Source organism: Rousettus aegyptiacus, unplaced genomic scaffold (assembly GCF_014176215.1).
Source record: "Rousettus aegyptiacus isolate mRouAeg1 unplaced genomic scaffold, mRouAeg1.p scaffold_m13_p_7, whole genome shotgun sequence".
Taxonomy (NCBI): domain Eukaryota; kingdom Metazoa; phylum Chordata; class Mammalia; order Chiroptera; family Pteropodidae; genus Rousettus; species Rousettus aegyptiacus.
The window spans coordinates 99,750,135-99,822,223 of record NW_023416310.1 but is presented as its reverse complement, the minus strand read 5'-3'; the positions used below and the strand labels follow the sequence as shown (position 1 = coordinate 99,822,223).

General features: G+C 40.8%; 1 long non-coding RNA gene across 3 annotated transcripts; it reads left to right on the top strand.

The window, feature by feature from the left end:
- Positions 1-17,653: 17,653 nt before the first annotated feature.
- On the top strand, positions 17,654-70,503 carry LOC118605473. Of its 3 annotated transcripts, none has more exons than XR_004952173.1 (10): positions 17,654-17,853; positions 38,892-39,017; positions 42,839-42,893; positions 46,833-46,926; positions 52,500-52,631; positions 54,115-54,250; positions 55,349-55,499; positions 67,170-67,339; positions 67,701-67,740; positions 70,155-70,503. It is a non-coding gene; the product is annotated as an uncharacterized LOC118605473 (long non-coding RNA). The 3 variants fall into 3 exon arrangements; XR_004952174.1 differs by having other exon boundaries at positions 67,167-67,339; XR_004952175.1 differs by lacking the exons at positions 17,654-17,853; positions 38,892-39,017 and adding an exon at positions 39,812-39,899.
- The last annotated feature ends 1,586 nt before the right edge of the window (positions 70,504-72,089 follow it).

Genomic DNA, 72,089 nt, shown 5'->3' with positions numbered 1-72,089 from the left:
GTGCCCACTGTGTGCAGCCTTATTCAGCATTGGCGCTCAGAGTGAGCAGGTCCATCACTGCTAAAATCCGTTTGCGGATGTGGCCCCTTTAAGAGGTGTCTGCCGCTGCTGCAGCCTCCCTCTCATTCAGCCGCTAGGGACCCTGCAGCCCCATGTCCTCACCCATCCTACCTTCTGCTGTTGCAGGGCACTTTTTTGGGCTTCTCCATCATTGTATGGCTTGTTGATCAAGATCCCAGGCAATTTTTCCTTGCTGCTGCTTCTTGTTTCTGTCATAACTTTGATTTGGTTGCCAGAGGGATGAACAGAGCCTCTATCATCTACGCCATTTTTTTCTATCTCACAAGACAGCTTTTGATGTGACATGTTTATTATATATACTATGTTTCCTTTGAATTCCTGATACACAGGGATTTGATGACAAAAGTGTACAAACTATTCAATACCTCTATATGAATTATAAATTCGGTTTACATCTGTGTGGTGGCATAATGGTACCAAAGCAATTTTTATTTCATGTTCAAAGTTTATATCATGCTTGTGAAAGCTCCTCTCCTCAGTGCTGCCATATCTCTGAAAAATAAACATTAAATATAGAGCTCAGGACTCTGTCTCTTCAAAGAGGAGGAAATACAGGAACAACAGGAAAGGAGGATCTGTACTTAAAAAGACATTTTTTAGTTAGAATCAAAAGTTGTTGTGATTTTGGTATTGCAGGTATTTGTGAGTGTGCCTACTCTTGTTGAAACAGAACTGAAAGATGGAATCTTGATGTCTTGGTCCTTGGGAATTTTCTCCTTAAGTCAACAGGTTTGCTTGATAAAGAAGAGAACTACTGCATCTTATGTTTCTATTTGAAAGAAAAGCTGACTGGGGTTTATATTGTTTTCATGTTAAGAAATCATATTTTTATTTATAAGTTATACATTTCACTGTTTCTCCAAACATATTTTTTAGAAGAAAAGTTATACTTGTCACAGAAATTCAAGAGTGTCAAATATATGCCCAAAAATTCTATATCTTTTATGAGATTATTGCCTCACATGGAGTCCCAGATCCCTCCACTTAGAAATCCCAGTATTCCTGGTAAAGTTTGGGAAGCACTGCCATAAATAACAAATAAACACATACAAGTTATTATGATCGCAAAATCTTTCAAAGCCAGATGCAGAAGTGTTAATACTATGGGTGTGTTTTCCATATTTTACCAACTCTAAGCTTATCATCAAAGTTCCCAGGGTGCAAAGACACTTCCTCAAATAAGGAGAGCAGATTTGCCATTTCTGGCCAGCTAAGATCACTGGCCTAAGACGCAGGATACTGATGGATTTGGCTGCGTGTCCAGAATAATTCTACTTGAGCCTCAGATTTAAAAGCTGAGCCCTAATTTCTAGTCAGGCTCTGCCTCCTTTCCTAGTTCTTAGAAAACTAACCTTTTTCACAATTGTACTGCCTTATTTGTGTTGGTTCTACTTACCCTAACTGGACTGAAATTAACTCCTTTCCTATCACATGAAAAGTGAAATAAAATTTGCTTTGGTACCATTATGTCACCACACAGACCTAAACAATTTATAATTCATATAGAGATATCGAATATTTTTATATTTTTATCATCAAATCCCTGTGTATTTTTAGCTTCTCCCCCTCTCTCTTACCACCACTATTCTATAGTCTCTTATTTATGTATAGAATTATCACAATTTAAATTTTACGTCTAAGTCCTGATCACTTGATTGTTTTCTGTCTTCACTGGACTATGAATTCCATTAAGACCATGACTTTGTCTACCTTTTACTCAACATCTTATCTCTCCTCTGTGGGACAGGATAGCTATAAGATAAATTTACCAGTGAGAAAATGAATAATTAATGAGCAATTGTCCAAAGAAGGTGTGGTGTCCACTAAATTATAAGAGATCTGCATGAAGTGATCTCTTAGCCTGTTATGTCTCATTAGCCCTCAAATCTGGGACAATCTTTCTTACAGTTTTCAAAATTCATCATATAGTTTATTCCTTCAGGAGATGGGGAATTACATCATGACAATAGTGAGGTATGGTTCGTTCATCGTTCACGGTGCCTTGCAAAGAGCCAGACTCAAAGCAACTGTTCAATAAATGGCTATTGAATGAATAAATTGTTCTGATCCGCCTATTTGGGAAGACACTTTTGATTATTATTGGCCTTCACATGAAGAGAGGTGCACTGGGACACACGTGCAGGTCAGAAGAAGAGCATGTGTGATCCCCTTTTCATTTCTCATTTCACTGGAAAGTGAGACATTGGTGTTCTGGCGTGTATGTCAGTCGCAGGGCACTTAGTAAACGTGAGTCCATTCCTGAGAGAGAAGCCAGGTTTGGCCAGGTCCTATCCAGTTTCGTAAGCAGCACCCCTCAAACGCTTTCTCCATCTGCATCTCTTTCTTACCCCAAGCTTTGCTTTTGAAACATTCACACACAGGAGAGAAAATGATTCCAGACTGAACCTGAAGGCAGTTCTGTGCCGAAAGAAATGAGCAAGCAAAGGATAAAGAGCGGCTTACACAAAAACTTCATTCATCAGCAGTGCCCTGACGTTAGGTTTTTATTCAATTTAGTATCTGTGTAGTTGTTTAGCTATTGAAAGGTATGACCTAAATGTATTCTACATTGAATCTGCAAAGAATTTAGCCTATAATGAAAAAACAGCTTGCCTCACTGGTTTCATTTCAGGAAACCTACTTTCACCTGAGATGTAATATCATGCAGGGCCTTATTTCCCCCTTTTCTCAGAAGCTTTGGGTTTAGTGAGAATGAAACTTAAAGCACAAGTGGGGCCTTAAGTTAACATATGGAATGAGCCTTCCCTGGGGTCTGTGGAGGGCGGGGTCCGAGGGGGCAGTGTTTTCCGCTCCAGGCCAAGCTCTTGTCTCTTTGTTGCTTTATCCTGAACTTAGCTTCCATATTGATCAACTGACAAAAAGGAAGGAACAAAAGGTAGCAAGTCTTTAGAGGCCATTTGAAAAACTTCATACTATCTTTATTTCAAGAATGGACCTTGACTGTAGTTGTTTTAACTTGTAATTATGATTGGAATGATTACTACCATTATTGCACATTTTCAATATTCTAGACCCTGTGCTAAACCCTTGTTATGCTTTCCATTTAATGCTTGCAATGACCCTATAAGTTTGGTACTCATGCCATCACTTTATAAGACATTAAATGACTTGTTCAAACTCGCAGAAAAGGAATTGGCAGTGGCATGACTTACATCTGTATCTGTCTGATTCAGTTCTTCTTTACCTTTGTGATGTCTTCCCCAAAAGCAAGTTAAATATCACTCGGTAAGCACTGTCAAGCACCATCATTTCTAACTTAGATGAACACTGCTAGCAGCCTGTTCCAGGCTTTAGTCTTTTGTGATTTCTGTAGCTTTTTGAGGTCATAACCCAAACTTGCCAGGTATAATACATCATATTGGTCATTACTATAGGAGAGCCTTGACCAACAGTGAGAGTTACCTATCAGGAACGCTTTCCAGGTAATGTGAGAAACAAGAACAGTTACAAATTAAGGCAGGGAAAAATGTATAGTCTTCTCTGCTTTCCAGGCGAAGGGTTTTGAGCACTTCAAAGGGAGCAAGAGATACATGTGAGAGAACAAGTCATGTTCAGAGTGAAAAAGAGTAGTTAACACTCATATAAGGCCAGTCATTTGTGTTCAGTAGAGATAAAACAGGTAGCATTTGATGATGATGATGATGATGATGATAATAATAATAATAATAATAATAATAAAAGATATCCAATCACATGAAATCAGTATGCATTATTTCAGTCTTTCATTCAACAAATATTTATTGAACATTTACTTTGTAGGAAGGGCTGTCCTAGATGCTGGGAATTGCTTACTCTTTTTAAACTTCTGTTAAGGTTCTCGGATCATAATGTAATTAAAGACAACTGATGATGACCAGAAGGTGGCATGGAGCCCAAGGCAGTCTCCCCAGAGCCAGATACAAAGCCTTTTACAGGGGAATAAGCCATGCCGTGGACCAGCAACACTCTCTCCCAAGGTGTGGACCTGCCGAGGAGTCCCTTCTGCATCAGCTAAGGGGGTGCTGCCCGCGCACAGTTCTGCCCTCTTAATAAGGATATGGGAGAAGGAAAAAAAATGGTTGTTGAATAACATTCAGCCTTTTCTTTTTTTTAACATTTAGCTTTTTATTGAGGATTATCCCGAGGTGCTTTTCCTGTGTCTTGAAGAAAGCACCTAGGATCTTAGGATCTAAGGCAATAGGATGGAAATAGAATATCCTCTGAATTTGATTTTTTTTTTTTTGGATTTTCTAAAACAGAACTTTGTAGATAAGGTCAATTGAAGTTCAGTCCTTTTTCTCAGGTTTCTGTGTCTTTAAGATACACAAATCCTCCCTCCATACCAATAGACTTTGAGGCTCATCTTTTCTTTGAAACTTCTAAGAGGATTTGCCTAGTACAAAATATATGATGTGATAGTTAACATTTTCCTTAGAACTTACTGTATGCCAGGCCCTGTACTGAGCATCTTTACAGATGCTATGTTGGCCAGTTTTCTTCTTATGCCCATTGTATAGATGAGGAAACGAAGAGTTAGCATATTTAGATAATTTGTCCAAGTAAGTGGCAGAGCTGGGGTCAGATCCAGATCTGATTTCAATGCCCTAGACCTTAAACAATTAACATACTCACCCCTCAAGTAATTATGGAATGCCTGCTGTGTGCTAGATCCTCTAGACACTGGGGTTAGAGGAGAGAATCATAGGCAATGTGCCTATCTTCAGTGATTTCTTTAGGTATGTTAGGGAGACAATTAACAATCAAATAAACATGAAATGTAGTATCTGGGAGTGAGAGTGATAACTACATGTGGGTATGTGTTTATTACAAATAAAAAGACTAGACAGGCATAAACTGCGAGGGTGATTATCTCTAAATGGTCAGATTTTTATTCTTTACACCTTTTTGAAAATTTTCAAATATTCTGCAGCAGCTCTATATTTCTGATATAATCAGATGTAACCCATAAATATTATTAAAAACAGAATTTAACCTTAGAAAATCCCGACAAACTGCATGTGGTTTAAGCACACTTTTCTTACCCTCTTTTGTTTTAGTTCTTTATATTATAAAAGAAACATAGTTTTGGTTTGGTTTGGTTTGTTTTCAGGCTATTCCAATGTCTGAAATATTTATCCCTCTCCAAGGAATAGTGCTGGCTTCCTTTGCCCATGCTTTTCTGAGTTTGTGCACATCAAGGCTTCTAAACCCCGGCTCCACCTTTGAATTTTCTGGGGAGTTTTTCAAGTACTGATGCCAGGGCTTCACTAAAGCAGGATAAAAAATTATGTGTACGTGTGCGTTTGTGTAAAATACCCCAGGTGACTTTATTGTGCAGCAAGGGCTGAGAATCCTTGGACAGCGGGCTCCTTCTGCCTGCTCCTCAGAGCTCCCAAACTCATGTCATGGGGAGCATCCAGGACAGAGAGTGGCTAAGCACATCTTCAGCCCCTGCTTTCTTCTCTCTCTTACTGGGTCTGCTGTGGCCAGGGAGGAGGAAGGAATGGGCCGAAGCAGGTGGCCAGAATAAGGCAGAAGCTGAGCCCTCTCCTCCTGGTTGCAGCCTCTGCCTCTTCTCTCCTGACCTACTTACTCAGGGCCTGCAGTGGCAGGGCCTCAGGACTGGATGACACCAGGAGTCGTTAATAAAAGCCAAACGCTGCGCAGGTGGGGAACACAGGACACACCCAGCCACACTAGAATTTTCATGGTTCTGGAACACAGCACTCACTCTCACAGGTTTAGGCCTTTGCCTGTGCTATGCTCTCAGACTGAAATGTCCTTTGAGGCCAACTCTCTTCTTCCCTGGGGTTGAGTTCTGCTTGTTTTTGAAGGCTAAGCTCTGTGAGTTCCTTCCTGACCTTCTGCTCCTCAGACAGGAAGACTCCCTCCCTCCTCATCGACAGCAGGAATTCGTTCCCAGGATTAAGGCAGCTCTTCATGCCTTATGCCACCTGGGGAGGTGTCTACCTGCTGACCTAGTGGGGAGGCCTCAAAGACAGTCTTGTCCTCATTCATTACAGCATTCCCATGCCTCACACGACTGACCGTCAAGTAGAAGGGCCCAGGACTTGGAGTCAAACAGAACTGTGTCCGATCCCAGCTCTAATCGAATAGGGCCAATTGCATGGGAAACTACCCAGCCTTTGGCTACCAGCTACACAGTTCAGAAGTGCAGAATCCCAGGTCTCACCCCCAGAATCTGCATTTAGCAAAATTGCCAGTGGATTCACATGCACACTACAAGTTTGAGAAGCATCAGTGGACTTCTTAATCCTCGAATGCTAATGTATAGGTTGTCGTGAGGCTTGACTAAAACAACATACTCCAAGTGTGTACTGTAGGGCGGAGACACAGGAGACATTTTTATTGCTTCTGCTCAATGTTACCATGGGAGGGGTCAGGAATCTGAGGTGTCCCACATTGAGGGGTCTTGGGTCTTTCCCAGTGAGTGCTGGGTACTGTAGTGGAGCAGGCTTAGCAGCCCTTCAGTTGTGGGAGGTGGAGCGGGTGGGGACAGTCCCACCGAGGCCGGGTTTGAGTAGGGCCTATGGTCTCTGCTCTATTAAGGGGCCTTGATCCCTGTGAAGAACAAGTGTGTACTGACCTGCAGTGCTCTGCCATGCTGAGCCAGCTCTCCCCACTGTGAAGCCCACTTAGGTCTCCCCCACTTTGTGAAGTCCATTATCTGAATTGTGTGAAATCTCCTTTAGGATCGCAGAGAGCTGCAGGCAATTCATATATGATCGAGCTGTGCACAGGAGGGTATGGCTGTTTGGACTGGGCATCTTTTTATTAATTAGACATTAGTACTGATTAATAATTCCCTAAGAGTTGTACAAGAAATGTGCCACATCATTCACATATATGAAGACTTTTTTTTGTACCTACCATTTTATTGTATTGATTTATTTAATATTTGAGAATCATCATGGAACTCAGCACGGAAATCAACCTGGGGAACATTATTAGTGTTTTGAACATTACTAGCTGGGGAATATTGCTCCTGTGTAATGTTATCTTTTCCTTTTGGATTCCCTATCTTGGTTGCTGCTGGGGAGAGAGCCATGTGTCTGCCTGCCCTGCAGGCCACCTGTAGCAGGGACAGGACAGATATCTCTCTGATTATGCACACTCTGCTCCATTCAGATCCTGCCAGCCTATCACGGCAGATAATTAAGGGGAATGATATTAATTCGATGACACCAGCTTCAATTTTTAACCTTGAGATCTTGCTCCCATGTAGATTAGATCAGGATTGTTTTTCAGTCTACTCTCTGGAACATGATGGAAAGGTTTTACCCAAAAAGCCAACAGAAACCCCTGAGGAGGAGCAGATACATACCAGCAAAAGGCATGTGAGTCCTTCAGTGACACAGCCTGTGGTTGGCTTGGGCCAGGACTGAGAATTGCAGATTCTGGGCAGCTAGCAGGCATTCATTCTAGCAGGACTAGGAACCAGTTGTCTGGGTGGAGCCAGGCTGGATTCTAATTATATAGCATAGACTCAGGACCCTTAATATATATTGGAGTTGCCAGTAAGGTGGTAGACCAGGGAGCAGGAAGCCAGCAGGCATCTAGATATGCGTATTTGCCTTCCAGGACCTTATAATCTAATAGAAGAGATTGGACTCCCAGCTACAGAGAGTTCAGATAAATGTAGTTTTTGCCAGAGTGAGTCAGCATCTACTTCAGCCTTAATTCTCAGATCAGAGTTTGGATGTAGTGGAGTGAAGGAAACCAGAAAGTGAAGTGGTGAACTCACTTTTACATGGACTTATGGCGAGATAATTGACATAAAGTAAATTGCGTATACCTAAGATATACAATTTGATTTGTTTTGTCATCTGTATACACCTGTGACATCAACACCACAAACAAGATAATGAGCATATCCATCCCCCCAAAGTTTATTTGTGCTCCATTGTAAATCCTTCTATCCATCCCTTTCTGCTCTCCCAACCCCCAGACAACCTCTGATTAGCCTTCTGTCACTATAGTTCACATTTCCTAGAATTTTACATAAACAGAACCACAGTGTATGTACTGTTTTGTCAGACTTATTTCATTTAGCATAGTTATTTTGAAAAAATTTATTTAATTGCGTGAATCAATAGTTCATTCCATTTTGTGGCTGAGTAGCATCCCATTGTGTATCACAATTTGTTTATTCATGTGATGACGGACATTTGAACTGGTTTCTGTTTTGGCTATTAAAATTAAAGCTGCTACAAACATTCATATACAAGTCTTTTTATAGACATACCTTTCATTTACATGGATCAATACTTGGATGTATAAATGACTGCATCGTATGGCACACATATATTTAACTTTGTAAGAAACTACCAGACTGTTTTTCAGAGTGCTTTTATGCATGCAACATTTGGGTTATATTTAGAGTAAAAAAATTATTTGTTTATCTGATATTGAAATTGAACTGGGTGTCTTGTATTTTATCTGGCAGCCCTATCTCTAAATAAAAGCCCAAGAGCAGGCCATTCCCTCTTAGATTAGGGTTTGGAAAACTTTTTTGTAAAGGCCCAGATAGTAAAATTTTAGGCTTTATGGGTCATACAGTTTTAGTTAATTAACTATGCCATTATATTGCTATGGCAGCCGTATGACTGTGTAATATGTAAATAAATGAGCATGACTGTATTCTAATAGAATTTTATTTACAAAAACAGGAGGCAACCTGGATTTGGCCCATAGGCTGACTCCTGCCTTAGATCACTGACTCTCAAAGTATGGTTCCAGGATCAGCAGCAAAAGTTGTCCCCTGGGAACTTGGTAGAAAAGCACATTCTCTACCCTAGACCTCCTGAACCAGAATCTCTAGGTATAGGGCTCAGCCATTTGAGCCCCAGGAGGTTCTGATGCATGCCCAAGTTAGAGAATCACTGTTCCAGATTCTTAGTTCTCACATGTGGACGATCACCAGAGTCACTGGAGCATTTTAAAATACAGACAATGAGCCCCACCAGACCCTCTGAATTAGAAAGTCAGTGGGGAAGTGCAGAGTGAGGATGGGACAAGTTGACCATATATGTCTTTATATCTCCACAGGTTGTTCTTATCCCAGCCCAGTTGAGAACATTTACAATGAGTGATAAATGAATATTAGATCCGTGAAACCATTCATGATTTAAGAGTTCAAAGCATGAAGGAAAAAAAGAGTTAATCTCCCCAAAGTGACAGATCTTTCATGTCCTGAGTTACCATATTATGAAGATATGCATAAAGATGGAATTAGGTTCACATTAGGAGTATAAAAACAATGACATCCTGTATTCAGAGATCCCTTTTCTTTGCCCAGAAACTAAAGTGCATTTAATAAATCCCGTTAACCACACTCCCATGATGGTGTCTCCCCAGGCAGAGTCCTTCAGACTAATGCTCACTCCTCTTCTTCTTCTACTGGGTAGGAAAACTAACATCAAGCAATTCATACAGGGTCACACATTACAGTTCTTTACTGCGAAGGATATTTTTCTACACAAAGAGAAATTATTAAATCAGCCAGCCATATTTCCTTTTGGCTGATTCTTCCTCCCAACTCCCAAATATTTTCCACCCTGACAAATTTGTCAAAATGTTATAAGCATAGGAAAGGAAAACATGAAAATTCATTAAATGCCTCTTCTCTCATGAGATAGCCTCAGTTTATTTCTGCCTTATAGTTATTGACTTGTTTTATTTCATTAAGAACAAGTGATCAAAGGGGTTTGGGCTTAGGCTTTCAGTCTTTTCTCCCCCTCAAAATTTATTAGTTGGCAAAACGAAAAGTCCTTTTATAGTAGGGGATGGCTAATGGGGTTCAGGAAGAAGTTTTTGGGTCTGTCCCAAAAGAAGAAAAAAAGGCAATAAAAATCCTAAACACTGGGGAAAGCAGCATCTTCCCCGTCTGCCTTCTTACATTTTACTTAGAACACTCCGTGAGTTTGAATAGGCAACTAAAAAACAGTAACTCAGGCCCAAGTTAATTAAGCAACTCTGATCAGTAGTCCTTTGGTAGGTGGTTAGGCCGTGAGATTGGAAATCAGTTTGACATATCCTATCGGGAGTCACAAAGTGCTTCATGATTTTCAGATTCATAGAGGAAGAATGAAGAATTATTTCAAACAACTACAAATCTTTTCCCAGTGCACATTTGAAACATGTCATATGTATTCGTTTTCTCTTGAAAACTCAGTGATTATGAGAAAAATGGAAAATTTGAAATATGAATGTATATAAATATAGAAAAATAAATACAGCTCATTTTTGCATATAAAGGTGTGGCTCTCTTCCAGTAGGATATTTCTGAGAAATTTTTCTATAGTGGAGATATTTCCATTTACTATTTACCAGTTGATTGGCCAGGTTTAGTGCAGCTGTCTTTGAGCAGCTGACCTGCTTAAAAATATACCTAGCATCTGGTAAAGCCCCAGTACATAGGATGCAATAAATATTTGTGAACAGATGATTAACACATTGACCATAGGTTCATTCTTAGAGTCTACCATGTGTCATATATATTTGGTTTTAAGTACTTTACATATTTGAAATGATTTATTCCTGATAAGAATCATTTAAATGAGATATTTCCCTCAATTAATAATAAGTAAATTTAAGAGCAGAGAAATAAGTAACTTGCCTTAAGGTGACACAGTTGATTAGTAAGCTAGCAGAGATTTGAACTCAGACTCATTCACTTTTAAAGTCTTGTCTACTACACATTTCTTCCTCTGTTTAATTTCTGTACAACTGAGTAATGACTGAGTAGCTATTAATAATAATGAATAACGAACAATAATTTTAAAATGCATGTTTTTATTAACTTTTATTTATCCCAGTTATTTCTCCTGACAGAGTATAATCATTGTAAACTACTTCTAAAATATTAACTTCAATGCAGTCAAAATCAACACAGTTAAGACCTTGAATATTCGAGTGCTGGTATTTAATTATTTTTGCTAGAGAAATGCAAAATTTCTTCTAGTTAATTCTCTTAAAGTCTAAAGACAGCATAGTGGCCAAGACCATGGACTCTGAGATAAGACAAATCCAGATTCTCCACTTGCAAACTATGTAATTTAGGGACAGTCTCAATCTCCACATCAGTAAGGTGGGAATGGTAATAGTATCTGCTAAACAGAGTTGTTGGGGTGGGGGGCAGTAATAATATGTGGAAGACATTGGCCTATTTCTGGAATGTGTACGCATTCAGTGAATTTTATTTTCCCTTTTGGTTTTTCTTTTGTTCTTGTTTGTTTCTTAGGTCCTGTTTGATAAACATGGCAGGCAAATACACTCTGCTTATAGACAAAGTTCAAACACTGCCCCAATATAGGTCCATATATGGGTGCGTGTGTATGTAAATAAAATTTTTCTTTAATTTTATTTTAAGTAGAGGCCCTCCAACTATTTTCTCTTCCAGTATTTCAGTCAGCAAGCTATACTAAGGAGATCATAGCCAAAAAAACAAAAAACAAAAACAAAAACAAAGCAAAACAAAACAAAACCAACAAAGAAAGCAAAACAAAGCAAAACACTGGGGAAGGCAGTATACATCAATCAAAAACAGAAAGAAGGATTCTTGCTCATGTGAGAACCCCTGAAATCTTCTTGAAGATTCTTTCAAAAAAGAATAAAAGCACCCTTTTCATTAAGAATGTGGGAGAAACCGCCATATCCCACTCAGTCAGGTACAGAACAGTGTATGCCCCAAGGGCATCGTTAAGGTCACTGGGGGAGCAATGTTGACAGGTGAGCTAGACCTTAAGGTTTTCAGTTCTGGGAAGCTCTCCTCACACTCCCTGGCTCCACTACCCAGCAGTACCTGCCAGATCACAGAAACATGGAGCAGCTCAGCTCTGCTTGGAAGGGGCTTTAAGATCCAGTGAGGCCTGTTGCAAGACCTGATCTGTGTTCAGGACTTCTCAAATGGCCTTTTCACCATTGTCCAAGTGACTTCACTCTCCTCTGTGGAGTTTTGTTCCAGCAAGGCATTTTCTGTTTTTTAGTAGGAGGCCAAAGGGAGATTTTGAGCTCGCAGTAATAAGATTTTCTTTGGGGAGTTAGGGAGACGTGACAGTAATGAACAGCCCTCACTGTGAGTCATCAGTAATCTTTGTATCATCACGTTTAACAGCTGCTATGTATTGGGCATTAGCAGATGGTGCTTCCAGCACTTTTTGTATATTATCAAATTTGACCTCGATAACAGCCTGACAAGATATTTATTATTATCATTATCTTCATTTTACACGTGAATGAAGAGGCTTGAGGTGTTGGGTTACTTTCTGAGGACATACAGCCTGCTGTTGGTACAGCTGGGGTGTACCCCCTAGGCCTGCGCTTTCTTTTTTCTGAAAGGATAAATACTGAGTTCTAAAGAGGAAAGCAGAGGTGTGGACACATAGTAGTGCCACCTGAAAATGGCTCATGGTTTCTTCATAAAGTCCTTCCTGGCTTGGCATTTCAGAGGGAAGCTTTCATGCAATGCACTGTGTGGGCACTTGAACAACAGGCAAAAATGCACTGTGCCTCCCTCATTCCTGAGTATAGTGGGCATTGTGTGGACCAATGTGAAGCATTACATAACTTCTCAGTTGGGTGTTGTGTGGAGCATGCAGAAGCGTGCCTCCTGTTGTGAGAGAGGGAAATGTCGATGTGTTCAGGCTGTTGTATCATAAGGTTGAATGTTGCACGAAGGAGAAAAGAGAGTGGCGGGGCTTCCTCCCTGAGACTATGAGAAAGGGAACAAAAGCAAATTCAGAGTGATGAGGGGCCACCATCAGCCAGGGATTACTTTTGAGGAAATCTCCCTTATTTCCAGAGCCACCTTGACAGAAACTTTCCGTCTAGGAAACAGAAAGGAAAGAGCAGCACCTCTGAGAGCATGGGCCATCGAGATGGGAAAGCAGCGGCAAGCGAAGAGGATTCTGCCACCACCATGTGCGCCTCAGCACTCCTCAGGAGGCTGTGGCATCTCTTGAGCAGGTTGGTCAGGTCTCCTCACAATTGCTTAGACTTGCTAAAGCAGCCTTAGGCGGCAGAGCATGGACCAGGGAAGCACCTGGAAGATATCACTGAATGTTAAGTGAAAAACTGAAACAAATGGATGTTATTCTGTGACGTTTAAGAAGTATTTTACAGTGTTCAAAAGGCCACCACAGGTAATTATGAAATTCAGTCATACCTTCAAAGGACATTCCACCCAGTCTAATGGTGTGAGCAGAGCAGGCTTGAATTCCTTCGTCTCTTGTATAAAGTCTGCACCTTCACCTTCCATGCTCCATCAGGAGATGGGGAGACCCTCAGTATGACAGCATCCTCAATACCTGGCGTAGGGGCTCAGGGTGTATTGGTTGTTGAGTTGAACTGAATGGATTAAGTCCTTTAGTCCCCTCCTTGTTATAGGATGCCCCACCTAGCCCAGATTCTCAGACCCGATGACACATTAACACTAAGAGGACTGCCACGGTACCCCCGCTGTGTCCATTGTTGATTTCTCAGAGGGTTTATCTGGAGGAGAGGGGACCCCTCTGTACCCTGCCCACCCAGCCTCCAGCTCCTGACCATTACCCACCTAGGACGTGATGCCTTTTCTGAAGTTCCTTAGACAGTGCCCCTCTGCATGTGGGTTCCACCCTCTGTGAGGTGTCTGCAGTACTCCGCGGATGTCCCATCATGGCAGGCCCGACTGGGCGAGGAGTAGGAATTTCTTTAACATAACAGCAAACATGAGATTCTCGCTTAAGTATGTGACTTACTTTCTCAGTGGCCTCATTGCAAAGCTGAAGCTACATGATATTTCTCAATAACGGTTGTCCAGATGGCCACTCGTTACTGGAGGACAGAGGTGCTGATACGGCACCAGACTCCAGACACCTCCATTCAATCCTTGACAGTCCCCTTCACGTCTCTTACTCTGTGTGGCTTCTTTGGAAGAGGTCTGAAAGCACTTCTGGTAAAGAGGGAATAGGAAGGATCATTACTAGCTATGCCATCCTGAAGCTTTTCTGATTACTCTTGTGCTGAATTTGAGAACCTGGAATGGAGAGGCTCAGTTCACGTTGCTTGGCTGTTCAGCTCTGGTAGTGCCAGTTACCACTCTGCTTTGGTGGGACCCCATGGACCTCAGTGACCTCAAAGGTAGCAGACTAGGAGCGGAAGATGGCAAGCTTGCAAAGAGAAACTGAGTTTGGACATACCGAATTAAGGTTTGTTTGAAAATGTGATGTTAAGACGTGTACTACCACACCATATGTGTGCTGAGGATGTGTAGGCACATGCAGGCTGCTGGCACATGTGTGGAATATGCATGTGAAGTCATCATCCCATGACTCACTATGCACCTGCCATGTCCAGTGCCAGGGGCTTAGAGTGAGGCAGCAATGCACAGTCACCTAATTGTGTGGCCAGTTAGTAGAGAGAGTTTCTGAAGTGGCCAGGGGAAGCAGTGTTTTGAGGCTTGAAGGAAGGGAGTTCAGATAAAGAAGTATAGGGTGAAGCAGGCAGGGGTGGAGTTTGAGCAAAGGAGCAGGGGCTGGGTACCAGTAGGACAGGCTGAGACAGGGATGGCCCTGGAGTGACCTGACTGTCCAGTAGACCTGAGTCTTGGCTTCCTGTGTACCATCTTGATACTTTTTTTTAGGTACCAATTGATACCAATTTCCAGGTCAAACCTGGAAATTGACCTGGAAGGAGCTTCAGCCATAATAGTACCATCCCTTCTGCAGTGGGGATGGCCGGCTGGATATGCAGTGATTGAGAACCAAGGCTCCAGGGTCAGGCAGACTGCATATTGGCTTCTGGCCCAGCCATCTAGAGACCGTGCAACTGCATTCACTTCCTCTCTACTACTGGCCTCCTTTTTGTTCCATAAAATGAGGGACATTATTGATTCTGCCTCAAAGCACATACGAGGATTAAATGTGGTGACACTTGTAAAGTATTTCATGTTGTGCTTAGTAATGGCCCAATAAATGATTATTATTACTGTTGTCACCATTAATTTACTGATAGGGCAACTGAGGCTGAGAGAAGTTATAGTTTGACAAAGATACACAAATTAGAGTCTGTGTCAAAGTTAGAGCCCAGGACTCCTGAGAGCCATTGAGTCATCTCTGGGGAGTGGAAGAATTTGTGGCAGGAAGGTGGGAAAATGGAGTTGCATAACGTTTAAGAGGAGGCTTTGGTGTCAGAGGGCTCCAAGCCCCAGGAATGGTAAAACCGGGCGCATTACCTAATCTTGTTGGGCTTAGTCTTCCTCGCTGTGGTTATGCTGTCACCTGCCTCATCAGAAACTGAGAGGACCAAACGAGGTAACAGGTGGGAGGACTTAGCAGGCAGCCAGCACACAGTAAGTTCTGAGTGCGTGAACTACTCATTAGGCCATCTTTGGATAAGCAGACAGGATCACTCTGGCCCCTGGTGCAACACTGGTGTGAAAAATGGATCTCAGACTTACTATTTGACAGAAAGTTGCCTCACAGCATGATTGGAGACAGAGCCCAAAAAGGTGGCAAAACTAAATGATCTGATCCACTGCCTGAGAAGCCTTCGACCTTGTGTATCCCCCTTGGAAGAGCCAAGTAAACACCCGTCTCCTGGAGACAGCAGGCTTTCCTGGAAAAGGACTCAGAAAGCTGCCGCTCAGACCCACCAGAGCCCGTGTGTCCACTGAGTCCTTGAGATTTACACAGTGAAGGAAGAGAGGTCGCTGTCGCATTGTGCACCTGCTCCACGCTGCTCTGAGACTGCCAAAGTCATATCCATCCCCTCCTACCTTTTCATTTTTGCCGATTCTGGGGAAGACACCAAGTCACTCACCAAACATTTATCGTGCACCTTCTGTGTGCCAAGTGCTGTGCTTACCCCATGTATTCTTGCATCCCTAGCTGAGGGCATGAGGTATTGAGGTTCCATAGCTTCTTTAGGGTCACTAGTCAGGATTATGAGGGAATATTAATTATTTGCATATGTGAGGCTCAAAGAGGCGAAATGGTTTAAGGCCATAGAGTTAATAGACGGTGGAAATGAGTGTGAGCTCAGGCTGAGTCCACACAATTAGCCAGATCAGAAAGGTTAGGTGAGCCAGGGAACAAACTGAGGGTGAGGAGTGGGGCCTGTCTATTCCTTGGTCAGAATCTGGGCAACATCAGGGTGTCTATGCCACATGACTTTCTGCAGTGAGGCCATGGCAGGCAACAGAAGTAGAAAGAATCTGGGACTACAGCTTTTGCTCCAAGAACTCCCTACAGGCCCCTGTGCTCCTCCAAACTCCAGCTGGGCCACCCAGATCAGGAGTTTTGGAATCAGACTAATCCCTGGCCCAGTTAAGGGACATTTGGCAGGTCCCTTAACTTCTCTGAGCCTCAGTTTGCTTCTCTGTAGAAGGAAGTAATATTACCAGCTGCCTGAGGTGCATCAGAGAGGATTAAATGAGGAAACATGTAAAATAGGGTCTGCCACATAGTAAGGGCTCCCTGTGAACTCACCAGACCATTCCCTCTTTATCAAGAAGACCCTGGCTGGCCTCTGTGCCAGGACTACTGTGATCATTCACTTTGACCTCCCTCCTGGGGTTGGACAGAGACCTGTTACATTCAATTAATTTAATAGTGCAGGCTCTGGTATCAGAATGCTTAGGTTCAAATCCTGTCTTCACCACTTACTACCTGTGTGATCTTGAGCCAGTTAATTGAATTCTCTGAGTCTTAGTTTCTTTATCTGTGAAAAGGGAATAGTAATGATACACTCTAGGGTTGATATGAAGATTAAATGAGATAATCTATACAGAACAATTGGCAAAGCGTCCAACACATAGTAAACACTCAGTAAACATTAAACATGAGAAAAAAAAACTATAAACTAATATTTATGTAGCATTGTCTGTGTGTCAGACTCAGTACTAGATGCCAGAGATACTGTGGTAAATGAACCTAACCTGGTCCTAGCCCCACTGGAGGTCACAGAGTCTAGTGAGGAAGACCTGCAAACCAGAAAACCCATAAATTAATGTTACAAACTATGATACAGTATGGGGAAGAAACGAACATGGTTTAGTGATAGAGAATAACAGGTGAGACCTATTTTGTGGAGATCAAATAAGGTGGTGAAGTCTGGAAAATTCTGCATACTATACTTCCTCTCCTGGAAATTTATAATGTTCATTACCATATTAAAGACTGTGAAATCTTCATAAAGAAGTAAAGAAATCCATTTAATTTTGTTTAACCTAGGTTTTTCCAAATCGTTCTAACTGCAGACTATTTTTCCCTGCAGACCTTTTAATCATCTTTTTAAAATTAGTGTTCTGCTAAACACATTTCAGAGACTGAACTAAGCTAATATTTCTCTGTAATTAGCTGTTTTTGGCAGCCCCAGGCAGGACTCTTTCATTCATTATTCTTTAGACTATAATGACAATACTGCTGGTGAGAATGTATTTGCAGGTGTCACATTCATCCTGTTTTGCTTCAGTGCTATTGATTCCTTCTCTTTCTCTGAACTTTCTTGGTGTATTTATTCATTCTGTCTGTTTTGCAGAGGGGTAAAAAAGAAAAAAAAAAAGGTCCCTTTCAAGCGGCAATGAATTCAAGTGAGTTATGCAGCGGGCATCACAGCATGGAGAATTGACAACATTTTCCTGAAGCCAGCTCAAGGCATCTGCACCTGTATGATGAGAGCAAATGTCCTGTTTAGAATTCAGAAGTGACAGTGAGGCCACCATGCCAGCTGGCAAAGAGGTCCTGGGCATTCCCTGATCGGCGCCAGCAGGTAAGAGGGAGAGAAGAGACACAGAGCCGCAAACCTGTGTCACTCTCCAAAATAAATGAGGCTAATCCATTGCCACTAAATAGCAGGGTAGAGTGTGGAACAGGCAAAGGGTGACCTTGAGGCGCAAGAAAATAGCTGTCTGCACAAAATGTTTCATACTTCAAACTTGAGAGGGAGCCAGAAATTCTAACACTGTGTCTACCAGGGCTTAATAAAACACAGATATTTTATTAAAATTGTAAATATTTCATGACCTCAGGAATCAGATAGACCTGCATTTGTATCCTGACTCTGGCTTCACACTAGCTCTGTGACCTTACTTGTCCTTTTCAAGCCTCAGTTTCCTCATCCATAAAGTGCAAATATTTCTACAAACCTCATATGAGGATTCATTTGAGAGAAAGTGGCAGTAGTGTACTGGCAGGCACTTTTAAAAAGTTATTTTGCTTCCTTGGCACCTAATGAGTTACAGTCAACTCTTACTGCCATATGATGAGCAATTCACTAGATACATACGATACATACTATCAGAGAGCTGGGGACATGGGGCAGGGGCAATGGTGGGGAACAGAAAAAAGGATGGGGTAAGTTGTCGGAGCACTCAGAAATATCAAGAACATGGGGGACCCAATGCCTGAACACCACTGACTGCAACCAATGAAGCAAGGGGCCCTTCGAGGCAGTGGAGAAGTAAAGAAATGTGGAGAAGACTGTGGAAGGGCTCCAGGGAACACTGTGGCTCCCTGACATCAATGCTCAGGGCAGGGTGTGGGCCTACGACGCATAGTGAGAGCCAAGGACCAGTTGTGTGGCTGGCAGTGACGTTCTGCTTTGTGCTTCAGGTGGCTACCTGGTCAACAGGAATTCTCTCTCTTTCTCCTAAGGATGTGAGGAATATGGTATAGAGAAGTGTGCAAGACAGGGATTAAAAAGATCATCTCATGCACTTCCTCATCCCACGAGTAGAGAAACGGACATAGGAGGAAGCCTCTCTTACTCAGTGGGACAGTATGATCTCAGAAGCATGGTTCTTCACTCCCAGTTTCCTCCTCCTTCTGGACCTAATACTGCACATCAGGAAAACAGCCCTGTACGGGGAAAGCTTCCCTCTGAGCTTTTGTTTTGGAGGCTGGGAATGTCTCAGTGCAGGGATAATGTACAATGACAGGCAGCATATTTGAACCTACATATTAAGAAGCCATCTAAAAGGCATCTTTTAGTCTTCCCTTTATTCTTTCATCTTTTGGCCTTTTTTGATCATGGTGATGGTACAGTGACCATTTTGTGATTATGAGAATACCTAGAGGCAAGATAGAAAAGTAGGAGGAGGCTGGGTCATCAAAGGCATCATAGAGCCACCATTATAGTCTGGACTGTCAATTATGAACATATTTATAGAGAAAATGGTCTCCATTTTATACTGTGTATGTGTGTGAGCGTGCACATGTACATGCATAGGAAATAATGTTGGAAAAGCTTGGCTTCACATCCCAGCTCTACATGATTTAAAACAAGCTCGTTAATTTTTTCTCCAGAATACTCATTTTTTTATAATGACATAAATAATAATTGTCGTTAATTAGATACTGTGTGCCAGACACACATCTAGAGCAGGTGTCACTTCTGTTGTACAGATGACAAAACTGAGGCTGAGATTGTCTAACTTGCATAGGCAGGAATTCAAGACTTAGAACTACCTGACTCTGGATATCTATGTCCTTAAAACACAGGTGTCCAAAAAATGGGTGAAATATTTACCTCAAGATTTGTTGGGAGGATTATGTAAATGGGAGACACTCATTTAATGGTAGCTACTGTAATAATTCTTAGGTAAAGTTCTGTTTCTTATTTTTATTTTATTTTTTGACTTTGCTAATTTGATTTATGAAACCTAAAAAAAAAAAAAAATCTGTGGGCAAAAAGGGAGCAATCACAGAGGTAAAAGGAAAAGGATTAGGATGGGGGGAAATTTTTCCTTTGCTATTTTTGGCAGTGGCCATTTTTTTATAATTAGAAGCTAGTACTTTCTACTGTATCTAGCCTCTCATAAAGGACCCTGGACTGGGAATCGCAGAAAATGTGTTCCAGTTCAGATGTATTAGTTATTGGCTGGCTATATGACTCTAGGTAAATTCCTTTCATTTTCTGGACTCTAGGTCTCACCTCTGTAAAAAGAGATAGTTTCATTCGATTATCTCTAAGGACCCCTTCCTGTTGCTTCTCTGATGATGTCAAGCTCACACAGAATGGGCGTACCCCCAGTGGAATACTTCAGTGAAGCTTTCATTGAGTCATATCAAGACACTACATATTCATATTCAAGACATGTTTATTTCATAAGTTACATGTTACATAGTTAAGACATATGCTAATTTCAAGGGCACTACTCATGATATGTTAATTTTAGCATTTTATTACCAAATCATTTTTTTCTTTAAGACAAACACTGCAGTTACTTCTAAAAATTCTTTTTAAGATATTAGAAGAAAAACTTAAAGATAAAATAAATAACCCTGGAATCTGACTTCCTTTCCAGATTCTGTTCAGACTGCTATTAAAAATCACTCTGACAGCAATAAAAGGTGCTTACAAGCTTTCAGGATAAAGAGAAAGCACCCCAGATTACTGTGCTTTCTAAGCCACGCTGTGAACTGCTTGAGCGACCTTGGCAGCCTTGCTAATGAAGGCTGCATCCTGCACCAGCTTTGGCCCATTACACATTCCAAGATGCCAAGGCTGCCACGCCGTCAGCAGTGGGAGTAATTAAGAGGGAGAGTCAGAGACAGTCTTGGGGAAGGTATCCAACCAGGAGATCGCAGGGAGTTGCTGTTACCTTCTCTGTACCTAGAAGGCAAGACAAAAGCCCATGATCCAAAGTATTTGGGAAAATATAGGGAGGAACTTTGTGTAACCAGCCACTTATAGTCAGTGGCCTTCTCATAATTTTAAGAAGGCAAATGGAGGTCATGTAACCTCTTAGTGATGTTGTCGAGGGGATCAAAATTTAGGTGGAGGTTTGCCTTGATGAGTGTCATCTTCTCTTCTGTTGAGACTCAGGAGTACAGGCCTCGTTTGCATTACTGTTAACTAAACCCCAGACTTTGGATTTTGTTAGCTTTTTCATTAACATTCTCTTTCTAGTTTAGAGAAATCCAAGGAACCCTGTTGTACTTAGTTGTTATGTCTCCTTAGTTTTCTGGGATCTATGTCAGTTTTTTAGTCTTTCTTTTTTTTCCCATGATTATAACAGTCTTGAGGATTATTAGGCAGGTACCCTGCGAAGTCCTTTATTATGAGTTCTTCTGGTTCTTTTCTCATTATTAGAGTGGTATAAAGTGTTTTTTGAAAGAATACGCAGAGATGAAGTCATGTATCGGGACACACAACATCCACACAACAACAGTGGAGAGGTTAACCTTCACTGCTTGGTTAAGGCGGTGTTTGCCAGGCCTCTTTATCACAAAGTTCCTATTTTCTTATTCCCCTCTGTTCTTTAGATAGGAGTCACTAAGTCTTGACCACATTTAATGGGGAGAGGGTATAGAAATGAATCACTAAGCTTCATTAATGGTATCGTTTTGAATTGTGTGTTATTCTTGCTGGTATTTAAAAATATAATTGATTTTTTGCATATTGACCTTGTATCTAACAGTCTTACTAATTCACTTAATAATCCTAATCATCTTTTTTTAGTCTTCCAAAATATCAGTGCAAAATCATATCTGTTTTGAAAAATGACAGTTTTACTTCTTCCTTTCCAATCCTTACACATTTATATTTTTTCATGCCTTATTACACAGATTTTTAGTATAATGTGAAATCGATATAGTTATAACAAATATCATTGTCTCACTCTCAGTTTTAGAGGGAGAGCTTTCAACATTTTACCATTACGTCTATAAATACCCTGTGTGATGATTAGAAAGCTTCCTCTATTTCTATTTTCTAAGAGGTTTTGTTGTGAATAGATGATGGATTTTAATTAATCTTTTACTACATCTGTGAAAATGATCATCCAATTTTTATTTTGTGAAGGTGGTAAAATCTACTGTTCAATTCCAAATGTTAAATCAACTTTGTATTCCTGAAATAGATGTGATCAGGATATGTTATTCCTTTTGCGTATTGCTGTATTTGACCAATATTTTGTTTGGAAATATTGTGGTTTAGTTCATGAGTTATTCCAGCTTCATTAAATGAGGTGGAAAGTGTTTCTTAATTTTTTTTTAATCATTAGGAAGATTGGTTCTAAACATCATTTTTTCCTTCCCTAAATACTTGGAAAAATTTGCTTGAGGAGCCATCTGAGTACATTTTGGTAGCAAGGAGGCAAGTTTTTAAATTATGGATTAAATTTCATCAATAGTTATAGGAGCATTCATGTTTTTATTTCTTCTGTCAGTTTTGAAATTTTGGTTTTCTGGGAATTTAACTATTTCATCTAAACTTTCAAATTTATTTGCATACATTAGTTTATAATATCCTTATTTCGTGGTGTTCCTTTTGTTATTCCTGATGTTGGTTATTTGTGTCTATTCTCCTTTTTTTTTTTTTTTAGCTTGATCTGCCTTGTCATGATTTATATAATTTATTAGTCTTTTTTATAAAATCAACCTTTTCTATTTTTTTCATTGATTTCTGCTCATATCTTTATTGTTTGCTTCCTCTTACTTTGGATTTAATTAACTTGTTTTTTCTAATTTTTGAGAATGCTTTTTGTTAATGCCTAGAATATTAATTTTATGCCCTCTCCTTCCCCTACTTATGTGTGTTTCAGGCCATAATCTCTAAGCATACCTTTAGCTTCATGTTGCAGTTCTGATATTTATCTTTTTTATTTGGTTGAAATATTTTCAAATTTTTAATTTTCTTATTGACCATAGGCTTGTATAGTATCATGCCTCAATTTTGAAACATATAGGTATCTTCTGGGACACACACGCGCGCGCGCGCGCGCGCGCACACACACACACACACTTTCTGGTTCTCAATGGGGAGGTTGGCCTGAAATACTTAATCTCCCCTTCCTCTTTATTTTCAAATACTTCATAAAAATTTACTTCTCCATGAAGCTTCCCCGAACTATCGCCATTCTATTCCGTTCTCTTCCCTCAGCATAGCCTATCTGGTTCTACACTGCTCAACTGGCTCCTGTGTTTCTGACAGTGGGAGTTATGCTCTTCTTTCCTGGTTGCATTCGTGCTCCTTCCCACCACTGCTTACACCAAGGACATTAAATTTGAATTCACACATGCCTCACTTCAGCACCTCACGCACAAGAAGAAATGCCAAGGATGTGTTTCAATGCCTGGCTGACAGGTTAGCCTGCCACCAGTCACACCCTTCGAGTGAGCACCAACCACACTGTCTGCTGGTACAGGTGATGGTCAGTGACTGACTTTGATGTGACTAGTTACGCTGCCAAACACATAGCGGCCACTCTCACAAGACAAGGAGTCTTTGTTCTCCCGCCTGGCCGCTCTCCCTGTATACCTGGAACTCAGGATTTGTCTGAGATCAGAAGCCCCAACAACCACAGCGGCAAGTGTGATCAAGCCCTGGCCCTTCTGGAACTCAGATGAGGCACGCTGAGGTGGTTCTGTCAGCCCAGACTCCTATCACAGTTGCTCAGAGAAAACTGAGGGTACTTAGGAGTGATTTAATTGCATGGGTTGCAGTGACTTGCTCTGTTATTGATTTCATATATTCAAGGAATCTTTAAAGTGATTATTCTTAGAATGGGCAACCACAACCACATTGATTTCTGTGAAGTTGATAGTATCTGGAGAGGAGCCAGTTCTGCTGGGCAGAATACATTTGAAAGTGAAGAGGCTTTTTAATGAGGTTCTGAGAGGCGAATGTTGAATATGGAGAGTGAGCAAGGGGCTGGCTCAAAGCACATTGCTTTAAACACAACTGGCATAGTCCACTTATGCTCTTCCCTTTTCCTCATGTGCAAATCCAGCCCTGGACATTCAGTTTCCCTCCCATCTGCCCCAAACCTGGGATACTAGAGACTAAATAAGAGGGGCACCAGAACACTTTAATGTAAAAAGTAATCACTTAGTCCTAATACTATTTGTGGTTTAGTTTACATTTGCACATGAAAAGAAAAAAAAATATATATATATATATGGCAAACATATTAGCAGTATTTATTTTCCGGTAAGAGAACATAATTATTATTATCCACAATTATATTTACATTCAATACATTCGTATGGCCAAAAAATATTTCAAAAAGGACTATTTCCTCTGACCCAGTGTACCACTGCTAGTATATATCCTAGGTTAGTAATTTAAAACACAGAAAGTATATAACAAACTGTAACAATGAATGAGCTGTACTTTTAAAAATAATCTAAATATGAAGTAGTAAGGATATGTAGGACTAAATGAATATTGGTAGTTATAGTGTGGACTATTATCCAGTCTTTAAAAACATTTTTAAAAAGGTTTTTAATGATTTAGAGGAAAGCACAGTACAGATCGTGAAAATAAAAATGTTAATTTATGCATTTTATTTACAATATAATACTTTTTTATATAATCATAATTCTGTAAAATGTATAAAAAGTGTTCAGTAGGTGGCTTTGGATGTCAAGACCCCAAATGACTTTTCTGTCCCACATTTTTTCTGTGTTGTCTAAATTTTCATTAGTGAACAAAGATCACACACATAATCATTGAAAAATTCATATTAGAAAAAACTTTAGACCCTGGGAGTTAGAGTGTTGCTTACTTAAACTCTGAGGAGACTAATTGAGGCTTATTGAGGCTTAAGTGAATATAAATTTTCACATTTATCTAATTTTCTCTCTAAATTCAAGCTTAAAAGCTTATACAATTATTGAACCAATATCTAGAATAATTTTACCAATTATTTGAAAATCATGTTAAATGTGAATGCAGAGGCACACAATTGAAATGAGCCACAGGGTCTGAGGTCAGATGGATGTTATTCCATTTTCAGAAGATGAGACGTCAGTATGCGCATTAATTAGCCTCTGTCTTTTTCTAAAGAAATGTTTATTCTGCTCAGAGACCCTGTTCTAATCTGATGCATTTATATTTGAAGGGGTTTTGAATTATTGCTCTATTTCTCACATTGCCACCAAACTATACAACTGTGAGGGGCACTGTTCTGTATCTACAGTCCCCAGATACCTTGGAGCACTCTGTGCAAGGCAGCTCAGGGCATCCTTCTCCAGAAAGCATTTTTTCATGTAGCATTCTGGTGAGCAGTGCCCCCTGGAGTAGCAGGATCCCTGATTTTTACAAAAATACCTGCTGTACTTGACTCCTCACCTCCTCCCATAAAACTTCCTAATTTAGTTGGGTTGCATTGTTTATCTCAACTAGAAATTGAAATAAGGGTCAATATAGACATCATAGGAGGAAGCGGAGATGGTAAAAAGGTATGGCAATTTGATTGACCTTACCCAAATCATATTCTGTGATCTTTACAATAGTGTTTTAAACTTTACTTCCTAAATAGAAGTCTACTGACTCCATTATTATGAGAAATGGTGATCAAATCAGCACTATATATACTAACGTTATATATTTTTTTGTGACGTACCAAGTTTGAATAGGAACACCAGATTTAAAATAGGGTCATTAGTCTAACTGGCTAAATTGTTAAAGTGATTGCCAATTATGATTATAGCACATGTGAAAATTTAATCAACCTGAGCTACTTCCTTATTCGCTCCTCCTACCCCCCCAAAAAAAGAGAGAAAAAGAGAAAGGATAAAAGTAGTTTTTCTTTTTGTAAAGAGTTTATTAGTCAAGATGGCTAATCAACTCAGTCTGTAGTAATATAAATACCCCCAAGTCTTAGGCTTATAACAACAAAGCTTTATCTCTCATGTAAGTGTGATGTGGATCAGAGCCTTTGCTAAGTGAGTCTTCTCCAGGCAGTGACTCAAGGACCCAGGCCTCCCCCATCTCACTGTTACACCAGCTTGGAGTCTTTTGCTTCTGACTGAGCAGATAAAAGAGAGAGAGTGATCAAAGAAAAAGTACTCCCATTCTTAATTGCCTGTGACTAGAAGCAACAGACTCTGCTACAGGCAATAAGTGAGCTGTTGCATTCTAGCTAGAAGAGTTTGTTCCCATCAGAGAGCTTGTGTACCTCATGTGGCAACTTGGTGCCTCTTTGCTCCTGTGTGAGTCCCCCCGCAAAGAATGAATCTGTTTATAGGACCAGTGAATTCCTGACATCAAACTCAGCTATCTTTTCAACAATAGTTCACTTCAGTCACATTTTCTTTAACATATGTGCGTATGTTCAAACCCCAAGACATGTGCATATTTTGACAATCTAGTTTCCTTGAGAATTGAGACGTTCACCTCTGGACTTTTATTCACCTTGTCCCTTTCTGCCATAATGACCCCTCTTCACTAACTCTAAATCCTACTTGATGAAATCCTTCCTTTCTTAAGACACATTTTGAATGATGTCACTTCTTTTATGAAGCCTTCTCCAATCCTGTCAACTAAATGTTCATTCGTTTAACAGATAATTTTTGAGCATCTGTTAAGTGACAAGCACTGTCTTAGTCCCTGAAGAAATAGCAGCAAACAAAATAAATACATTCTCTTATCTCATGGAGTTTGCTTTCCAATTAAAGGAGACAATAGTGAAGAAAAAGATTTTAAAAGTCACCAGTTGTGGTAATGGCTATGAGCAAAATAGAGTATTGTGACAAAGGGGGCTAGGATACTTTAGGCAAAGGCCTTTTTGAGAAGATGTCGTGTAAACTGACACTTGAACACTTGAATGTGTGTTCTTTCCTTTACCTGAGGCTCACGGCAATGTGTTTGTCTTACTTATAATATACTTCTCATAATATATATGATATTTATTTTGCCTCTACCTCCTAGTCCAATCTGTGATGAGATTTTAAGGGCAAGAACTATGTCTTATTTATTCCCTTATACTGAAATAACTAATTTTTAAATATGACACGTAATTTAATGGTTAATACCTAACTTGGTTACTGACAGTAGTTGCTCAATAAATGAAAACTCTTAGCTTCCCGAACACATACTTCCACACACACAGAATAAGTGTGCAAACCTGGCTATTGGATTGAAGAGAACTGAGTTAACTAGACATCATCAGAAGTAAACAGTCTCCTCACATCTAGCTTGACAATGAGTCAGTCTCTCCAGTCAGACAGCATATTGAGAGTCATCTCCACTTCTTCCATATGTCGCTCTGAGCACACAGCTAACCCAGAGGGTTTGCTTGGCATCCAAGCACATTTCTTTGTGTGATTTATTGGCTAGGGCTCATGCGTTGAAAAATAAGATAAAAAAACATTTTTCTGTAAACAGTGGTACCTCTAAGACTGAATGTGGAGCAGGCTGGACTGCTGTAGTTATTAATCAGTACAGTTCTGGCCAGTTTCTGGAGTACCATGTGTAGAAGGCCATACTCACCATTACAAGGCAGGTGGGTGATGATGATGATGATGATGATATTGTACCTGAACAAAGCCCTCGATATATCTTATTTCATTTAATCTTCCCAGAAGCCTGACGGGATCTATTTTTCCATATGAAGAACAGGCTTCATGAAGTCAAAGTTACAGAGCTAGTAAGTGGTAGAGCCATGTTTGGAGTGTGCAGTTTGATTCCCCAGCTCATGTACAACATCATGACGTGACAGACATTGTTGTGTAGACGTGATATTGCTTTTGCTATCTAAAGCAGGGAACATTTCTTAGGATTTCCTTCCCCATGAGAGGAATTTCTGTGAGATTTGGGAAGTTGAAGTGAAACAGAGGCCACCCTCTCATAAGTGGAGCAGTCGGGCACAGTGACAAACAAATGCAGAGGTGCCTGGTGAGCCTCAGCCAGCCCTCGCTCTCTTCCTCTTGCTCGCGCAGTGCATCTGTTTCTGCCAACCAGCAGCAGTCTCAGGCCCACTGCCAGTGCTTGGCCACAGGCCGAGGTGAATTCCAAAGGGGCAGCTGATTCCAGGGACACGTGTTTCCCCGTCCTCTCCAGGAACTCCTCCTTGTCATCTCGTGTTGGTACCCAGGTGCACACAGCTCCCCATATTTTCCTACAAGCGCTGACTTGTCGACCCTCACCAGGTGGAGGGGGTTTGTGACCCTCTATTCTCCAGTGCCCACTTCTAGATTTTTACTTTCCTGCATCCACTATTTGTATAAACAATAATTCTTCTATCGAATCCTTTATTCTCATAATATTTGTAGAATCCTTTATTCTCATAATATTTGTTTTCATGACTGACACACAAGTGAAATGGAAGTGATATTGAAAATGAATGATAATGGGAAGACTACCACTCCCTACAATGTATCAAATGCTCATTGTGTTCTTGCCTCATGCTAAGGACTCTACATGCATTACCTGGAATTATCCAGATTCACTCTCACATGGGGCTATTTCTGAGTTAGTGTGGCCATTCATTTAGCAAAGAAAATGGCTAGTTTTGTAAGATGTAGTTTATGACTAAAAACACCAGCAAAGTGACTTTATCAAACACATAGAAATTTGGTGCCAATGAGCCTGCATATTTAATTGTCCTTCTTAGTGCTCTAGTTTTTCTAAAGGATTGTTTACATGAGCCATTAGTGATTGCACTCACATGGTGACATGTGTCTTTCATCTGCTGTGACTGAAAGGCATTAACAGCACCCGTATAAGATGACTCACCAGGTATGTTCTTGCCAGACAGGATTTGGTGTTTTAGACAGCCCCCGTGTCAAAATAAATGTTTTCTTCAAACTTCACTTCACATCTTTAAAAATCTCTTTTCCCTTTTAAGAATCACTCTCTAGTTTCACAAGCTGTGTGGTAAATATTTTTACGCAAATTATGACCCTTGCAAAAGGGCAAACTTTGTCATCATTGCCCGAAGATGTCCACAAACAATTTATTCAAGAATGATGAAACTTTTGGTGCCATTTTTATCACCTAGCTGTGATTAATGGCTGTACCAGGAGGTATCATTTTCATACCAACACCCAGTTCTCATCCCTTAAGAAGCCCCCCGTCTCCATGTGTCTGGTTGAACATCACCACACATCTAGAGGCAGGAAGCTATGCACAACTCTTCTTCATCCACCACATTTAGTCACAGTGTGTGAATCAATGAGCCTTCAAAGCTTAGCCTTCAAAAATCTGTTAGTTCCCAATAAGTAGGTGCCATATTCCCCTATACATTCCACCAGGGAAGTTTAAAAAGCCTTCTCATAATAACACCCAACCCTCATTTGACCTCAAGGGAGGGGTGCAAGATCCAGGCCAGGACATCCATAAGGAGCTGCATATGATTATAGGAATAAGAAGGACCAGTGATCTGAAAGTGGGCATCCCACAACCCCTTTTGAGAGAATAGTGTAATGAAGTGTCCTCTGCTCCCCCAATGAATCCTTGACACTATTCCTTGATCACCATAAGTCCATATGACCAACAGTTAGCTCTCTACCTCTCACAAAGAAAAAACTCAATAAAATGGTAGATGAATGGATGGCAAATAAAAAAAGTTCATGAGAATCCACATGTGAGAGCACCAAGGTTTTTCTTAAAGGGGAAATAACTTGAATCACAACATAGTTTCAAGAGACTTGGGTGCCTCTTTATAAATTATGTCTTCCAGAGTAAGCTCTTCTATCCATTTTACCCAATGAAAATAAGACATTCAAGATATGAAGAGATGGTGGCTAGAAGGCCCAACTCTGGCACTCATATGACTTCCCAATACCAATCAATGTGTTACCTAAGAGGTAGATGTGATTTCTGGTAGAAAAAATGTGAATTTGATGGGAAGACCTTGACTTTACCCAGACCCTCATATGACTGGAGGCACATGTTTACAAAACACTTCTCTGAGCCTAGATGTGTAATATGTGGTCACAAGATCCATCAGTGCACCTGCAGAATATGGATTCACCTCATTGTCCCAACCCTCTAACCAGCTGAGTTCCCTGAGCACACCATTCCTGGCTTTGTTGATTTAGTGTTGTCTCTAAGTATATAAGGTTGAAATTAGAAGTGGCAGTAATAACAGTGGTGGTGCGAGCGTTTAAGAAGTGCTTAATGTGTGCCTTTTAAACTGAATCTTCATGCAGTGACAGCTGTTCTCATTTTACAGATGAAAAAACTAGGTCTTAGATTAAACACCTTGCTAAGGTTAATTGGAGCTTAATTTGTTTACTTGGTTGATTCTTTGCATTCTGAGGAGAGCACCATATTTTTTTCTTCTGTTGTTTAGAGTAATTGAAAATCAATTATTTCTATAAAAGTCTTACAGAATACCATTTTATATCTCCTTCACAACTCAGAAAAAATGAATTTAAATTTGTTAAATCCCATTCTGGTTTTTCTCAGTGTAATACAAATTGTTTCCTTGGGCTATGTTGATCAATAGTATATTGGAATAAAGATGTTTTTTAAAGCCAGGAAGATTAATACAGCATTATTTGTAATAACAACCACAGAAACATACATAGAAAGCTATCTTAGAGTGTTTAAGGCACTCATCATATTTCTGAAAACTAAATTATCCAAGCAGCATCATTAAGGAGGAAAACAAAACATATAAAAGTGATTTTTGGAATGACACATGGACTGTTTTGACAGGCTGCGGGCTCTGTCAGGGAAGGGTCATTTGCTGGTTCTTTTATAAATGATGCCATTTGGGCATTCTTCCCAGGGTTGTTAGAGATGGATGCAGAGCATCAGTTCTTAGTCCACATCTCTTTGCCAACTCTGTGATCAATCTGCTATATTTGCTCCCCAGTAGACGATGGATTTGAGCAAGAGCTGGAAAATTCTGTCATCCTGTCTCACATATTTTTCCTTTGTGGCTGATCGTACGATAGGGACAATAGTGTCAGTCCCTAGTGCTATGAGGTGCTGGTATAAAAAGATAAAGCAAAGGGTACACAGCAAGGCAATGGGAGGTGAAGGGGGTTTTTCGAGGCTGGGGATCCTCACAGATTTGGCCAGAAAAATCTTCAACCTAGCTTCCACCTTTTTGTCCTTACCTGATCCAGACCTGTGGGCTATTCAGGCAAGTACTAGGACCCAGGGTGTTTATATCTTTGGCCTGGTTGTTCTAGTACAAGCACAATATAGCTAAACTTCAGGAAAGTGAACAATTGTAGATCTACCAGGGTCACATGCTAGGCGACAACAAAGCTTCACTTCCTGTATCGTTTCAAACCAGGTCCTTGGGCAGGATCGCGTGTTGGGACTGCCAGCACTGAGAATGGTCAGCATTCTGGTCTTTCCTCCTGGCCTTGCCAAGCTACTGCTAGGTCTGGTGTGCATTTTTTCTTCCTCCCGGTGGCATGCATTGGCTCTGGAGGCAGCCTACCCTGTTTGCCCCACCTGGGTTAATAACACCTCACCTCAGGCCAAGCCAGCAAAATGAAGAGAAAAGCATCAGGCCTCAGGAGACCACCCACCAGGTGGCCAGACAATTTGTCCAACCCTTCTACGTTTCCTCTGTTTCTCTTAAGTCATCTCGGAAATTTTGCTATCAGATTTATTTCCTTCTTTATTTCAGCCAGATTTTGTGAGTTAATCTTTGTATTTGAGAAGCAAATGATTTTCATACTATTTTCTCTCCTAAGACTCTTTAGGCAACATATAAACTAATATTGGCTTTGCTCCAGGGTATAAGGATAATGAGGTTTATGCAAAATGCATTAGCTTCATTGGGCCTCTTTCCTATTTCCAAACATGTTCTTATAAACAGATACCTAAAGAATTTTTGGCAAACATTATCTCTTTTCATCTCTGTTCACTAAATCTTTATTAGATTATCTATAATAAAGTATTCAATTGATTTTTAATTGGTCAGAAGAACAGAGGAAGTGGGTGTGCTTTGATAGAGTAATGGAGTTTAAAGGCTAATGAGATGATTGCCCTGAAGGATCCTTATACTCTGTCTGTGGACCTGTGGATAGAAGACTGCATCAGAGTGACTGTGTCCAAAGCAGTTCTTGCTCTGGTAATGCCTGGCTGTGTGACATAGCAGGCCTCTTAACCTCTCTCAAGCTTGAGGTTTTGAACAATAAGACGATTGATTGTACCTAGGTTAGTGAAAGAGTGGTATGAATTTATATACCAAAAGGGACTTAGCACTGAGCTCAGGACGTATTAAGCATTCATTCATTACAAAGTAGCTTTAATTAATCGGAAGGACTTCAGTGAGGGTGCTGTCCAGTTTTATAGAGCACTGTTTACTGAGACCCTGACATCAGGACTTGTAAATGTCAGCCTTCCACAAGGCATTGATTGGATCACTGAAGTCACAGCACAACTGTTTATTTTAACACAGAACACTGTGCCACAGAATAACATTTTTGGCCTTATAATTTTCCTCGGCCAATTCTTAAATCACTTGCATTACCACTAGTTGTAGAGTATCTGTTCTTTGGTTCTGTTATTCTATCCACCTTGCCCTCTGTTTACACACACACACACACACACACACACACACACACACACACACAAACACACACCTGTATTACATAAAATCAAATGGGATAATAACATGCAGAATATTTTGTAGCCCTTTTATTTTCCCACAGAGTGAGGTATTGTATTTCCATACCAGTAGAGATCATTCAGCTTAGTTAATAGCTGTATGGTGTCAGAGACTTCATCAATTGTTTGAAATTTATTTCTACTTTTTAAATATTCTAAATGTCATTTTGATAAAGAACTAGAAATGTGTACATATTGCTATAGAATTCTTATAAACCCTTTTAGATGCAGAAGTCTGGGGTCATAATACATGCACTTTTCTCAGGGCTTTTGTAGCATCTCGTCAAATATTGCATTAGAAACTCTAGACCAATTTATACTCTTGTTGAATGACTTCTGGTTTTCCCTTACCATTGCTAACTGTGGTATAGTTATTTAAAAATACTTGCCAATTTGAAAAATGAATATGGTACCTCAATCTTCCTTAGACATATCTGTGAACACATTTATTGACTTTTCCTCTTTAGTGAACTGCCTTCTCTAAACTTTTTTTTTTATTAAAAAATTGATAAGTTGTGGTATGAAGATGGGAATACAGTTTTTCTTAACATATTTTGTTGGGTTTGAGGACTAAAAGTAGACCAAATGAATGTAATAGCGATGATAGACAATTGCTTCTTCATAGCAGAAACTGTACACAGTAGAACACAGGGAACCCTGCAGATGCCAAGTGTGCTGTGCCCATCTGATGATGATTAGAACAAGGTCTCCCAGCAGTAAACATGATGGTAACTAAGGGATTAGGCCCTAAATAGCTGTCAGGAGGCAATAAATGAAAATCCTTCCATACTAAAATACAAAGGTTTATTAGACCCCACTTATGAATGCTACCTGGACCAGTTTCCATAATTTTTCAGAGAATCTTGAAAGACATTTTTATATGTCATACTTATAGAACACTAAGTTAATAGTTGTACAAAGAAACTCAGAAGTTCAGAGCTATATAATATATAAGAAGGACAGATATATTATATATAATATATGAGATTATATTATATATAACATATAAAGATATAAGGATACATACATATAGAGTACATATATAATATATGTATTTTATATGTGTGTGTGTGTATATACACATATATATGTATATATATACGTATGTGTGTGTATATATGTGTGTGTGTATATATAGAGAGAAAGAGGGCGAGGGTGGGGGTGGGATATATAAGAAGGTCATTCTTACATTATTTCTATTTCTGTTTTATACTAGGTGTTCCACAAAAACTGTTCCATGAATGGTGGCTACAGTGACCGCCATGGTTAAGGTGCCCCTAGCCTTAACATTCAAAATGAAAACCTCAGAAAGAAACCTCTACCATAAGGTAGTGTGCCCAGGAGCTCAGACAGAGCCCACCCATTGTCCACATCTCATTTAAGCTTAGATATTAACCACTCTCGGACCCAAACAATTTTAAGTGACAAGTCCTGGTATGTGAGTGAGTGTGTGTGAGAGTATCTGTGCATTAACAGGGGAACATGGAAAAAGCCATGATTATAGGGCGATAGTCTTACAACTTTGAATACCAAGGGCCAAGGGTTGCAAGTCTAGGTGCTTAAAATGAGAAGACTGTCCATAGCATTTCAGAAATGTAGCTGCAATTTAAATTGCTTCTATTAAGATTCAAGGCTGAGTAAAATGCTTCTCTGTGTCAGTCAAGTAAACAGCCAGTGCTCTTACAAACACATATGTGCACAAACACTCACTCACATGAACACGCACCCCCTCTCTAACGTAAAGGCTCCATCTTTCACAGCCAACTCTCAGCTAATGCACACTTTCCTGGCAGGTATGTAGGACACAGATCCTGTACCTTCTCTGACCCTGCTGTTCAGCTACAAATCATGACTGAGTTTAAAGACCTACACAGCAAAGAGGGGGACAGTTTATACCTCAGAGCCTCGCAGATAAGGATACACTCTGGCCTCTGCTACTTCCTAGCACTGTGACCTTAAAAAATGACCAGCTTCATTTTTAGTGAAAAGAGCATAAAAATAACATCACCTTCCCAAGGTAGTCAGGTGGATTAAATGTGGCGAAATGTGCAAAAAATTTAGCAAGGCGGCACAAAGTAAGTGTGCAATAATAGCTATAAGCTCTCATTATGGTCGTCACTGAAACTCTTCCCAATAGAGAGATTGTGCAGTTATGTGGCATACTGATTCAGAACTTCATACCGGAAGGCAGGTGAAAGAAGGGCGGAGATGAGTACTCTTTAGTGATGAAGAAAAATTTCTTGACACCTCTATAGATTCTTTCCTTCAGCCCCTGTTATTCTCAGAACTGGTTCTCAACTGGTCCTCAGAACAAGCGTGTGTACCTATTTAAATCTCTACTCAGCCATAAGAAGAGATGAAATACTGCTATTTGCGACAACATGGATGGACCTTGAGATAATCATGCTAAGCGAAAAAGCCAGACAGAAAAAGTTGAAAATCACATAATATCACATAAATGTTGAATGTAAACCTAAAAGCAACAAAGGAACAGGACAAACAGAGACTCATGGACTGGACTATAGACTAGTGGTAACCAGAGGGTGGTGGGGGGGTGAGGGAGGAGCAGAAGGTAGACAGGGAAAAGGGGGTCAAAAATAGGGGAGTGGGGGGAGAATGAAGTGGGTAAAGGGGATCAAATATATGGTAGCTGAAGGAAACTGGACTTTGGGCTCTAAACACACAAGAATATACAGATGTTAATGACAATGTACACCTGAAAATTATATAATTATTTTAACCAATGTTACTCTAATAAACTTAATAAAAAATAAAATTAATTAATTAAAAGGAACAAATAATAAACATGCACATAAAGAAAAAGGATAAAGAATAAAGAAAACACAAACTAAATGACATAAGAGAGGAAAGATAAAATGAACAAAATCTTAAACTTTGTAATTTGTAGTTACGAGGATTTGGTTCAAATGTAAGACCTGTAATTCTTTGGGTTCAAAATGTGTGAGCATAGACTGTTACTAGTTAAGAGGCAAATTTCACAAATAAATGAACGAATGAATGATTGAATAAATAAATTTAACAAATGAATGAATGAAGCTTAGTCTGGTATGAAAGATAAACCACTGAAATGGAGCAGGCACAGACGGACTCACGAACAAAAACGGTGTGCGAAGGCACGGTTTGTTTAGGAAGTCCGCTTAAGCTGGTATGGATGACTGGATCCATAGGTGGAAAAATAATGCAAAGCCACTTTCCTGTTTAGTTTTCAGAACTGAACGAGGGAGAGACAGCCTGTGTCCTCCCTGTAGGCCACGCTTGTACAGCTGGCTCTGCTGGGATCTGTCCCACTGCATGCAGGCTCCTGACACCAGGAACTAGGCAGCTCAGAGCTGGACCAGTCTCTGCTTCATTGAGGCAAACGTCCCAGACTAACGTAGTTCCTTCAGCTTGGTTGTAAAAGAATATAACAAAATGGAGTATTTCTTCTTTTTAATGTTACCTTCATTTTAATTATAAAATAACATTTATATAGAAAACGTTGGAAAATACTCCAAAAATACAGGTGAAAAATTAAATATACTGTAATCACATCACTCACAGTTCACTATTGAGATATTGGTATATATCCTTCCAGAATTTTAATACAATGAGATATATATTTTTTAAAAAGGAGATAATATTTTATCATTATTTCCTCATTTAATAGAACATGAATATATCTACATATAAGTAGTTGCATATAGAATGTAATTTTGTTGGTTCTATAGTATTCCACCTTGTGATGATATCCTTAATTACCTAACCAACCTCTAATTTTGTCCAGGTGGCTCGTATCTGATTTTTTTACTCTTATGAATGACTAAGTGATAAACGGCCTTCTAACTACATCTGTGAGCCCATCCAAGAGTATTTCTTCCTTAAGAATTAGAATCGTTGATTAATGAGTACATACAGTTCTGAGGCTTCTGATGTGTTTTACTGAGAGATTTGCATCAATTTTTACTCCACCAGCAGCAAATGAGTTCATTCAGACTTGGGAGGTAAATCTTAGCTAGTCTAATCCAGTGGTGGTGACTCTGTAGCCCTTTCCAGTGACTGGGTTAGTCATGGGTACATGACACAGTTCCAGCCAGTAGAGCCTGAAGGACATCTTCTTGAGGGCTTCTAGGAAATGGGTCCCTCTTTGATGAAAAGACACAGAAGGGAAAACTGCCTTTTTAAAAAAATTTCTTGAAGTGGAAGGGGATGTCTAGAAACTTGGGCTGCTGCAACCACAAAGTGACCAGGAGAGGGCATGCATGAAGGACAAGAGACAATGTGGAGAGGATGACAGAGGGAAAGATGGAAAAAACGGATAATTGACAGCACGACAAGCCACCGAAGTAACAACCAGGGGCCAACCAACTCCAGACTAGACTCTTGTATGAGATAATAAACATTCTGATTTTCTGAGCTACATGTAGTCAAATGTTCTGTAATTTGTAATGAAAAAGTCCTACTTAGTTAATAAGCAAAAGTGATATAGAATGGCTTTAATGTTCATTGTCTTGATTACAGTGAGCTCTAGCTTTTTTTTTTTTTTAACTTGGCCACAATGTTGCTTCTTTTGTGAACTGACTTTTATGTCTGTTGCTATTGCCTTTATATTGAGTTATAAAAGTATCTTGTATTTAAATTATTAACCCTCTGTTGTAAGTGCCACAAATATTTTTTCCTAGTTCCAGACTTTTGAACATGTTGAAAACTTTCTGTATTTAACATGAGTCTTTTTTTCTGATTTTTTCATTTGCTTTTATGCTTAGTATTTTGTAACACATACAACAGATATTCATCTATATTTTGCTCTAGTTCTTTCACAGTTTTATTTTTAAAATTATTTCTTTAATATATATTTTGGTGAATAATATGAAATAAAGATCTATTTAAGAAAAATGTAGACAAATTCTGACACTATTTATCGTAAAGGACAAAACTTCCTGCATTGATTCATAGTATCTTTAGCTATATTAATAATCTACTTGGGCCAGTTCGGAGTTTTCATTTTCATGAATATCTGTTCTCTGTTTATACTAGAATCATATTACTTTAGTAATTGTAACTCTTTAATATATTTTATTATCTTGCAATACAAGCCCAACTTTATTATTATTTTGCAAGCTTTTTTTGGTTACTTCCACTGACTTTTTTTTATATATGATTTTATAAAATATTATTTAAATGTTCCTCAAAATCCTATTAGGTTGTTTTTTTTGTTTGTTTTTTGAATTACATTACAATTATAAAATAATGTAAAGAGAATTAACAGCTTTATAACAGTGACTTTTTATTCAGGACCATATTTCATCTGCCAAATTTTTTAAATCTTATTTGATTTTTGTTTTAATTTTTGGTATATAATTCCTATACATTTAACTTTTTCCCTAACTAATTAGTTTTTTTAGAAAAGTGATGCATTTGCTTCTATAAGAAAAACAATCATTACTTTTTAAAAATTATATGGTACTGATGTCAGTAACAACTCTTCAATAATAAAGCTAGTCAGATAATTATGCAGTTCTCAATCTTTCAAAAAATATTAATGAGTATTGGACAGGAGCAGTATCAAAGTGGACACTTAGCTTTCAATAGTGTCCTCAGTGTTATGATCTTTCTTCTAATGCCAAGGGGTAAATAGTCTAATTTTAGAAGGAGGGAAAGATAATTGTTATTCAATAAACCTAAAATCTCTCAAAGGTCAGATAGGTTAAGATGATTATACCAATTATTAGATAAATGAAAAGCATCTCTCTTTTACATACTTAACCTCAAATAAACACTGTACAACATAAATAAAGCTGTGTTTACTGAAGTACTTAAAATACTTGTAAATCAGTCTCCCACTTGGCATTATTATATAAAAATAACACTATTTCATAGCCCAAAATTAAATGGTACTGCCCGGAGGACCTATGAAAGTACAGAAGCCTTTAGAATTCTGCCCTCTGGGAAGAAACTATTTATATTGTGTTTATATTTAATATTTATATTGTGTGTTCACCTCCCATAGTTAGATTTCTTTCTGTCACCACATATTTGACCCCTTTTACCTCATCTATCTCCCCCTTCCCCCTACCCTCTGGTAACCACTAGTCTACTGTCCATGTCCATGAGTTTAACTTAATTTTATATTAACTTAATATAATGATGTAAATAAATGTTATTTCTATAAATTTCTATTTCATTTACCCTTTCTATGGTATTATTTTTGTACATATTACATCTATTAAAATTATAAATGCAGCAATGCATTATTGCTTTACCATTTCTAGTAATTTCTTTAGCCCGGTACAACTTTGCTCCCACCTACCTCCTTTGTGCTGTCATTGGCAAGTGTATTACACATATTTTAAAGTTCTATATGTTATAGGCCCAATATTACATTATATGCATATTATTTTATGCAGTTGCTTTTTAAATCAGCTATCAGAAGAAGAAAATATGCATTTATACTGTTTTTCATAATTACCTTTACCAGTGCTCTTTGTTTTACCTTTTAGATTCGAATTACTATCTGGGGTCACTTCCTTTCAGCCTGAAGAAATTCAGTTGCTTATTCTCTTTGAGCTTCAGTTTCCTCATCCTCAACTTCCTCATCTGTAAAGTGAAGATAATAAATTCAACAGGTAAGAATCTCTAGTTTCAAGTGTCAGAAAACCTACCTTAATCTGGCAGAATACACATACATACATGCATGCGTACATATACGTGCATGCATAAATATACACATAGATGCATAGGAATATAAAAAGCTTTGAGGTAGGGCTAGCTCCAGGCAGAGTTGAATCTAGAAATTCAAATGAGGCCAGCCAAATGCATCGGCTCTTCATCTCTTGGTTCTGTTCTCCTTTCTGTAGACTCCATTTTCAACTCCCCGTTGCTGTTGTCAGCAGCTACATTTATATCTCTGTCCTCCCAGGTTAATATCCAGCGAGAGAGGATAAATGCTTGTGCTTCTCTCTGAGCAGTCTCAGCAAACATCTCACTGTATGTTACTCTCTTTGCTAGGTCAAATGCCCATTCCTCAGCCAATCACCATGACCGAGGAAATAGGATGTTCTGATTGGCCAGCTCTGGTTCACATGACCCCTTGCAGCCAAGGCTATGTCAACTCCTCATGTATCATATGGCTAGGAATAGGGAAGAGAGCAGTCTCCGGAGGAACACTGGAGTGCTGTAACCAAAAAGAAGAGCAAGAGATAACACAGGGCCAAACATCTATAGCTGTTTACCTCATGAAGACCATTTTCATAAGTCTGAAATGAGGGAATCCTGGTAAATTACCAAGCACATTGCTTGGCACATAGTAACACTCAATAAGTGGGAACTATTCAGAAAGCAAATCATTTCTTAAACTTCAACCTCTCTTTTTCATAAGGTGTTTTTTTTCCTAGAAACATCATCTCCTAAAGGAACAAAAGGATCTGAAATCAATCTTTTTCCCTGAAACCTAAATAGGAACAAAGGTATTAGAACTTGACTCCTTCCAAGGTTGAATTCTTGTTGAGGTAGGCCAAGGGAAAACATAGGAAAAGCGGGAAAATGAAGGGGGAAGGGAAACAGCCTCACTGCTGACTCATGAAGAGACCTAGGATTGAATCCTCATTCCAGAGTACATCCCTCACCTCTCTGAGCCTCAGTGCCAGGTGCCGTGCTGAGTTCTTTAACAAATATCCCATTAATCCTTTCAGCCATCCTAGGTAGGCACTATTACTGCATCTTCACTTTACAGATGAGGAACCTGAGGCTCAGAGAGATTGCATAGCTGGCTCAGAAGCACTCCACTTATAAGCTGAGGTTCAGCTTGGGTTTCTGATCACTCTTTTCATTCAGTCTTATAGCCAGCCTGTTCTTTTTAGTCTGATGCACCTGTAAATGTGCTGGGACAGTCGTGGGTGGCTACTTCTATCTCCCTACCCAGCCACCTTCAGTCTGCATGCATATGTGCACACACGTGCGCACACACATGCTCAGTCGTAGTAGCACATGCCCCTTCCTTCTTCCCTGTTTGTACTGGAGTCACTTTCTCCTCTACTTCATGATCACTAGTTAAAAGTTTCTCTAGGTGAAAGAGACAGGCCCCGGAATCAGAGGAGTCTACACAGACTCCCTGTTCATAGCAGCCAGGATCTCAGGGGCCTCTTAGGAACAGAGATGTAGGGGAGCACCTCAGTCGCCATTCTCTGGACCTTGTTGACAGGTTCAGAGTTGTATGCCTGCTCTTGAAGAACTACTCTGTGTTGGCCTGTGTGTCCTGGTTGCCAGAGGACCAACTTAATAGAACCTCAGTGGCCATAATGAGAGAGTTTCAATGCCATGAACCATATTTATAGTATAAAGAACAATTCAGAAAGATAGGGAGGGAAGGCAGAGAAATTTCTGTGTGCCCAGCTCATATGTATAGATTGCACAATTAGATACATTTCAAAATGAAATCCTACTTCCTAGGTTTATATATTTTGTCTCTGGGCCCCCATGCATTTCAGGCATTCTGTGGAGACAATGATTCTGTTCCTATCAGCACTTTAATTCAGGTACAAGACCTCATGTCTCTGTTTCCCAGATAGTTCCCATGAAGGTACTTGAATTTCAATTCTATTGGTCCCGACTTTTGTTCTCATGCATTTGGGCCTGTTAGGGCTCATTAAACTCCCGGCAGTTCTCTACCAGCTCCTGACCTTCCTCCATGAATGATGTGGAACAGTTACAGGAATATTTAGGTACTAATGTTTTGAAACAAGGTAGAAAAATAGCAAAGAAGGTTTCGGCAACTTGCCAAAGGTCACACAGCTGGTTGGTAGTAAAACCAGGGTTCGACGTTAGAAGTCTGGTCTCAGAGGAGGTGCACTTAGCTTCAGCTCTGCTCTTGGTTCTCTCCTTTCACGTGATGAACTCTGCGCGGCAGTAGGCTGTGGTTTATGTTTGGAGTCATGAAATACTTGACTTATTAATTCAGTCTACTCCTTTGAATCACAAAAACCCTTAGACAGGGATTCTCAAAATTGGCTTTCCATTGCAATCATCTGAGCTTTACAAAGCCGTAATATCTGGGTCTCATCCTGAAGATTCTGAGGGAATCGATCTGGGCTTTGTCCTGGACAATAGGGTTTTCGAAAGCTCCTTAGGTGATTCTAACATGCAGCATGGCTGAGAACCCCTGCTCTAACAACCTGAGCATCAGCTGATTCACCTGGCAAGGATGGTCTCATTCGGTCTACACCGATTTGATTTCCAGGCGTTGCTGACACACAGAAACGCTCACTAAATGTATCAGTTTAGACACACCCAAAGGTTGTATAATGCAGCATCACTCACCGGCCTGTGGCTGCCAGGTCCCTATTTTGGCATCCTCCACTGCTAGGCCCTTGAAGGATGTGTGTTTAGGTGTAATAGCATGGTGCCATGTCTCACACTGTCTGTACTAATCCCTACAGCTGTTGAAGCTGTCACTTCAGAAATGCCATTGTAATATGAAGGGTTCTTCTTAAAATAGTGTTTTTATCTTCCAAAGTCTGTATTAACTAGAACTTTGGAATATGCACAGCTCCTGTGCAACTACAGTAAAGATAAAACCCACTTATCTCTGTTTTACACCTGTCTGTGCTTCTGGGAAGCCTTTCCTACCTAGCAGGGCCAGGAAAATATTTAGCACAGGGAGTTTTTACATTCCCAGGAAAAATCACAGTAGAGTGACATACCCAAGACTTGTGTGGGAAGACTCAGCCAATCCCAGGAAAGTGATCAGCTCCTCCTTCTGAAAGACTAGCCTTCTTTTCAGAAAAGAGTCTGAAATGCAGACTGGTCCCAGTGAGCTATTAGATGTGCTGCCGAGGGAGGTGAGGTGGCCATGGAAAACCAGAGCTCAGGATTCAGCCATCCATCCATTCCACTGACATGTTCATACCATGAGCACCTGCTCCAGCCTTTGCCAGGCCCTGGGACCAGCAGTAAACAAGGCAAGCACGGCCCCTGCCTTATGGAGCTCACAAGCTAATGAGGAGGATGGACATTAAATAATTAAAGTCAAATAAGTACATAACTACAAATTGTGATAAATGCTGGGAAAGGAAAACAAGGTGGTATGCAAGGGAATAGAGGGAATCTCGTTGATACTGGATGGTGAGAGAAGGGTGGGGCAGCCACCTGGACCTAAGGGATGAGGCGGATGTGGCTGGAGTGGGGAAAAGAGCATTCTAGGAAGGGAACTTTATGGGGGAATGCTAAGCACCTTCCTCAAGGAATTAGCATGACCAGAGGCAGCCGTGAGTAAGGACAAGAAGGCTATTAGGAGATCTGGGAGAGGGAGGTCAAGGTCAGATCACTCAGGGCCTTGGAGACCAGAAAGGGGTCTTGGGATTTTATCCTGAGCCTCATGGAAAGTTTTGGAGGTTGTTTAAGTGGGGGCCTGGTGGGACTAGGGATTACATGACCATCATTTGCCTTCCAGGAGGAGAAAAGATTGAAGAAGCACAGATGGTTGGGAGGATACTGGAGAGAAGAAGGTGAGAGGCGATAGTTCAAAGCATCCTTGCCCATCTGACTAACCTCACCTTTCTCTTGCCTGTGTCCTCAGAGTGAGGGAACAGCAAGTATGTCCGCTGCATATCAGCACTTGTGTTTTCTGTGTCTGAAGGAGTGAGGCAGCTAGGGCGGAGGTTGGCCTTGACATTGTCACTCACTCTCTTCCACACTGGCCTCTGGGATCAACAGAGTTGCAGCTCTTTGTTTCTGCGCTGACCTGCAGGATTCTTGCCCTTGAGAAGCACTGTGTGTGTCTCAGCCCTTTGGTGATGAACAAACACCTGGGTATTTTTACCCTCAGTATCTCTTCCGTCTGTCTCCTGTGTTCCGGCCTTTCTGCTGCTGTCTCAGTCCGAGCTCTGACCTCCTTTCGCCTGGCGTGCTGCAGTAGATTTCTGACTTCTCTGCCAGTTGGTTTAGAAGCATCAGTATCTTCTGCTGATCAAGCTCACCTTGAACTATGACTCATCTTTCCAGATCCAGTTTTCAGGACACCACTCCCCTGCCTTTTTTTTTTTGGCTCATCATTGCACTAAACTGATGATGATCAATAAACTAAATTGAAGTTCTTTCATTTGCATTCAAATGTCCAAAGTACCTCTGCCTTTTCATCTCCTGCGCCCTGGATTAGGTAACGGCAGATAGGACCATTCTTTGTTCTGCCGCTATGGCCTTTGGTCTCCTATCTTCTGTCTTTGAAACTGGCCCTGCCTCTCAGATCTTTTCTGCGAGGGACAAGAGCACCTTGCTCATGGTATTTACTCCCTAGCCTCAGTCTCTGTCTTTGCCATTCACCTCTTCTGTGTGTTCTGTGAGGGCGCATGCTGTAGGTTATCCTCACTGTCATTGCTCATCGTAGTCCTGGGCTGAGGAGACCCTGAGCATACTTGGACACATGGGCCTGAAAGTTTCTTTCCTTTTCACCCCGTCCTCAGGGAACCCTATTTGTTTACCAATGAGTCACTTCATTCTTTACGTCTGGATGCTTAGTTCTCTCTTATTCTGCTTTGTCTCTTTTGGCACTGATCATGCCAGCTAGTGTTTTCTTTTAGTGGAAGAGAGGGCTCCATACTTTTTTTCCAAGCCAGTTTTACCTCTACACTGTAAGTTGCTCAGTTCCAAGGGTCCCTTCTTCAGTGATAGAAGGCAGAAGACTCACTTTAGTTTCACCTTTTCTGCTTGTGAACGGTCACAAATTGATAGTGCAAGCCTGTGTGTGTGCCACCTTCTTCGGACCCCCGAAGGGTTTGCAGGCTCCCACGTCTGCAGACCAGCATTAAATGGGCATGTCACAAGGCATCAGCAGATGGTTATATGAGCAGAAAGTACCCTTAGAGAAGTGTCAGAAAACATAACTGTGGCCCTGCATGGCATGGCTTCAATCGCTATAGCTCCTGATTGCTAATTTCTCAAGTATCTTTACTAGGTTTCAGGGACATCACAACTTTTATATGTCAAAGAAAATGGGATCAGTACCACCCTGCACTTAACCAGGAACATGTCTCATGACAAGTTAACAGGCTTAGGGTAATGTTCTTCAAAAATTCGGCGTGATTCCTGATATCGTGCCTTCTTCCACATGTATTTCTTAACTTTTAAACTCAATTAAAAAATAAATTATAAATTATAAGAAGAATGACACTACCAAAAAGTGGTGAGAATTTGGAGCAACAGGAATTCTCACCTATTGTCGATAGAAGTATAAAATTGTACAACCATCAGCCTAAGAGCCTTTTGGTTTCTTATGAGACTAAATATACATCTATGCTATAAACCACTCTTAGGCCTTTACCCAAGAGAAATGAAAATATGTCCATAGAAGTACTTCTACTCAAGTGTACGTAGCAGCCTAAGTGTCCATCAGTAGAAGAATCCATAACAAACTGAATGCTCATACAGTGTGCATACATACAGTGAAATACTATGCAGCAGTAAAAAGGAACACACAGCCAATGTATACCACGCCATGGATGAACCTGGAAAACATGCTCAGTGACAGGAAACTTGCACAAAAGATGATGTATTATATGATTCCCTTTATATGAAGTTCTAGAACAGGCAAAACTGACTTATAACCGAAGAAATTGAAACAGTGGTTGCCTCTGAGAGAACTGAGGGCAGGAGTTGACTGGGAAGGGTCACAATGCAACTTTCTGGGATGATGGTAATGTTCTCTGTCTTGATAGGAGTTTCGGTTACTCAGGTATATGCATTTGTCAAAACTCAGAATACACACTTAAATTGTGTGCATTTCACTATAGGTAAATTTTCATTGAAAGATATAATACACAAATATTTAGCTTAATGATTTTCATGGTGAAATATTTAGGAGGAAGTATACTATTGTCTACAATTTACTTTGAAACAAAATACAGAATGAAGCAATGGATGGACAGATGGAGTGTCAGTGCTAGAACTTAGGCGGTGGATATTTGGTATTCACTGTAAAGTTTTTTCAACTACCATGTATAGTATAAGGCCCAAAAGTAAGTCTTTAATATTTTGTGCTACCTTAACATCTGGTAAAATTGGGAGAGCCTCAAATGGCCTTAAATTCCCCTCCCCGCTCTGTTCTCGTGGATAAGGTCTCCTAGCCTAATAACCCTCCTTATCTAGAGGACAGATGCAGTACCTGCTTATCCCTGAGTAGGCGGTTTCCGTTTCCTGCCAGTCTCAGGAATTATTTGACCAAGTCAATCACATCCTCCCAAGGGGCCAGGGGACTACCTCATCCTCTTGATACTGCAAAGCCCACATCCCAGCTTCTGCTTGTTCACTCTGTTTCTGGATGAAACCCCTGCGTGGCTCTGCATGACATGTGGTGGCCTCCTCTCCCAGGTGGTGAGTGTATGTGACTAATTACTCTCATCTGTCCAGTGTCAGGTGTCCTGTGTTTGGCGATTCCCATAGCCCAAGGATGAGAATGCCTCCTTCACTGACAGAATGAGTAGGAGGGCAATTAAAACATTGTGTATTTGGAATTTTCATAATAAAATGTTGGGAAAAAAAACTTAAGTGCCCTATAGTGAGTGATGTTACAAAGAAGAAAGCATTACTTTTCACTTCATTCAACTTAGAGTTCACTTAGGGAAATTCTAAATAGTACTAATCCATGCACCAGAACTTCAGGTATACACACTACTTCTCTCCATCGTTGGTCCTGACTTGCTCAGGCTCTGGCAGTGAGAAGAGCCGCGCAAGAACCGTGTATCAGAATGCAGCACCTGGCACACTTCAGAGTAAAGAGCCCTTCCTGCTCACTAGCTCGGTGACCTTTAGGCAGATCACTTCACCCTCTGGGCCTCATGCTTCGTCCATAAAAACAAAGAGTTTCCACAGTTCACCCTTGCAGCTCTAACAGTCTAAGAATTGTAATTTTAAGGTAGCATAAGGTTCTGCACTTATAAGTGCCCTGTGACAGGAAAAAGGAAAGGGACATCTTATGACTGGGTCTCTGATCCCTGTGTTGTCACTTATTTGGAAATAGTGTATTCTAAGGAAAACATGTTTCCCGATTTCTACCTAGACATGATCCCATAGAGCAGGAAGTTTATTGCCTTCCTAATTTAATTGTCTGGTTTTGAGAATTTGCATATTAGCCAGGGGAAACAGCTTTTTTTCTTTTCTTTCTTTCTTTTTTTTTTTTTTTTTGTGGTTACACTAATACATTCCATTGTGAACCAAATAATTGAACACTTCAACCCAGCTCTCTTCTGGACAACAATTTGGAGGAGAGCCATGGTTTTTTCTAACTCAAAGAAAGGTTAATGTGAAGCTTTCGAATGGGGGCAGGCCACATCTGTGCAGTGGAGTTGGCCATGTGACTAAGCGGGATGTGTGGATCAAATTGTCACACATGGCCAAGACAGATTCACCACATGCCTGCAGAGATAACAGTTTTTTTCTGTCATTCTTCTCAGGCTTCAGCTCTCTGAAGATTGGGAAGGATAATGGCTGATCTGGGACATATTCACTGAGGACAAAACCAGATGCTTTTTAGACGTCTTTTTGGGGGTACGTTAAAATCTGGCTGAAAGCTTGTGGGAAAAAGGAAAGATAGTATGAATGATCTGCGGATACCTGTATTCCTCTGCCTGTGAAAATGCAGTTACCCCTCACCGGTAGGAACTTTCCCCTGAATGAGGAATGGGCTTGCTCTAAACCAGGATTTCTCTACCTCAGCACTATTGATATTTTGGAGCAGATCATTCTTTATTCTGGGAGACCGTGTGGTGCATTGTGGGATGTGTAGCAACATCTCTGGCCTCTTACCAGCAGATCCTGTTAGTACCGCCCTCGTTGTGACAACCAAAATATCTCCAGACATTTCCGGTCTCCCCAAGTTTGTAATTAGTGCTCTGAACCACCCTCAGTCCCTCAAGCTCTGTAGTCACGAGAAGGTTGGGTGGGGCAAGGAGAGCAGGTGCCCCGCCACCCTGGTCCCAGGTGGCAGTGAAGAAAGTTCAGTTTCTAAAGAATGTTCTCAAGTTGGCACAATTTTTTTAAATTGTGGTAAAATACATACAATAATGTATAAATGGCCATCTTAACCATTTTTAAGTGTGGTTCAGTGGTGTTAAGTCTGTTCACATCTTTGTACAGCCAATCACCAGAACTTTTTCATCTTTCCAAAATGAGACTCTGTGCATTGAACAGTTTCCATTTCTGTCTGTGTCAAGCCCCGGGCTGTCACTGTTCTATCTTCTGTCTCTAGAATTTGACCACTCGAGGCACCTCACATGATTGAAATCGCACGGTATTTGTCTTTTCGTGACTGGCTTATGCCACTGAGCATAATGTCCTCAAGGTTCATCTATGTTGTAGCATGTGTCAGAATTTTCCATTTTAAAGCTGAAAAGATTCCATCATATGTGTCCATATGGCACATTTTGTTTATCTGTTCATCCACTGATAGACCCTTGGGTGTCTTCCCCCTTTCAGCTTTTGGGAATAATGCTACTATGATCAAGAATGCACAGGCATCTCTTTAACACCCTGCTTTCAGTTCTTTGGGGGTATTTACCCAGAAGTGGAATTGGTAGAGCATGAGTTAATTCTATTTTTAATTTTCTGATGAACTCCCATTCTGTTTTTCATAGTGGCTCTACCATTTTACATTCACAGCAGCAGTGCACAAGAATTTTAGTTTCTCCACAACCGAGCCAACATTTGTTATTTTCTTTTTCTTTTTTCTTGTTTTTAGCAGACATCTTAATTAGTGTGAGGTTGTATTTCATTTGGTTTTGATTTGTGTTTCATTAATGATTAGTGGTGTTGAGAATCTTTGCATATGCTGATTGACCTGTATATCTTTGGAGAAATGTCTAGTCATATTCTTTGCCCATTTTTAATTGAATTATTTGTCTTTTGTTGTTGAGTTATATGAGTTCTTTATATATTCTAGATTTAACTGTTTATTAGCTATATGATTTGCAAATATTTTCTCCCATTTCATAGGTTGCCTTTTTACTCTGTTAATTATGTCTTTTGATACACAGAAGTTTTTAATTTTAGTGTATTTGAATTTATTTTTATTTTTATTGCTTGTGCCTTTGGTGTCATATACAAGAAATCATTGCCAAATTCAGTGTCATAAAATTCTCCCCCTTTGTTTTCTTCTAAGAGTTTAATAGTCTCAGTTCTTACATTTAGATCTTTGATCTATTTTGTGGCACATACTTTTATAATTAATACTATTATGTGACATAGTTCCCTGGGGCCTGAGGCAGCCACCTCACTGGGTCACTTGTGTGTGGAGTCATGGTTAAAGTAATAAGCTAACTTCCCTTGCTATGACCTCCTGTGAAGTTTTTGCCATCATTCCTGATAGTAATAGAGGGGTCTCCCATATGCTTACAGGCAAGTTCAGTCAGTCACTGTAGTTAATTGCTGTGTATGGTCATCCCTTGGGCACCATCGAGTCCAGTGAATACCACTGTCTTGTCTAGATCTAAACCATCTCTAAACTGCTGACACTTAACGCCAGGCATGCCTCTGCTTTTCCATTAAACACTATCATTTCCCGTAATCCATTACTGCCACTTCCACCAGCTCTCCTGGGGACTGCCAGCAGCATGCCAGAGTTCTCAAGGTGCTGGAGCTGTGTGGTAGTCTGGGGTGATGTGGGGGAGCGTGCCTCCACCACTTTATGGTGGTACATTGTCCTAAAGTGGCTACCCAGTTAGGTTTTGTTTTATTTTAGCAATATAGCACTTTCAGTATTTGATTGACAGTTTCCACCCTCTTTAAAACTGAGATGTGAATTCATGGGAGTGAGGCTGAGCTAGAAGCATCAGGTGGCAGGCCAGCTACCGTGCCGTGCTCTCCATTCCGATCACAGAGCTTTGTGACTGGGTGAAACCCATGGAGCCGGGCTCCTCGTTCCCTGGGGAGGAGCCTTTTCCCATAAGGGTCTTCAATTCCTCATGCAGCCGGACATTTGTTTGCCTCTCTTTCGTTCGTCTGACTTTCAGTACTCCAGCTTAGTGTTCCACTAAGACCCCTCCTGAATTATATGACACCTGTGAGCTCAGGAGAGCTACCTCACTGCCATGCTGAGGATTTGCTGTGAGTTAGTCTTGGCACTGAATAAAGCTCCAGTGTAGGATGTTCCCCAGGAGGTACATAAATCTCATCTATTTGGCACTTATGAAGAATCTGTATTCTGTCTTAAGAAGGGATATTTATCATATACCATCCAATATTTATGAGTTTATTTGAATCCCACAATGAAACAAAGTGCAATATCTAACCAGAAAACACCAGTAATTCTCCCAGTGTGCATTATTGTTGACATACTTTTAACTTAATTTTAATTACATTTTCTTACCACTGAAACATTGGCATCTGTGTGACAATAATTCAAAGTGCTCCAACTTGAGGGAGATGGAAAAACAGCACAAAATAAGTTGGCAGCGAAGCCAGGAAAAAACTAGAATTGCAGCTTCAGGTTGCCAGCACCTGTTAGGCTTGCAGATGGGTCAGATGGCACACACAACCCCTAGAACTTTCCCCTGGTTGAGCAGGAAAATTGATTTTCCTCTGTGCCTAAACCTCTCATTGGACCGGTGAATGGGCTCCCTAAAGTTATGTGTATAATTAACAATTGTATTAATAGAGAGGTGTTGTGAGAGTTTAGCAAGATGGCACAAGGAAGGTAGGCAGCACTGTTCCTGGTATTTAGCTCAGTAAATACTACTTTAAGAAATAACTTTCTATTCCTCAAAGCACTCAAAGGCAAGGGAAATAAAAGAAAAAATAAATGAATGGGACTATATCAAACTAAAAAGCTTCTGCACAGCAAAAGAAACCACCAACAAGGTAAAGAGACAACCATCCAAATGGGAAAATATATTTGCAAGCAATGCCTCCGATAAGGGCCTAATATCTAAAATATACAAAGAATTTATACAACTCAGTAACAACAAAAAAACAAACAATCCAATTAAAAACTGGGGAGAAGACCTGAGCAGACACTTCTCCTAAGAAGACCTACAAATGACCAACAAACATATGAAAGGATGCTCAACATTGCTAGCTATTAAGGAAATGCACATCAAAACCAGAATGAGATACCATCTCACACCTGTTAGAATGCCTGTTATTAACAGGACAAGTAATAACAAATGCTAGAGAGGATGTGGAGAAAAAGGAACTCTCATACACTGTGGGTGGGACTGCAAATTGGTACAGCCACTGTGGAAAACAGTATGGAGGTTCCTCAAAAAACTAAGAATTGATCTACCATATGATCCAGCAATCCCTATAATGAATATTTACCCCAAAGGCTTGAAAACTAATGTCTAAAAAGATATTTGCTCATCAATGCTCATAGCAGCAGCATTCATCGTGGACCGGACATGGAAGCAACCGAAGTGTCCTACAGTAGATGATTTGCTAAAGAAGCTGTGGTACATATATACAATGAAATATTATTACTCAGCCATAAGAAGAGATAAATACTGCCATTTGCAACAACATGGATGGACTTTGAAATAATCATGCTAAGCAAAGTAAGCCACACAGAAAAAGTTGAAAACTACATGCTATCACTTATATGTGGGATATAAACCTAAAAGCAGTGAACAAACATGACAAACAGAGACTCATGGACATGGACATGGACATGGACAACAGACTAATGGTTACTAGAGGGTAGAGGGTCAAATGTGTGGTGACAGAAATCTACAGGTGGTGAACACACAATGCAAAATTTATATGAGTTACCGTTGAATTATATACTTGAAACCTACTGAATTTCATTAACCAATGTCACCATAATAAAAAATATAAAACAAACAAACAAACAAATAAATAAAATGTACATTTAGGGTGCAGTGTTGTATGGGAGAAAGAAAATTGGTGCTAGAGTCCTACAATTGTGATCCAGCAACCTTGGGAACCTCATCTTTCTCACCTATAAGATGGAGATACCTTCACCTTCAAACAATAGTTGTAAATATTAAATGAGATAATATAGTTCTTAACAGAGTGCTTAGTTCGTCATCATTGTCATGAAGTGGTAATAACATTTAATATTTATTGATCACCAGCTGTATATCCAGCGCTTAGCATTCTAAGTAGGTGGTCTTATTATATCTATTTGATCGATGAGGAAACTGAAATTCTAATAGATTAAGTGACTTGCCTTAGGTCACATAACTAATAAATACTAATTGTTGAATTGAAGCCATATCAGTTTTATGTTCAAGCTCATGAAATTAACCTGTCAATTTGACCTCTTTGTTGCAGGACTTTCTCCAGTAATGCTCAGTGGTTTGGGATTAGAGGATCCAGACAGGCATGCTGATTGAGGGCAGGGATGGATGAAGCAGGAAAATGGGAGAGAAAAAAGTTGGTAGCCAAGGAGTGCTCTGTCGAAATGGCTGTGTGAGAAATGACTCCAAACAAGAGGATGTGTGCATGAATGTGGGTGGAAAGAAGGGGGCAGAGAAAGGGATATTAGGAAACTGCCATGAAGCCTAAGAGCAATGCACTGAGCATATCAAGCAAATCAGATGATTAGAAGGCAAGACGAGGTCCCCAACAATCCACACAAGCAGTCTCTTCTGCACAATCCGCAATGGCTTCTAATGGCTCCCAAGTGAAAAATGGAAACACATTTGCATTGTGCTGACTGGATTTTACTTGTAGAAATGAAACCACAGCAGGATTAAGAAAGCCATGGTAATCTCATCTTCACTCACTATGTGGAGACCCTTCTCTAAATTCCACAGTAGAAGAAAAATGCATGGTTGAGAATATTAAAACCATAAGAAAAATAGAGTTGCCAAGACCAAGGTCACAGGAAACTCTATGAACGCCCTTCTAAAACTTTCATATTCAACAATATAAAATAAATCCAACTTGGTCCAATTAAAAGAATATCAACTGCATTTAATATATTTTAAACTAACAGTAACTGGTACTATACAATTAATTTATGTGTAATGGAAAAATGTAATATTACCCTTCCTTGAAGCTTCAGGAGAATGCCTGGAAATTCATTTTGCTTTGTCATGGGTATCATATCATTTTTTTTTTCCTATTTGCTTTTCATTACAAATGTTTAATTCTTTTTTGAGTAGATGACTCAGACTTTTTGACTCCCGTTTGCCTGGCCCTGTTACGGTGCGAGTGACTGAGACCTAAGCACAAGCAATCCATCGATATCCTCTTAGATTTGTACACGTAGCTCTCTCTTCCCAGCGAAAATCAAGGTGAGCTCTGAGCCTTGCTTAACCCCTTTCAGCTTTTTTTCCCTCTTTCCCAAGTCTTTATCATAAAAACCTCCATTCTATTTTACTCCTTTATATTCCCAAGCCTTATTTTCTTCTTATGATAATAGCTACTAAAAATTATATGCTATAATTGAAGTTCTCATTGGTGCATAAAATTTGACACAACTAGAGCTCTGTGTTCAAGTATTTTAAGCACAGGATGTGCATGTGGTTTGAGAAAGATTATAACCTAGTGCTCTAGGTCAGAATCGAAAGTGTTTTCATACTTTTATCAGGCAAAAAGTCTTTCCAAATTCAGCTTTAGGGGAGTCTAGTGAGCTCTCTCTCAGATAAAGCTGAGGGTCATTCATCAGCCGTCTTACTGTAGAACCTCACAGAGACTAAAAAACCTCTTCTTTAGAACGGTGTGTAACATTGATATTGACATGGTACCGTTAATACACCCCAAAGATGGAAAGAGCATTCCAAATGTCATTTTATGCCAGTTGAGACAACAAGAATGGCTGTTGGCCTGCAAACTAACTAAAACTATGTCAGGGACAACCAGTGTTGGCAAGCGTGTATTAAAACAGGCACTGGTATACAACCAGTGGCATCCTAAGTTGGTACCTCTCTCCTGGAAGTACACTTGGCAATATGTTCTAGAGCTTTTCATCTTAATTTTATATACACAGGCAACTTCTCACTTCAAATTGGATTCTTATGTTTATCTCTTTTGGGGGAGTGATAGCATAGGAATGGCATGGCACAGGGAGTGATATTTTCTCCATAAATTTCAAAATTGGCCCTAGGAGTTTACTTCAAGAGATGAAATGTTGTGATTCTGTCCTAAGAGGCAGTTCTCTTTTGGAGGGTCCTGCAGAATCAGGCACCTGAGCCTGAGCCCGACGGCCAGCCCAGGGACTGTGGTTAACCAAACAAACTTGAATGTTTCCTGAGGAGGCCTCTTGACAGCCACACAGTCGACAGTCCTTTGCAACACTTTGACCAACTGCTCCCTGTTCATTCTAACTGCAACAGAGAACGTAAATATAATTTACTCTGAAGAAATGAGAGATTGATGTATTTTAGTGTTAGGATGGAAAGAAACGGTCCCAGAGAACAAAACAAGTATGAGCAAAAATGAAGAGCAGCAGTAGTTTGTGTGCATTTTGATGTAATTCGTAGTTTTGGAGCCCAGGATGAGTAACTTTGCGTATAGGTGGCAACAACAGAAGTGACTCAGAAGTCCTCAGGCAAACTGTTAAACAAAGGCGATTTTAGAAAACACACGAAACTGAACTTGTGAACCTGCTACGATTGGGAAAGTTGTACTTCGGCTTATATTTATCTGTGATTTTGTTATTTTTTTAAATGAGTAATAAGCAAAAATTTAAAGCAAATGTCAACATGTGAAAAGTTAATATAATATGAGTAATTGACATTTTTTCTTTCTACTTTTCCACATTTTTTAAATTCTCAGGATAAATATTCTGTTGCTGTTTTCTTACTCTGCCGTGATAATTCTCACATCACATATCAAGTGCTGCTTGTGGGCATAGACTCTGCTAACACACAGACAATGCTGTGAGCTACAGACTGGTCTCATCTGTTTCCAGGTAAGGAAACTGAGGCTTAGAGAAATTATTGACTTGTCCAGAGTTATTCATTAAAAAAATGGCAAAGCTGAGGTTCAGGCCCCTGTCTGTCACTCCAAAACCTGCAACTGCAGCCAATATGCTATAGAGCTTCTGCTTCCTGTGAAATAGAAATTGAACTTTCTGGAGTCTATATTAAGAAGATAGAAATCTAGATAAAGGTTTGTGCACATGTATGTGCATCGCGACATTATTTATAAAGGTAAAGGTTGGGAAGACAGTTAAAAAATAATAATACATGCTTATGATAGATGTTTATGCACTTCTGGAAACTTTTTAAGTTTAAAATACTTAAAATCATGCAGGACAAGTATTTACCAAAATATCAAGCATAAAAAAGCAGAATATAAAAGTTTGGAGAAGCCAAACTTTGTAACCATATGTGATGTCAATGAGAAAGCGGAAAGAAAACAGCCTTGTCTGGGTCTTCTAGTTCTGCTTCACCTAGAGAGAAAAAGGGTTATTTATCTACTGCCTTACGTGAAGGGGTTTAGACTTCTGTTAGGAAGGAAAAGAAGGGAAATGGCGCTGACTATACAAGCGGTGGTTTTCACGCAATCATCTTTATGGTTCTGTAACATATTCACACCGATTTTGGTACACACACTTCAGTAATCCTGACACAATCATGGAAAACTCACTCATACTCTTGAGTCTTGTTCAGCTGACAAGTCCAGTTTCAGCTGCAAAATCTCCAGATAATGGGCAGTTCTTCCCTTCAGATCTAAATGGTCTGGTGACATAGGGCCAGGAGACATTTGGGTATGGTGGGGCCTGAAGCTTATACAATGTGGAAGGCCCTGTTTAAGGAAAAATAATATTATATCATAAATACAAAATTGGCACAGACAAGGAAGTTACTTAGAATGAGAGAACAAATTATAAGAAACTATCAGATGTTAAAGGCTAATTTCATAATTCAAATGTCTATAGAGAGAATAGAAAGGTGATACAGTCTTTATTTTTTTGTTATTGAAAGTTTAGGAAATTTCTTTCAACTTTACAACTTGTTTTCTTATTTGTAATACCACAGTTGTAACACTGCATTTTCCTACTCAGGCAGTTCTTTTTGCTGCAAGATGAACTTGAGGAGAATTCTAGCCGTTTAATCTCACAGAACACAAGTTCAGATTGTAGCTTCTACAGCAGCTGATTCAGCCTGCTTCTGGGACCTCCCAGTTCCTTCTGGCGCCACCACTCTTGACCTGGGGTAAGTGAGATAGCCAAGTGGTGACGAGTGCTGGGTCGTCTTGGCCTCCAGGCAAGGAGCAGAGCAGTCTCTCAATCACATAGTTCTACTTTGGATTAAAGACAGGCTTTTGTATTATCAGAGATCTCCAGGGAAACAGAACCAATAGGGTGTGTATATAAATGTTTTTAATAAATTGTCTCAGGTGATTGTGGAGGCCCACAAGTCCAAAATCTGCAGAATAAGCTGGCAGGCTAAAGACCTTTGAAGAGCCGACATTGGCGCTTGGAGTCCAAAGGCAGACTGGAGGCTGGTTGAATTCCGTCTTCCTTGGGGGACCTACATCTTTTTTCTCTTTACCTTTCAATGAGCTGAATGAGACCTACCCACATTATGGAGGATAATTTTCTTTACATAAAGTCTACTGATTTAAATATTAATCTCATCTAAAAATTCCTTTACAGCAACATTTAGATTGATATTTGACCAATATCTGGGTACTGTGGCCTAGCCAAGTTGACACATAAAATCAACCATCAACAGCTCCAGATGCTGAAACGTGGTGTAGCAGGGGCGGGGTGTTCCTGGGGGGTAGGCAGATGGAGAGGTAGACCTGGTACCCACGGACCCTACCGAAAGCATCAGGACCATACCCGAGTGTAGGGAGTAAACCCCCAGACTGGACAGTAGTCCAGGCCTCCGGCTGCTGTGTCCTGTCTCTCCCATGACACAAAAATAGAGCACACTGGATCTTGGAAAGGGCCCATGCAAGTCAGCGTCCCTGACACCAGAACCTCACGGTACGTGTTTCTATACCTATGACTAAAAAACAGTTTTTTAAAAAATTCCCAAACCAATCATCATTCAGTAGTGAAGAAGGAAGGAGTTAACATCATAGCACTTTCTGTTTAGAAAGTAGAGAAAAGAAACAATGCATAACGGTTACTAGTACTAGTACTGCTGCTGGACAAAACTGGTAAGGACCCTCTGCCTGGGCAATGGAAACCTGATTGTCCTGGCTGGGACAATGGTCCCATTGTGGCGCCCTCGGTGGCCATCCCTGGTGTGTGTTCTGAGGCGGGTGGGGTTATATGTGCCCCTCCGAGGATGCACAGCTTTCACAGTCCACTTCCTGATATACCAGATTCCAAGTTCAAGGGATTGCTTAGAAATTAGGCATGTAGACTATTGTCATCCAGCCTAGGGCTCTCTTTGCTGATAGAGGTCCCTTGCAAACTTAGTTTCTCATCTCTGCTTTTACAAAATTTAGTGGGTACTCAGGTATCCAGAGTTAGGTATGTTCTCTTCCACTGTGCTATTTTTATCTCCCTGACCTGAAGTTTAACTTTCTTACCTTGAATTACTTCAGGCTAATGGCCTCATTTGCAAAAGCAGCAACAGGCATCCTCTCCTTACCCCCAGGCCTCATCCTGCGCTCACCTTCCCAATGGACGCAGTAATCGCCTCTGTCAGGGAACACTCAGGAGAAGGTGGTGGGAAGAGGCCTATGGCAGCAAGCTTATCTTTTCCACAAATATCATCTTTCTAAATCTTCTTCCTCTTCTAACTCTAGCTTGGGATGGAGAATTCAGCCTTTCTGACCTTAAACATGTTCAAATAAGTGGACATTTATTCAAGTAGGGCATTAGGGCACAAGCAAAAAAGGCTTCCTTTTAGTAAAGCTGCCTTGTGTTCTCTTTGCTCTTAGAGTTTAGTCCAACCTGAATTTATCTCTTGTAAGACCATGCTAAAAGCTAAAAAAGCAGCTCCAAGTGTACCAATAGCCTGCAATTTCCCACCATTTCCCTTAATGAAATAGCCTCTTTTGGCACATGGTCTCTGCCCTAAGGAACAGTAGGCGGCGACACATCGGCAAAGTATTTTCTGGTGTCACCAGCCAGGTAACTAGCTTGCTAAACGGGAGCAGCAGGTCCTCCAAACTGATGGACATAGAGGACAAGGCCATGCTGGGAGTGACTTCGATCTAGTGCAAGAATCTGTGCCGGGCACTTATAGATTAGGATTACTTTGGGCTGCAAGTAACAGCAACAACAACAATAAAAAACAGACTAAAGATGGCTTAAATCTAAAGATATTTGTTGTTGACAACAAATACAAAAAAACCTGGAAGCAAGTGATTCCAGGCCTGACTCAGGACTAGCAACGTCAGGGCTCTGTGTCCACACACTGCCATTGCTCTTGGCCTTTCACCGAGAGTGACAAGATGTTTACTGAAGCTTCAAGCAACATATCCTTAAATAATAACATCCCACGAAGGCAATGAGGGTGGGGTGGGGGCAATATTCCTCCTGCAGTATTTGTTCTTTATTATTAAAGAGAAGATTCTCCCTTCATCTTCCTGGCCAGACTGTATCACGTCCAGCACAGTCATCAGTGAAGATGCCTGGGATTAGCTAGGCCAGGCTAAACCACTCCTCCCGGAGGGCGACAATACCAGTCTTCCCGGAGCCCACTGCTGCCCACTTGCTGCCCACCTGCTACAAAATACAATTCTGTTTGCAAAGAAGATGCAGGCATGGCTGAGGGAAGGGCGTCTGCTACTGAGCTCCGAGAGAAAAAGCTGAGGAGTGAAGAGGGCGGTGCCTGGCAAATGTCAAATATTTGTGGAATCCTTTTGTAGACATGCTAAGTAAGACTTTAAGGCCTACGTGTAGTTTCTGATCCACTGGTTGAGATGCTTGAATGTGAGATTTAGACAACAAAATAAAAAACAACCCAGCAAGTCAGGGAAAGGGTAAAGACAAGGAATGGAAAATTAAGGAATGAAAATGGGAAAAGGAAAGGGGGAACTGGAGAACTTAGGAGAGGCAGAAGAAGAGAGTAAGAGGACCGAAGCATGAACTTGGTGATAATGTAAAAAGGCGATGAAGTTTCTCAGCAATTTGGGAAAAAGAGAGTTGACAGGGGCAAGGGGGATGTAGAGAAGATCTCAGCCTGGGAGTAGGGGCCCGTCCAGGTCTTACGGGATCTGAGCTTCATACAATTTAAAGGGCCTTCTTTAAGAAAAAGAAAAAATATTAATGTAAAATCAGATATGAAAGTGAATATTTGTTTATAATGAGGAAGGAAATTCAAATTACAAATTTTTATGACAAATAAAAATTTTTTATTAATCAACTGCCTGACACACCTGTTTAACAATTTTTCCTTCAGTTTTTACCTATATACTCTTTAATACCTCTTCTTGTTGATGACAGTTCTGTAGTATTTTTTAAAGACAGCAAGAAGGATGATTCAGTCTTCTGATATAATTAGTAAAAAAAGATACTTTAATTGTAGCCGGAGTACATAAAACATACGGCTTCAGACCCACACGTTTTCACTGCTTGTTCCACTGCTTCGGGCTTGTGCCCTACAAACATAGGCATTCAATTGAAGTTTCTTTCATGCAATTCCGTTCAGAAAAGGGAAAAGCATTATGGCATAATTATACTTGCCCTTTGGATATATTGCTGAGAGGGGAGAACTTCCATTTTGACAAAGTGTGGAGAACCAACTCCTCCACTTAGAATGTTACCTGTCGTGTGAAGTTTTCCTGGATTGGCTTCTGTCTCTAGATTTTATGCCTGTTTCTCCTCTACTGTTCACTTCCTTCGAGTGCCAGGCCTCTGAAGCATGTGCCTGCACTGGTACCCTGCACCTTCGCCATCACGCGACCAGGTAAGTTGGCAGAGCGGCAGCGGCAGTGTGCTTGGACACCGTCATGAAACCAGATGGCTAACAATAAGTATACACAGAGATGATCGCACACCGCAGAAACATACCCCGCTAGACCTACACTGAAGGCATTCAGAAGACAACTTCTCCTTAGCCAAATCCCCCAAAAAAGTTTTCATAGCTACTGTAACACCACTCAAAACAAGAGGAAAGGTGACAGAAGGGACGTTGGCATGGGAAGAGACAGCATTCTCAACCAGTTATGGTTCAAATATGTCATTTTTTTTTTCAAATTTCACAAAAATATGTGACAACGAGAAGATAGTTCTAGGCCCTTCCTGGGACCTAAATCATAAGCTTCCTTTGCTTTGAGAGGGGGCAGAGAGTATGGATTAGATGTTGGGGATCATTTGTAAAGGATTTCAAATTCTTCATGTTTATTCCATGGCCTAGTCTTGCCACTAGATTCCTGCTTCAAGTGCCCCTCTGTGACCAGGACAGGACACCAGGCTGTTGACTTCTGCTGTCACCTCAGCCTGAAATATGTTTCTTCCTTACACATGTGATGAACTCACCTGTCAGGGCTGTGCAATTCCATCTTTGTGAAGTGCTTCCTGTCATGCAGAGCAAAGCCGACTTCTTTTCCCTTCCTTTGATTTGTCCGTACACCCCTCCCAACTGTCCTCAAGCACCTCTGGAAGCTCTCATGTGGTGGACTTTGGGCTCCTTCACTTTCGCAAGGCATGCAATGGCATCATTGCATCCCAGTGGTTAGCCCGGTGCCCAGCGTGGAGGAGGGGGCCCTAAAGATATGTTTTGAAAGGAAGTTTGGAGAGAATATGCACTGATTAAATATAACAAATAATATGATTATTAATAATAAGAGCAGATAGGAATTTGAGCGTCCACAGTGTTGTAAGCCACTTAATAGCTGTTGTCTTGTTCATTACTCACAACAGCTCTGTGAAGTAGGTGCAATTATCACCCTTACTTTATGGAGCTCAAAAAGCTGATGTGGTCTCACGGCCGGTAGGAAGCAGAGCCAGGATTCCAGTCTGAGTCCGCAGAACTCACCCAGCGCCCAAGTAACAGGTTCATCTTCTATACCGTGATTGCAAGGCTGACGCTGTAAAAATTATATAGTCCGAGAAAGTCAGATGCGTCCTCCTCTCCTAACCATAGCTGACACCACTAGATCAGGACAGCTTTTGTCATCTATTTTGGATGTAATATCCGCATCCATGTCCAGCTATGTACTCTCAAATCACTGGAAGAGGGACAAGCACTAAAACCTGTTCTTCCCGCTTTCAGTCCAGTAATCTTTGATTTGCACTGCGACTACTAACCTCATTTCTGACAGTGTGCTCTTTTTCTTGGAAGGTAAGACTCAGAAGAAATTCCCAGTGGGCTGGCGTGCTTGAGACAAGCTGTAAAAGCTGATTGAAAAATGAGGTCTTTCTTTAAAGAGCGGCATGCAGCATTTCTTCCAGTGATCTTTTTATCCTGAAATTCATCTGAATATATTGTGTATATCTTTAGTAGATGTAGCTGTATAAACATATCAACTCTGAATTATAATTTGGCCCCTTGTTCTCTCCTCTTTCAGGGGAAATAATCTATTCTATCAATTTTATGCTGATTCATACTCAGCAAGTCATGCTAGATCTACCAGTGGTAGAAACTAATACATTATGAGTATTGAAAACCTGAACTTGGGAGATGGAGTTTACTTCTCAGAGTACTCCAACCTAATTTACATCAGAAAAATATAAAATCAGTTTGGGCCAGAATGGAATGAAAAATACCTAATCCGAACTGACATGTAATAAAGGCCTCTCCAAAGCCTCAGGTTGTCTGCTGCTGGACATGAACAAATGACTGACCTGGCAGCAGCTTGCGGCACACCTGTGCCTGTGAGGCTGGCTGGCCGCCTTCCCAGCTCCCTGTGCGACTCCATGCGGCCCACCTCGGGTACTGGTCGCAGACCACCCCAGTGAACCCTGCTGCTTCCTTCAAGGGTCTTGTCTTTCCTTTCTTAGACTCAAAGAAGTTATATTTTCTTTATTACCAAGTTCATACTTCACAGTTCTCCTACTCTTCTTTTCATCCCAAGGAAGTTTTCTTGTCTGCATCCATTCCTCCATCACATCCTAAAAGATCCAGTTTAATGATTAATGACATCCCATTAAAGAGGTTAGCAGTCACACAGTCCAGACAAGAGACCACTGGATAGAGATTAGACACCTGGGTTTTTGACCTAGACCTCCAATGAATTCCTTGGTAATCCTGAGCAAGTCTCCTTGCTTTTTCCTTAAAATTAGCAAGATAAGTGTTCTTTTAGATTCTCCTGAGGCCGAATAACATGTCAGCAAACAGAAAGCTGGTTACTTTTGTCTTCTGAAGTCCATACTCTTTATGTGAAGCCCACATGTTGCCTCAGCAAAGGGACCTCCAGCCTCAGCTTTGTGCATTCCGCCTTTGTGCTCTAGACCTTTCCACTGCCTGATCCTAGTATCTCCTTCCCATCTTCTCTAAATCCCGATTCCTCCTGGTTCAGTGGAAACTAATCTCTTACCTCTGCCTGATAACAAAGTTTAATTAAATGGAGGCCTTTAGTTCACTTAAATATAGCTCCTTAAAATCCAAAGTGTGACTCCGGCTAGTGGGAAAGATGCTTTGAGACTGCTGTTGGTAAGACAGTAAGTGTTGACAGGTGTTGGGTAAGCTGAATGGGACTAAATGGTGGGCCTCTGGCATCTTTCAAGCCAAACTTTGGTTATTCCAGCGTTCTGTTGGCCCAGGTAACACCTCAGGAGAGCAACAACAAGCCCTTCCCTCTGACTTTTAGAATATGTAGAAAGGAAAAGTACACTAACATATATTAAGCATCCGTTGCTTTCCAGGCAGAAGTAAGTGCTTACCAGACTTGGGCTGATGTGCTCAGCTTTCTAATAGGACAGCCTTCAGATTTCAGTGGTAACCACTTACGCGCAGGCATATGGTGTGCTTTGACCTCTCTCACAGTAGTGGGTATCACAAATACATGCGCTTCTCTCCTTCCTGCCTGTGCTGCCACAGTTCGTTTATCCATTCACCTGTGGAAGGAAACCTTTGCAGTTGCCGGCTTTTGGTGATTGTGAATAGAGCTGCCATAAACACTCATGCTGAGGTTTTTGTGTGGACGTAAGTTTTGAACTCGTTTGGGTAAATGCCTAGGAGCACGATTGCTGGATCATATATTTAGCTTTGTAAGAAATTGCCACGCCGCCTTCCACAGTCGCTGTACCATTTGTGTTCCCACCAGCACCGAGTGCATTCCTATTGCCCCTGACTCGCATTTGTGTGGCCAGTGTTTGGGTTTTAGCCATTCTGATAGGTGTATGGTGGTACCGCATTATTTCTTTTCATTTGCCTTTGCTATTGATGTTGAGCACCTTTTCCTATGCTTATTTGCATCTTCTTTGGTAAGGTGTTTATTCAGATCTTTTGCCCAATTTTTAATCAAGTTGTGTTCTTGTTGAGTTTTAAGAGTTCTTGATGTATTTTGGTTTCAAGTCCTTTATTAGATGTGTTTTGCAAATATTTTCTGCTAGTCTTTGGTTTCTCTGTATGATTATTGTATGATTCAAACTTAATGGCATTCTGGAAAAAGCCAAAATGACGGAGGTGGCAAACAGATCAGTGTTTAACAGGGATTGGGGGAGGGGAGGATGAATAGTTTATGCACAGGGAATTTTTAGGGTGGTGAAATTGTTCTGTATGAAACCAGTGATGTTTAATTTTATGTGTTAACTTGAGTAGGCCATCGGGTGCCTAGATATTTGGTCAAGTATCATTCCAAGTTTGCCTTTGAGAGTGTATTGATGGGCCTAACATTTGAATCAGTAGACTGAGTAAGCAGACTGCCCTCCCTGAGTGGGTGCGCCTTGGCCAGTCAGTTGCAAGCCTGACTAGAACAAAAAGGCCACCCTCCCACCCCCATGAGTCAGACGGAATTTCCTCCTGCTCGACTTCCTGGAGCTGAAACTGAAACATTGCCCTTTCTGGGTCTTGGATCTTCAGGCCTTTGGACTTGGACTAAAACTACACTGTCAGCTCTCCTGGGTCTTAAGCTTGCTAGCTGAGAATTTTGGGACTTGTCAGCCTCTATAAGTACATGAGCCATATAATATCTATAAAATACCTGCACTATGTTGAATAAATTATCGATAAATAATATTTAACATTAACAATATAAATAATGTTTATCTCCTATTAGTTCCATTGAATACACACACACACAGACACACACATGCACACACACAGTTGACCCTTCAACAACACGGGTTTGGACTGTGTGGGTTCTCTTATGCAGATTTTTTCAGTAGGTATAATAAATGTATTTTCTCTTTGTTATGATTTTTTTAATAAATTTTCTTTACTATAGATGATTATAAGAATACATAGTATAATACATATAACAAAAGACTATTAGTAGTTAAGTTTTAGAGGAGTCAGAAGTTATACATGGATTTTCAACTGTATGGCAGTTGGCGCCCCTAACCCCTGCATTGTTCAGGAGTCAACTGTGTGTTGCAGCTATATCTGTATATCTTGTATTGGTTCTATTGAACCCTGATTAAAACAATATTATAATGGTAGACATGTGACATCATACATTTGTCAAAACACATAGAACCATACGACACAAAGAGTGAATCATGACATAAATTAGTTCATAATAATGTGTCAGTATTAGTCCATTAATTGTAACAAATGTACCACACTAATTCAAAATGTTAATAGGGTAGTGTATATGTGAGGGGAGAGGGATGTGGGAACTCTCTGTCCTGTCTGCTTAATTTTTCTGTGAATCTAAAAATTTTCTAAGAATCTATTAAAATGTAGAGTGTGCAGATTTAGGCTAAAAAAAAAAAAAATCAGTGGACTGATGGTTGGTGCTATGAGCTGCCAGAAGTAAACCGGTAGTTAAAGTAGGAGTGTTTAAGTAGAAGTGGCCAGGTACAGTGCACTGCTTCCCAGGAATTTCCAGATGAGCTGGTGGAGGTGGAAGTTGTGAAATACTTTCCTATTACACTTAGGTTTGGAATAAGAATCAATTTTAAGTAAATGTTAAAGGAGTAAGGGACTTAAATGGTATTGTCAAACCACTCAGTTGTGTGTGTGCAAGGTCTGAAATGACAGGTAGATACCCCATCACCAATAAGGAATTCAGATGGTGGTGCAAAATATTTCTTAACTTTCCCCTGATTCATTTGCCATATAAAGTCTGCCTTGGAGGGCTGCCCAGGAGACCCTTTTCTTCCTTTGTTCTCTACTCACCCTGCCCTTAGGTCTTTTCTGTCTCTTTATCCTGGTGAGCCAAATCTCTGTCCTCAACTCGGGAACCCCCTGTCCATCCAAGAGTTGTGTCTCAGTGCTCTGCAGTCACGTCGAGCGTCCTACTGGCTGTCTACAGTGTGTGTTTGGATACTGCAGTGCGGATACCTCTCAGAGCCTGGTGGTACTTTCAGGAAAGCCTCCTTTTCTTACACTGTGTTATCACAGACACTCTCTTTCCCAGGGGGAGGAGTGGAAGGAAAGAAGACTTGAAAATGAAAGGAAACCTTGTCTTGACACACTAGCTACTGTTCTTTTTATCATTATTGTTGTTGCTGTTACCTAGAACTGCATGTTTCTTGACCGCTTGTCTGTCGCTGCTCCAGACCCTGAGCATCCCAACAGTAAACCCACTTCTCCTTTGGAGTAACTTGAGTGAGCCTCTGGCCAGGACATGAGCTGATCTCCAAACCGCCTGGTCTTTACTCAGCAGGGCATGGCTGCTGATGCTGCAAGAGATGAGAAGGAAGCGCCATACAGGTGCAGCTGCTTTGACAGGAGGCAGAAAAATGCAGTTTGACACCCATCATCTTCGACGCCTTATCTTTTACTGAGGAATCCATGAGGAAGAAGGCAGCTTTGATGGGTCTCTGCTGGGAAGGACCTGGCCGAATGGCGTGTGGTGTAATTAGAAGCATGCGCAGAACTGATGGCGCTGCTCTGACTGCTGCTGCACCTCCCAGGCCATAGGCCCTGCTCCTGCCCTTTCTGCACCATTCTCAGCCTGAAGGTTGGCCTCCTGATGGAGGGGAGGTCTGGACAGAAGCTGGGGCCAACCTCCCCTTCCAGCACCCTATCTAGATACACCAGCCTTGCATGTCAAAGGAGGATGAGCAATTTCACTTTCTGCCCCAAAGGCCAAAACAAACAGATATGTTAATGACAGCCCTCAGGGAAGGGGGGCAGAATCAGAGACCTTTTATTCAGCTCCTCCATATTAACATTTCAGATCCCTATGGCCAGATGCCTTTGTTTGTGAAAGGTTGCAAGAAGAGTACATTGGCTCTAGTAAGCATCCTTAAGCAGTCCGAAGGGTTAGGCCATTCCAGAAGAATCTGCCTTTGGAAAGCCACACCACACAGTGACAAAAAATGGGGCAAAGAGTCCACTGAAAATTATTTACCTAATTACCCAGAGTCCACTGTGCTCCACCAGAATGGGTACTGAGCTCTGGTCTTATTTCTGTCACCTGTCAGGTGACTCCTCTCTCTGGGGTCTCAGTTTCCTCATTCTGCATAGTGAGAGAATGGACTATACAAGAATAACCACCTCCAACCCTAGCTGCACTTTGGAATTACCCGGTAAGCTTTTTATTTTCAACTTAATGAATGCAGATTTTGGGGCCCAGTGCCAGGCTTGCTAAGCCAGGGTCTCTGGGGCTGCGGCCTAGACACTTGCATATTTAATAAGCTTTCCTGGAGACGCTGGGGCAGCCAGCCGGGTGCTCAGCAAAACCATGTTTGGGAGCCATGGAACTAAATGACCTTTAAGGACCCTTTCTGATAAGATGATTTTTTAAATATTTCATTATATTTTATCAAAATGTACATATTTTTCAGAAAAATCAGAGAAGTGGAGAAAATAGAGTTTTTCCATGATAATTATTCTACAATCATCTTTATAAGTTTCTGGAAATTTTGCTCCCATTTGCATAACTGTGACCACATGACAAATACAAATCCGCACTGCTCTTCTACTTAACATTAGCTTATAAGCATTTTCCCCTGTTTTAGCTAACATTTTCAAAAGTAATCTGAGAGCATGGTTCCTAGTTTACTTGTCACTCTCTTTTATTGGGCATTTTTGGCTAAAGGAAATGAACCACTTGCTCTATTTCAGAGGCGCCTCTCAGGGGTGTGAGAGCAAAGGCGGGCCGTCCACCTTCCTTGCCTGGCTTGGGAGCCCTGAGGACCCACATTCTGTCCACAGCTGCCCTACTTTTGCACTTGTGCCAGACGAGGACCAGTTCACCGAGTCGGACACGGCTATGTGAAGTCCTCATGGACTCCTCTCCTGAGGACCTTGTATCACTGCTGCCGATGGAACAGATTAATGGAAAAACTGGCAGATCTGACCTAGAAAGCATCTCCTGATCATTGCTGGTCAGTTTCCATTTGCTATGGCTTGTTTAACCATTTTAGAGGCTGCAGTGAGCTTCAATCTTAATTGGTGAAACCTCAGGCCTTGGGAGCTCATTCATCAACCCAGTCACAACCCCCCTCAGACTGAGTAATGAGCAGAAAACTTAGGGCTAGCCTTTGGCCAGGGAGGATGTTTACGGTCTGGTGGGTCGGGGCATCCTTGTTATTGAATTTCTCCTCATGGATGGCAGAAGCCAGAGAATCCAGCTAAACCACACATTTTGCAAAGAGTAAGCTGAGAATTTTCTCAGGGGGAAAGGACTTGTCTAGGATCTCTCAGTGAGTGTGTAGCAGAGCCTGTCAGCCAGGGCTGGCTGCCTGCCCTTGATGTTTGACTGAAATTCTGATACAGGGCATCTTTGACTGCTCCTCTTCCAGGATGTTCCAGGAGCACAGGATGGCCTTGTCATTCCTCCATGTCCCAAGCCAACTACTTTGCCTCAAATCCCACACCAGTCATCCTTTCCTTCTTTTCTTTTCTCAACACCAGCAGGGCTGCAGAGTTCTAAGGGGAGGCTATTTACTGCTTCTAGACTGCACCCAGAGAGCTCCAAAGCAGACCATGAAGCTACATGGCTCCAGTTGCTAAGCCTCAGCCTTCTCCAGCCACCCAACCAGGGCCACTGCTTCCCTGGGACAACCAAGCTGGCTTTGATGATACAGGTGCCTTGGTATTTTTGGCTGGGCTCAGCCTTCTACTGATCAGCTCAGCCTTAGAGGGTACAGGTCTCTAACCATGCTAGAATGAAACATACACACCTTTGATGAGGGTTAATTGGATTTTTGTGTCTCTAAATTCATTATTAAAGGCAAAAAGGGGGACTACTGATGTTTTATGCCTCCATGTTATCTAAACAAAACAGATGTTTGTAAAATACAGTCTTTAGGGGACATGGCCAATTTTTCTTTCACCTAAAAATTCACTGGTACAGAATTGTTTTGGTACCAATTCATACTTAAAAGTTGCAGTTCACTGTTATCTATTTGCATTTCTCTGACCCAGAGGTACCATTTTGTCTTATAGGTGTGAGGTGAAGGACGAAGGCCTTTGGAAAAAGAAAATGGTAAGTTCACATCTAGGATGAAGGCAGAGGGATGGAACTTGACCTTCTGTAGGCTTGCTATGTTCCAGACCACTGATGGAGTTCTGTAAGCAGCGGATGTCTGCTCCAGCAGTGGAGAGCTAGGGCTCTGGGTATTTGGGGAGACTGAGTCCTGAAAGGGAAGGAAGTCTGCTTTGGTTGAATAACATAGGAAGCCTCTGTAAAGTGCAGATGTAACCAGGAAGAGGCTGTCATGTTCAGCTGCTCTCATTAGCTGACACCTCTGCTGTTCTCTTACCTAATTATCAGGGGACCCAGGTGGGCATTAAAGGCTAGAACACATGAGTGATAAGTTTTGTGGGGAAGAATAAAATAATCTCTGGAGGAGAACTTGCTCAGGCAGGGAGTCAGCACCAGCAGTAGACAGCTGCAGCAAGGGCTGACTGAGAAGGAGAGCTGAAGAGGCTCCACGTTGCCTGACCCTGTATCAGCTGCATCTGAAAACCAACAGCAACCTTATCTGGGCTCATAGCATCTAGTTTATTAAAACCCAGTGCTATGGATTTTCTTTCTCATAACATCTAATTTACTAAAGCTCAAGTACCATGGACAAGTGTTTTTGTTTTTGAGGGCGAATAATAGTTTAAGCCTTTTAAAGTAGTCATCTACTTGAGGATCTTGCATTTCAGTCTTTATAAAACGTCACCACTTGGGTCATAGGCGAATCCTGGGTGATCTCAGCTAGTACCATTCTCCAAATATTGGATCACTGGACATTATCAGTTAGTCCTTTTTATCTTTTATTTTTTTTTAGAAGAGATGCTGCGTTTGTTTATTTATTTATTTAAAAATATTTATTTATTTATTTTTTATGGTGACATTGATTAATGAAATCCAATGAGTTTCAGCAGTACACTTTAACAGTAAGACATATATATATTTACACTATCTGTTCAATTAGACCTTTTTAAATCTGTATGTGTTACCAAGGATCTTATAGAGTCACTTCATAGGCAGATAGTCCAGCTGCTGTGTGTTCTTTGGGTAACCTGGGAACAATTACAAGATAGCAGCCCAGACAAAACTAGAAGAAAAGAGGCCTGCAGTCACTGAGTGGCTCTTTCACATATAATTTTTTAATCTCATTTTCACCCCAAATCTGAGAGGCAGATTTATTTATCCTGTTTTCCAGCCAAGGCAACTGACATCGAGATGGTGTAATGTAGCTTGAGGAGGTGGGGTGGACAGAATTCCAAGCGGCCCTCACCCTCCTGTAATTCCTTCCCCTTGGTGTGGGCAGAAACTGTGAATGTGATAGGATAGCACTCCTACAATTAGGTTATGTTACATGGCAAAAAGATTGTGCAGATGTAACTAAGATTACTACTTAGTCAAAAGGGAAACTCTCCAGGTGGACCTAATTCCATAACCCTTTTACCTCTACATGGAGAGGTCAGAGAGGAAGTCAGGGATTTGAAGAATAAGAGAAGTTAGACATGAAGGAGACTCTCTTGCTGGCTTTGAAGTTGGAGAAAGCCCCGTGAGGAGGAATATATGTGGCCTTAGGAGTTGATATATTACCAGTCGACAAACAGCAATAGAACAGGCCTTTGTTCTCCAACTTCAGGGGGCGCTCACATATCCTTGAAAGATAGGACTTCAACCCAGCTCACACGTTAATTGCAACCTTGTGAAACTCTGAGCAGTGAACCCTGCTCAGTTGTGCCTAGACTTCTGGTCTATAGAACCCAGGAGATGTTTTGTGTCAATTGGTTACAGGGTGATAGAAAATGAAAGCAAAGTGATGAACCAGGATTTAAACTCCAGGCTATCTGGACCTAAGCCATGTTCCTCCCAAATGCAGCAGCTGCCTCCTCTGCCCTCCACTCCATCCGGGAAGAGAAAGTGAGTAGGGCTTATTGGACAGTTCAATTCCACAAGTGTTTACTGAGAGCCTTTAGATACATAGCCCTGGATAGACAGTAGATTTACTAGATGATTAGGATTCAACAGCATCACTCAAGGGCTTCGCTATCTAGTGTGAAAGATAAACAATAGGCAGCTGGTAGAAGCAGTGTGCAAGAGCCTGTGGCGGACCTGTGGGTGATATGGGCTTTGGGGTCCAGTTGGAGAAGGCGCCAAGGAAGGGGAGACTTTGAGCTTGGACTCAGAGACCAAGTAGAAGGCCACAGCAGAGACAGAAGAAGTGCATATGTGAAGGTGTCAAAAACCAGCTGCACATTAAATAAAACAAAGCAGAAAGATGAGTTTATTGCAAGGGTTTCCAACTTGTAAGTTGAGAAACTCAAGGTTATGGGAGCAATGAGTTTCGAGTTGCTCACAGACATGAGAGAATTTTGTGGGGTAAATGTGGAAGATTTTTGGCTTTTTCTGCTGATTGGTTGCCTGGTGGTCTTCTTCCTTATTTGGATCAGGGTAGCTGAGTCCAGGGAATAAGGAAGTCCAGAAGATGGCGTGAATGGACTTGGCTTCTGGTGATTGGCTGGTGTTCTCTGCCAGTTTCTGAGAAAAGCTGCATGCATACTCCTGCAACTTAGGTAAAGTTAAGTTTCCTTTTCTTTAATGCGCCTGCATTGGCCAACTCCATTTTGTTTTTCGCATGAGTGGCTCCAGTTTAGTTTGGTTCTGGAAAGGACAGAAGCATGGGCAAAAGCAGAGACAGAACACACACAGTATATTTAAGGTTTAATAAGCAATCATGGTATGTGGACTGTCAGGTGCATAGAGGGAAGAAGGTAGGAGATGGAGCTGGAAATGTGGATTAGACCAGGCAGAGAAAGGCCTTTCATGCAATGATGTGGTCAGGCCATTTCCTCTAGGTGATGAGAATAATTTCTCAGTTGTGCCAGCTCTGCCTGCCCAGAGATCTCATAAAATCAAAAGGTAGCTCACTAGATGACATTCTAGGCTGCCTTAACATGCATTAAATATTAAGCTCTATGATGTCAGATGGCTGCCATTTTTTTTTTTTTTTTTTTTTTTTTTGTCAACTCCTTTTCACTTCATTTGATCAGGAATTTGCTCCACAAACATTTCCTGAGCAGCAACTCTGGCAAGACACTGTGTCAGGCTGACAGGGTTTAGAGGCTGCTTTGTTCCCGCCTGGGGCGGGTGGGGAGGAGGGATAAGGATAAGAAGGCGATTCCCGGAGGAGAAGGGAATCTGGCTCCTGGGAAGTGAGGGAAGACGAGGCCGGAAAACATCAGAGGCTTTCCTTTTCCAAAACATTCTAGAATTCCCAATTCTCAGAGAACCTCTTGTTTCTGATGAGTAGTTATCAGGCTTCAGCTGGAAAATTTCTTTAGGTTACCAGAACCAGTTCAGAGCTGGCAACTGTGACCAGCTTAATTGGATGCTCAGGGCTGAATTACCATGAATCCTTTGCTTTAATTGCATAATGGCTCCTTTTCTTCATTGAAATTTGGCCTAACGATATCATAGGCAACAAAACATTTCAAAGAGCATTTTGGAAAGGACTGTGCTTTTTCCTGTGGCAGACACATCTTGTGTTAAGGTTAGAGTTTTTCAGTCTATTATAAAAAACTTGAAGAGTGATGAAATTGTTCTGTATCTTATGGCAGTGGTGTCATGGTGTATTAGTCAACTCAGGCTGCCATAACAAAATGCCATAGACTGTGCGGCTTAAGCAACAGAAATTTATTTTCTCACAGTTCTGGAGGCTGGACGTCTGAGACCAGGGTGCCACACAGTAAGGTTCTGGTGAGAGCTCTCTTCTGGGCTTATAGACAGCTGCCTTCTCACTGTGTGCTCACATGGCAGGGAAGGAGAGAAAAGGGAGCAGGTAGTAGAGAGGGTGAGCTCTGCTGTCTCCTCCTCCTCTTATAAGAACAATCTCATATCAGGTCAAAAGTTGCCCATGCTCATATTGCTTATGTTGCTAGGAAGAGCTTTTACCAGGTATTATTTAAGGGGCTGGGAATACTACAGGAAACAAATTCAAATGCAAATGCTGAGCTCTCTCCACAACTTGTCTTTTCAAGTTAACAATTCTATCAAGCATACCTGTTATGCACAAGACATTTTGGGGAATACAGAAATGAATTTATACAATACTGCCCTCAGAATATATATGTTATATAGGACACAAACTTATATTTAGGCATAAATAAGGATATGGTCTTTTAGCTTTGTAATTTTATCTAAAAAAAAAAATCATAGTTTAGTTTTGTTTGTTTTATTTTCCTGATGACAAAGTGCAAGCATTACAACAAAAGCAAAGTTTTATTGACCTGGTACTTAGCACTTGACCAGGGGTTTGATTTATATGCTATTCTGAACAAATAAAATGAGCTCTGACCCAAAGGCAGCTGGGAGCTCTTCTGTTTGTA